The 51071-nt window shown below is 40.2% G+C and overlaps 1 protein-coding gene across 1 annotated transcript; it reads left to right on the plus strand.

The window, feature by feature from the left end:
* Nucleotides 1-1685: 1685 nt before the first annotated feature.
* SMS (spermine synthase) lies at nucleotides 1686-34127 on the plus strand. The gene is made up of 10 exons (XM_010191274.1): nucleotides 1686-1813; nucleotides 12635-12728; nucleotides 13377-13441; nucleotides 15854-16029; nucleotides 17784-17938; nucleotides 18865-18954; nucleotides 20001-20115; nucleotides 20666-20745; nucleotides 30562-30677; nucleotides 33553-34127. Exons 1-10 carry the CDS (start codon nucleotides 1746-1748, stop codon nucleotides 33593-33595), a joined length of 1002 nt encoding a protein of 333 aa, XP_010189576.1. The 5' UTR covers nucleotides 1686-1745; the 3' UTR covers nucleotides 33596-34127.
* The last annotated feature ends 16944 nt before the right edge of the window (nucleotides 34128-51071 follow it).

Below are 51071 nucleotides of genomic sequence, written 5' to 3' on the forward strand. Positions count from 1 at the left end.
AGTTCTATTTAGCTCAAACCAGGACACCAGTGCAAAGCTGCAGAGACTGGAACCAGTTTTAAGAACTGTGGCTCTGATTATGACCCCATTTCTTTTATGCTTTTGATGTCTCAAAAACACATTGGCTTGGTTGTTTGCCCACTTACTACTATCATAACCATGGTTACTGGGCAGATAATTAAGTCTCAGAGTACACAGTTTATTGCCTGTGCCATGGTGGTTACCTGGCTGATGCTGGATAGGAAGTGTAAAAACTTACTGGTACAGATTGTGCAGATTTTGACAGGAGGGTAGGGAAAAAAAGGCCTCATAGTGTTAGTGGACTGTGTGTGGGATGTTTCATCAGTGAGGGTAAAAATCATCAATAATGTTACTGACTGAGAAGAGACAAGCAGGTAAATCATTCACTGTTGCCCAACAAAACTTAGTTTTCATTGGTTCTATTTGGCTATAATTTGCAACATGGGGAGTTGATAAATGAGTTCTAGAAGGTTAAAAGTAAATACTTGTCTCAAAACTTGAGTTGAGGATCTGAAAGTAAGAGTAGTAAAAAGGGTCTTTCCACCTTTACTGAATACACTTGGCAAGACATTGGGGAATTGGTTTGATCTTGATTTTTGTGTTTGAGGAACATGAAGTAGATACTTTATTTCAGCCTGTCTTCTTAAAACATACAGGGATAATTGAATCCAGGCTTTACAGATGGGCAAAAATTTTCAAAAGGTTTCAGGTAATCAAGTTTTCAGCTTAGTCTGCTGTGGAGTTGTGTAAAGATGATAGATGAGTCAAACTTTGATTTATTTGGTATAGATTTTTTTTGCTATTGGGTTGAAGCTTGTACAAATCGGTAACACCCTGAAAAGTATCGCTGGCTGTGTCTGCAGGCTGTACTTCAGGTTTTGGTTTTGGGACATTTGTTAGATTAGATAACTAAAATAGTTGTAATGAAGATTAGTTTAAAAACACCACAGAACCAATGCGTGCAACAAACCTGAGGCTTCCGTAATTAGCACATTCTGACTGACAAAATGCTTTATGGACAAATAATCAGTTTGTTTTTGAAGGTAATTACCAGAGTAACTTCTTTAGTTATTTCAAAGCAAATTTTTGTGCACTCTCCAGAGTGAGAGGTCTCTTTCATAGCATCATGAAGATCTCAGTTGGAGGCCTGCTCTGTCCTGGATGGTAGAAAAAGGGTGTTTCTGTAGGGGAGAGTGGTTAGGATAGTTTGCCCTAATTTTCAGTGCCTTTGAAAAAATGCTGAACTACAAGACAGGGAAAATACTCATTCTTTTCAGTGCTGTGGTTTCTCTCTGGGATTGTTGTTTGTGTGTTTTGGAGCTATTTTAAAAAGTAATTGCATGAGTAAGGACTTGCCTGGACTGTGCTACAGTACATGATCAATAATAACCATAATAAAAGTACTCTTATTATATCCATTATAGATAAACTCCATTGCTCAATGGTAAAGACTTGATTTAAAAGAAAATGGTTTGTTTGTATCTCTGTGCACTGAGAAGTATCTCTGGAGGTGGAGGGGTCAAGATGCATGACAGCTATTGTTGAGATGGAACTCCAAGGAGAAGTGCTTCAAGCTGCTGGCAAAAACTGCAGCCTTTAAAAAAAAGAAAAGGTGAACTGACTTGAGTGGAAAAGCCTTACTGATTTATTTTTTCTCTCTTAATCTCACAGCTGATTGCAATGCCGTTCTTAAAGCTCTACAGCCCATTTTTCAGGAGCAGGGAATGACAGAAACAGTTCATAACTGGGAAGACCATGGTTATTTAGCAACCTACATCAAAAAAAATGGCAGGTGAGTGGATTTTCTTTCTCTTCATATAGATGATGTCCCTTCTGGTCCTCCCTTATAGGTATTTATTTCTCCTTGTATTAGATCTCTTTCTGGTGTGCTGGCAGGGCAAACTATTCTTTAAACAGCCATGTGTATGAAGCAACTAATAAAGCAGAATACATTGATAATCTTGTCTGTGTCATATTGCAGTTTGGCTATCAGAACAGTTGAATTGGTCAATCTGGGCTGTGTTGATGCGGTAACATCATTTGGTGTCTTGATCTCAGGGCCAGTCCTTCCAAGTGCTGGACAGTTTGAGTCAGTTAAATTTTATTTGTAATTCTGACAACTGAATATGTCTAAATATGTTCAAGTCTAACTTTAGCATGTGAATGATGAAAACTTTCTGTCTTCTTCTGTGTGCTTTTAAACACTTTATATGGCTCAAATTCTCAAGCAGCTACTGAAATGACAGCGTGACAAAGGTGGTTGGTGTCATTAGTGACACTCGCATAAGCAGAATCTGCTGGGATAAACTGTAAGCAAAAATACATTCACTTTCTTTCCTGAAGCTGCTTCAGTGTCAGGGTTAGTTAATTACAGTATACATTTATCTGGCTTATTTATTAGTAACTACCATAAGGTTATTACATGTCATTTGTTTCCAGTTACTCAGTTATTTGTTCTTGACATTCTCTGTGGCAGTGGCTGCTTTTTTTCTTCTTGAAATCTCTTACTTTGGTGTTCTTGAGGATTGGAATTAAGCTAATTAAGCTTTAATTTGTTGGCTGTCTTCTACCTAACGGGACATCCAGGAGGAGCTCATTTGGCCACACTCCTAACATATGAGAATTGCCTAAGGATTTTTAAGTTCTCTCTGTAACAAGAGAGCACAAATATCTCTAGAAGGAAAATAGGATCCTAGACTAGCGTGTGTCTGTGTTTACTGTGTGTGAATGCGCTTGTATGCACAGCTATATACATATGACCAGTGACTCTGGTAAATTTGGGACTTAACTTAAAATAACAAATAAGCTGGCATGTGTCTAGTCCTGTGTTTGTATCTTTCCCATTCATGCTCTGTGAAGTTCTTAGCATATTTCAGTTAGCTTTGAAATATGACGCTGGCTTTTTCTGATCAAAGTTATTTGGTTTTTTTTATCTTTGATGTGGCTAGAAAAACCTGTTAGTTGTCTCATTTTTGTGCCATCATTGTGTCTTTAGTTACATGTCCTTTTATATTCTTCCTGAATAATTTGATCAGTATTCTAGTTCTGAATAACCTTTTGTTTCTGAGGTCAGTGAAAAAAATAGCCAAGTTGGTCATTTACTACTCTGGTGCTATGCTTCCTCTGTATTGGGCTAATCTTGTATTTATTTCTCATAAAAAGAGAATATCAAAGATATACAAACGGAACAATTAAAAGGTAAAATATCTAAAAGTAAAAAGGACTTTATAAAGATTTAAGGGTTGGTTTTCTTTGATTAAATGATCTCATTTTGCTCTCCTGTTTCGTTGAGTCTGAAAGTGACATGAGGTGTGAGTTCTCAAACTGACTTTCCTCTCTGCAATCTCATCTGATGCTTCCTCTTAAGAAGACAGTCTCTTCTAAAGGAGCAGTTTCCAGAGTTAAATTACCTGTCTATTGATGCGTTCCAGGAACTTTCTAGAAAATAGTTTTCTCGTGTATGATTTTTTTCCAGGACATACCTGAACTGGTGTTTAGGACCATCTCAGAGGAAGGTCCTTATAAAAGTTTGAAGTATCTAACTGGATTTCTCTTACTATACTGTCAACTGAAAATTCTTGTTGCTGCAAATTCCACTATCTTCCTCAAGTGCTAGAGTTTGAAGGAGTAAAAGAGGATGTGAAAGCTGACATGTCTGTATAGGGGAATAGGGGAAGAATTCATGGGAAAGACAAACCTGTGCACTGAGTGTTCAGTGCACTCATGGTAACACGAAGTAGGACAAATTGCCAGTTTCTATGGTAATACAAAGCCTCTGTGGGGATATCCTTGTTGCTCTGAGTGTAAGCTTGAGAATTCAGTATATTGGAGAACTATAAATAAATAAAGTGTACTTCCAGTGAGGTTTTCCGATGCTTTTCAGAACTGTCATCAGGTAGATAGCACAGTGAGGGGGATGTGGGGTGAGCAGCATGCTGTTCCCTGAATGCCACACGTAATAAACAAGCTTCAGCATTTGCTGAGCATTCATACTGATTTCTAAATGGGTTCTTCCTTGTGTGTTTTGCTGTTGATATGGTGCTTTTCAGCAGCATGGCTCTTGGAATCATCTAAGTTTTCACTATGGTGCTAAATAAAACTTAAGCTTTTGCACCAGATGAATAGTTCAGCGTTGTTACTGCTGTGGGAAGATGAAGAGTGGGAGGTGGGCCTAGTGGCCTGCCTTCAGGGCAGAACGGGAGGGTCTGTTATGCTGGATCTTGGTTGCAGGTAACTCTTAAAATCATAGAATGTATTGGGTTGGAAGGGTCCTTTAAAGATCATCTGGTCCAACCCCCCTGCAGTGAGCAGGGACAATGTTACCAGATCAGGTTGCTCAGAGCCTCATCAAGCCTGACCTTGAATATCTCCAGGGGTGGGGCCTGCACCACCTCTCTGCGCAACCAGTTCCACTGATCATCACCCTTATATTGAAGAACTTTTTCCTAATAGCCAACCTAAATCTACCCTTCTCTAGTTTAAAACCATTAACCCTTGTCCTATCACTGCATGCCCTAGTGAACAGCTTTTCCCCAGATTTCTTATGGGCACCTTTCAGGTATTGGAAGGTCGCCATAAGGTCCCCCTGGAGCCTTCTTGTCTCCAGGCTGAATAACCCCAACTCTTTCAGCCTGTCTTTGCAGGAGAGGTGCTCCAGCCCTTTGATCATCTTTATGGCCCTCCTCTGTATGTGCTCCAGCACTTCAATGTCCTTTTTGTGTTGGGGACTCCAAAGCTGGATGCAGTACTCCAAGTGAGGTCTCACCAGGGCACAATCACCTCCCTGGATCTGCTGGCCACACTTCTATTGATGCAGCCCAGGATGCAGTTGGCCTTCTGGGCTGCACATGCACATTGGTGGCTCATGTCCAGCTTTTGCCACTGTTTACTGTGCTGAGTAAAAGAGCTGGAGAGCAAGGACAAGCACTCAGACTTCTGCACTGCTGCAGACTGCTGACTTGCTTCATGGATTTCTTCTTCAGGGCTACACCAACAGTTTGTCACCTGGCAGGGTCTTGAGTTGGTTTGTTTCAGAGCCCTCTCCCAAAAGGCAGTGTCAGTGAGGCTGCGCAGTTTGGGCTGCTTCTGCAGTTGTAACACATAGTCAAGTAGCCTTACTTTTCTCACATGTGACCCTCATGCCTTGCTTCAGGGCATGCAGTGCATATGGTCAGGTTGATGATGTAAAATGCTTCCTTGGTGACTGTAGCAGAGCCCTTGTGTCACTCCAGATACTTTGATGTGACAGTTGGTGGGTTGAGGGAGAAACCTCACTGTCCTGGGGCCACAGGGAGAGCTTGGGCGAAGTGGCATAAGCATGGATGTGGCCTGCCTGACCATTTTTTGCCTTTCCTAATTTGCATAGGCTGATTGACTTGCTCTATTACTATCCATTTGATGATCTCCCCTTCTCCCTGTAAATATGCAGGAGCTGTAACCTTGCCTTTTTTATTTGTTTTCCCTGTGTGTACCAGGCTTTACTGTCTGCATCACTTATTCAACTTTGAATGGACTCCCCAGCAGAAATGTGGTTAACTGTCAAAGTTTTCAGTTGAGCTTGTTTTAATATCAAATTACTGTATTCAGCTTAATGTTAAATTGTGTGCAAGTGTTCACACTTCAAAATTACATTTGCTAATGAAGACTGTTAACCCTTATGGAGTGAGTTCTCAAAGTTCTGCTATAATATAGGTCTGGAAATAGTTGAGCTTCTAAGAGGGGCTATCCAAGTGAGCAACTTAAACATAATAAGGAATTGAAGTTTGTGATACAGCCTCAAAAGTGAAGAATGAAGAACAAGAATGCACAGAAGTGCTGAATATTGAGGAGATTGTTCACTTTGCTAGTGGCTGTTTTTTCTGGTGCGCTGTTAAATATAAACTAATAAAGAATGGTTATTGCTTTTTCTTGGTATATTCATTGCTGTCTGAACTCCAGTGCATACTAGATTTATCTTCCCTGAAATTACTCACTTGAGCTGTAGTGGTGTCAAAGTACTATATTTTGTGCTTTACCAGCCCCATTGGAAAAACCACCAAAACAACAAACCAAGACCAACAAACAAAAAACCCAAACATAAACCACCAGAAAAATCCCCCACTGCATTGGAGAACACTGGCACGTGCAGGAGAACTTCCTATGACTTTTGGGACCTCAGCAGTTTTGTTTTCTTGAGTTTTCAGATAACTTAAACAAACTGCATATACTTTTTATTTTAAGGCAGCCTTAAACAGTGTACTTCTGTTAATGCCAGTTGATATAGTTTCAGTGAACCGAAATGCTTTTAAAAACAATAGACTAGACAATTAAAAACCTGCAAAACCAACATCTTGTGAGTGGTATGGATGAACTGGTGAACATGCAGAGGATTTGATATTAAGTAGGCTTTATTTTATTACCAGCAATTTTATGTCTGCATCTTGAGTAATAAAATGTTTATGCTAATTGAAACAAAGTGTCTGACACGGCTAGGAAGAAATGAGCCTTCTTCCTTCCCTGCAAAACAGTATACTTCTGGAGATGAAGTAGCTTGTAAAAAGCAAAAAAAAACCAAAACTGTGGTGGAAGATAGGTACATGACAAGCAGTTTCCTATAAGGTTGGCTGTATTACTGACAGAAAAGTTCCCCAGGATGAAAGATGCTGAGTGTGAGTAGGGGTTTTGTGAGTATGTGCATACAAACACATTTTTAAGCAGCCAGGGGTGACTGAGCCATTGCAAGTCAAAGCTCCGCAGCTGCTGTAACGCGCTGGGTGCTAATCCCAGGAAAAAATGTTTGAGATGAGATAGCGATATGTTGCTAAACAGTGTCCAGGCTCCAAAGTCTGCAGCGATAACCCCTCCAGCCTGCGGGGTGCCTCATGCTACCCAGCTTGTTGAATTGTGGGCGCTGCCTTTGACAGTACTGTCTGTGACAAAGGTACCGTGTGAGCAGCCCCGCGGTGGGATGCAGTTGTTAAACGAATCGGAGCTGATTTGGGGTTTAAGTCGGGCTTTCCTGTTGTCATTACCAAAGCAACAGATCTCCATCCTCCTTTGTCCGAAGTTAAGCAAGCAAAAGTCACGTGTGGCAGCTCTACCTGGTCCATTTGCTGTGCGATTGATTCTGACAAAGGGCCTAATTGAGGGAAGTTCAGCTGAAAACATTTATTAATGGGGTTGTCAACACATGGCTGCAGGAAATGGCTCACTTGAGCCACCCAAGTTCCTATCTGTCCTGGTGGGGATGGAGATGCTTCTCCCTGCTTTGCCAGCCCCCTTGCCCAAACGCTCAGTGGGGGAGCAGTGGCACATGCAGGAGAGGAGCTCTGCTGAGTTTTGGGGGCTCAGCAGTCTTGTTTTCCTGAGCTGTGTTTTTTTCAGGTCATGCCCAGAATGTTTTCCGAGTCACCTTAAGCAGCATCGTTTTACTGAAGTGTCGCTCAGTAGCTTATACTGGGCAGTTTTTAAAAAAAGAAAGGTTAGGAACATGAAGTCTTTATCTCATTTAATCTACAGAATTGTAGAGCCCAGCATATTTTAACAAATTAAGAAAGCTGTTAAATCTAGCATAAGGAGAAAAATCATTAAAGGTAATATATAGAAATGGAGTGTCTTCTGAACTATTTCTGTATTTTGATAGCATTGCTGCGTGCGAGCAAGTAGTGTTCTCTTATGTACTGTGTACAGCTACCAGGAGTTTTCCTGACCCTTGTGCATCCATGTTCCCCCTTTTGTCATGTTACACCTTAAAGTTCTTTTAAAACATACAAAACCTGAAACTTAGAGTCACAGTTTCTGTGGTAGAAGACTGTTTTCGAGAAGGGCTTTGACCTCCTGTATACACACATCCATTTTTAGCTTTTGGTCTGTGTCTGAATTATCATTTTAAAAAATGTAATCCTACTGTCATTTGACTTCGCTGTTCACAGGAGTGCTAGATTTGTGTGGTTCCTAAATTCCTTAAGGTCCCTCAAGTAGTTTGTAATTAAGATTAGGAGCACTTAAAAAAAAATCCTTTATTAAAACAAAATCCTGACGATTTTTTTATTTTATTTCGGGGTTTCCTATTTTAAGCAGGTTTTCATTTCCTCCATTATTTTGAGTAAATTGATAGATGATGCTTTAATTGGCAAGCTATTTTTCAAATACTTGAGCTATTCTGCTTTTTGTAGTGCCTCAAAGTTAGTTTGTCAGCAGATAAAAGCTTCGATGTGTAAAGAGGGGTTTGACCTGTCTGTCTACCCAGTTTATTTTGTGGCAGGGGCACAGTCCTTTCTTAAATACATAGGATCACAATGTTTCTTACGCCTCAGTACAAGTAACTGAGGGTAGGATAAACATTTTGGCTTAGAACGTTTGGATCTCCCTACTTCTTGCTCTTTTTAAGTAAAGAGAAAATCCAAAACCATTCTTGGTTTCAAACAGTTACTTTTTGGTTTGTGCAATTGGGATTGATTTCTTAACATCTGAAGTTCCCCGTTGTTGAGGTGGCACGAGACAGCACTCAAGACAAGATGCTGCACTCAATAGAATTGTTTCTGTGGTTGAGACACAAAAACATTTGCACAAAAAGCTTGAGTACTGCCCTAGATAATATGGCAGGTATGCTGGTGCAGCAACAAGTGGAGGCTTGTTGATGTGGGAGCTGCTTATCTCATGCGGATTTTGTTGCCTCATGGAAAGGAGAGGATCCCTCCTTACCGAGTTTTTCTTCTCATAAGTGTGAGCACACACTGAAGTTGTGGCAGGTGTTTTATTTTGAAAACAAACAAAATTTTTCAGTAAGACAAGATGCAGGAGGTGGAGACTTTTGAAGAAAACTATTTTTCACAGGTTTTTTTCCGTTATTTAAATTGTAAAGTAATCTTTGCTGTATTTTCATATGTAGAAAACAGGAACTGTATTATCAGGGTTCTTAAAAACTTTCCTCCAAATACTAAATGAGCTGCTGCTGCTGAAAACCTGCATTTGTGTGCATTCTGCCAAGGAGACAAGTGAAAAGTAACAAAAGCCAGCATAGCCTTTGCTCTGTGCTGATCGAAGCTAGTAAGTCTTTTGTTAGTTCAGCCTTGGCCTGCTGCTATTGCCTTAACGCTGCTAGACTGATCACTTTTTAAAATGTACACTTCTTGCTGTGCATTTAAATCTTTACAGGCATTTTAGCTTATTTTTGGGGTATTCATTTCCAACCAGGTGACTTTTAACCAAGATATAACCAACCTGGATCTGCATTGGTTTCTTTGAGAATTTTAAATTCTATTCAAGGTTGTTTACCATAAATTAACTTGCTGAGACTATCAGCCAGACACTCAGAACTTCAATTTTCATCTCGCTACACTGCTTCAGCCTGGTGCCTGCCTTTCATCTCTCTCCTCCATCTCGCTCCAGCTGTCAGGACCCTGCTATTCTGATAGAGGTAACAATTTGACAAAAAGTATTAATCTCTGCAGTATTAATCTCTGTATTCTAATGCTAACCTATCATGATAACTTTGAAGTTGTGTGGTTGGAGTGAGCAACCCTCCTCTACCTCTCCTTGCCTCTCACCCAAAAAAGTCCCCAAAGCAAAGGCAATGACATCCCCTACTGGGGGAGTATTTCATGCAGTTGTAGGGGAAGTGAAGACAATGTCAGCTGTTAAATCTTGTGACAGCTGCGTCATTCTTGAAGGAAAGGAATTTTAAAAGGAAACTCAAATCATGGTACAATCAGTCTGTTGCTTATTTGTGTCAATAGCAACCCTTGGACTACAGGAATAAACTGATGAAAAGTTTTTATAACAGTGCAGATATTTCTGGTGCTGTGCCAGATCTTAGAGCATGTAATATGAGTGCTGTTTGGTGAACTACAGATACTTATTTCTATCTGTAATGCTACAGCTCTGCAGGCCTGGAGCAGGTCTGTGGACTTCACCAGAAATGTCCCTTTTCACTGTGAATCATAGAATCACAGAATGGTTTGGGAAGGGACCTTAAAGCTCATCCAGTCCAACCCCCTGCCATGGGCAGAGACACCTCCCACCAGCCCAGGCTGCCCAAAGCCCTGTCCAACCTGGCCTTGAACACCTCCAGGGAGGGGGCATCCACAGCTTCCCTGGGCAACCTGTGCCAGTGTCTCACCACTCTGACAGTAAAGATTTCTTCCTAATATCTAGTCTAAATCTACCCTCTTCCAGTTTAAAGCCATCACCCCTCATTGTATCACTACCTGCCCTTGTAAAAAGTCCCTCCCCAGATTTCCTGTAGGCCCCCTTCAGGTACTGGAAGGCTGCAATAAGGTCTCCCCAGAACCTTCTCTTCTCCAGGCATGGTTGCATCTAAAACCTGCTGGAGTGACCAGTGCTTCTGTCTGGCAAGCTCTGCTCTTGTATCTTTCTCTCCTTTAAAAAAAATAAAAACAATTATCTTCTGGAGTCTTGCAATAAAGCTGTTTGTTATTTTTTGCCTCTCATGTTCAGCACACTACAAGATAAACCTCTCCTGACATGAAAATCATATAAACAGGATTCTGGGAGGGTTTTCTCCAGAGCAGTCTTTTGCAGTAGCTCGCTCTTCTATGCGGAGTACCAAGAGACTCTAGGAGAGTGGTTGCACCTTATTTGAGCCCCTTTGGTCCAAGGGATTGCAAGATCACTGAGAGAAATGTTTTAAAAATCTGAAGCCCCATAGAGACTTGGGGGGTGGGGAGGAGAACTGTGTGTGTCCAGCCCTCTTTTTTATTTATTTATTTTTTTAAATTGTTCAATGGCCCTACTTGTGTCTTAGTGATACTGATGTGATACTTAGTGATACATCAGCTTCAGCTTTAAGATGTAGTGGTCTCTATGCAAAGTTTGAAGTGGCCCACGTATCAAAAGTACTGAACTGTGTCAGTCATTGGTGAGTGCATGCAGCATCTTAAAATGTGCAGGTACAACGTTTACCTGCTGAAGTTCAGAGTATCTTCCTCTGCTTTGCTTGGTTTTGGCAGGGGTACAGTAGAATGAGTTTGCTGGTTCTCCTGAAACACTTTCTTGTGTAGCTTGTATGGGAGAAACAAAAAGCTGTCTCAGAAATGTCGTGAATACTGAAAACACTCTTGTTCTTCTAATTTGCTCATGAGCATGGTCTCTTTAAGTGGTAGCTTTCTATCAGGGAGTTAAAAAGGGGAAAAAAAAAAGATAAAAAAGTATCTTTGTTTACTCCTTGACTATTTTCCGTTCATCCTTTAATCAGGGTAAAATAGTGTGGTTTATTTTATGCAGGAGTCATTTCCTCGTGCGGAGGGAAATGCATTTTTCACGGCTATTCTGTGGTTTCTCTTCATGCCCATTGGCAGTACGGCAGTTTGCTGCTCCCTGATCAAAAACTCCTGTCGGGAGGACACCTAGTGGGTAACCGCTGAAGTGCAGGGAGGGTCTCAAAGACTGACGGTCTGCAGGTACTTGGGAGGGAGGAAAACTATGAATGTATTCGTTTTGTATAGAAACGCCGTTCCTTCTGAAGGGAAGACCAAGACTTCCCATGCTCATGTTTTGAAGAGCAGTGGCTGACACTGGTGACTGCAGCTAAGGGTGTTTGCTGCCTGAAGTTCCAGCACCGCAGGAGAGGTGGTGTTCATATTGGGGCTGACAGTTTAGGAAAGGAGCTCTGGAAAGGATGAAAAAAGGTGGGAGTGGTGGGGAAATGAGAGGCCACCTTAACTTTTTGTCTCAGTGAGTTGGTTCGTGCTTTGCCTTTGAGGCTGAGTGAGGTGGTAAGAGTAGACAAGCAGAGAAAGGGGCATTCAGAGAACTGTATACAGCTGTACCTGTAGTGTCTCTGTGTTGTTCCAATGAACTTCCATCCCTGAATAACCTTCTTTCTTTGCTCAGCTGTTTCTGTTCCCATCCCCTCCTCTGCCCTCTTCTTTTGGTGTACGCTTTTCCTCCCTTCCTTTATGTACTCCCCTTGTAGTCTGTTTCTTTTTGTCTTCTCCCCTCCCCAGTATGGAAAGTAGCCTCTGCTACTGTTTTTATTTTCTTGTGTCCTTCCTCATAGTCCTTATCTTGTTTTGTTTGTTGCAAGTTCTTGAAGGTCCTCTATTTGTCCACCCAATACCTAGCACAGTCTTTAAATACTCCTGTAATAAAACCAATATACAATAGGAATTTTGTTTATTTTGCATCTGTTTTGATTGATGAGAGTTTGCTGCTGTAATTTCTTTGCCAGTCAAAGCTGTAGTTTGTTTCAGGACACTTACTGTTTCTTGCTTACAGATTTTTATTCAGTGAGAAGGAAGATATAGGGGAAGAAAAGCGTCCAGTTGGTTTCTTGAGGCTTGATTTCAACTAAGAAACAAAATCAACACAACACACATGTTGAAGCAGGCCTTATGTAAAGAGCTGAGACTAGTAGGCATAGTTGTTCTGGTTTAAATACCGTGTTTCACTGCCTTGGTGCCTGCTGATTTTGTTAGCTATGTAGTGACTGGCGTGCTCTTGCGATTTTGCTGCTTAGTGACTTGCAGAGGAGCTGCCACTGCCACCAGTTACAGAAGGCTGGAAAAAGAAACCTGTGTTCTGAACTTAATATAACTCATTTCAGACTTTTTTTTCCTCACTCACACTGATTTTTTATTTAAAAAATTGTCAATACTGTCTCTTTATTTTGTAGTTTTGCCAATTTGAGGATTCACCCTCATGGATTAGTGTTGGTGGATCTGCAGAGCTACAACGACCACACGAAAGGAAGAGAGGAAGTTGATCAGGTATAAGTGATGCTTAACGAACTGCAATGGAAGCATATATAAACACATAAAAACATTTGTGTAACACACACACTCTCTTTTTTGCATGTCCTGGGCCCTCATGTTCTTTGCTCTAGAAGTTGTAAAGACATAGGAGCCTTGGTTAGGGCTCTGGTATCTTCAGATACCCTGAGTCATGCTCAGCCCACAAGCTGATGTATTAGTGTATGACTTTTTTTTTGTTCTCTAATTTGAGAGATGGGGAACCTCTATACTCAAACTTCTTCCTCAGTGAGAAAAAAAATATCATCTTCCCCAATATAGAGGGTCCAGAAACTGGATATTGCAGGGTAATAGGCCACTGCATTGGTGGGAATGAAACCTTACAAGGTTCTCATCTTCCCTCTTTGGCTGTGCCTGAAAGGTTTGGCTGTGTTATCCTGGAGGACAGCTAAGCATAGTGATGACAGCTGCTACAATATGCACATTCTTGCTAGTAATGAGGCTAAGACAACCAGCTAGTTAGTCATAGGCTTCTAATGTTACATTTCAAAGCCTTTCAGTGCAGGTGCTACTTTTTATTGCCTTCCAAGTAGTGTAATTTAACAGATACTTTACATTAAATGATGAGCTATAAATTCTACCTCTCTTGTTTGCTGTTTTTTTCAGCTTCTAAACAAGGTAGAAGAAAGAATGAGAGAGTTGTTTCATGGTAGTATAAAAAGGGTGAAACGGTAAGTTTGTACATCTACTTCACTATATACCTTGTCTGTGCAGTTGTGAAAAATAATAAGCAAATTATGCTTTGCTGTACTGTGATGAATTGCATGGAGTATGAATTTATGCATGTGGTTTTTTCCATAGTATTGTAAATTTTTTTTTTGCAGAGTTGAAGATACTTTGAGGTTTGCCATTTTGTTAAGCCTCATCTTCAGTGTTGTTACTTTAGGCAAGGATTACTTCTTTAATTTGCTGTAATAATTGCATGAAACAGTGGCAGAATGAGGAAGGAAGAGCAGCAGCCCTCCTCTGGAAGGGCTGGGGAGCCAAGGATGGCAGGGGGATAGGCCAGGGCATGAACTGTACCCTCTGGGCCACATGCCACAGGTCAAGGTGAGCAAGGCTGGTTATGGTGACTGGGATCAGCCCCAGCTCCCTGATTTTCAGGCTGGGTTGTAGTACTGAGGCAGCTCCAAGACCAAGCTGGGTGTCAAGGATCGTCAAAAGACTTGGTCAGACATGGGCAGAGCTGCAGCATGGCTTGGGTAGGGACCAGGGGTGAGGACTAGAGCTGAAGTGAAGCTCAAGCCCATGGAGAAGGCCCTGTCCTGACTAGGTTTCCTGCAGCTCTTTGTCTCACAGCTCTAACCCTGCTGTGCCTCATGGCACTGGCCTTGGGCACGGGTGGCAAAATCCCCCAGGGGACCTGTGTGCTTAGGGCACTGCGAAGAAGATAGAAGGAGGAGGAAAGCTTTACAGGCATTATGTCATTTTTGTTTACTTAAATACAAGATTAGGTATTAAACTGTAGGGATGCTAATTGTGGTTCGTTGCCTGCTGGCATGCTCGAGTTCCTCAGGGCTCTGGAAGGACACAGCACGTGTTGGTGTCTTTCTGGTGGCTATCTGGCAGTGCTGGCACCTTGAAGCTAGGGAGCACTTACTGCAGGCATGCTCTTGCTTGGAGGTGCAGCAGGTGCTTTAAAGAACATAGTCAGAAGTGGAGATGGTTTAAGAAAAGTAAAGAGCAGTGTAAAATAAGATACAGTAAAGCCAAGGAGCAAGCTACAAAATGGGAAAACAGCTAAGCAGTTCTATAGGAGAAAGTAATCTGAAGGCCATACAAGACCACAAGTAAAGCAGTAATGATTTGAAAAGTGATGTTATACCTTGAATATTATTTTTTGTGTTTAACAGTTGTATGTAAAACACAGAAAGGTAGTTATCTTGATTTACTTTATCCCGGTAAGGCCTCACCTGGCGCACAGTGTGCAAATGCAGGTAATCTTGTGTACCTGTATACGGGGGAGAAGCTCTCTCTTTGAGGGTATTTTAATACTGAAATATGAAATACTAAATACTGAAATACTTATCACGGACTCTTCAACTTTTTTTTTTTTGGTAATAAAACTTGCTTTGTATGCTTGTGGTGTTAGCTGGAAAAGTTGTTCCTGCCGTTTTGTTGTCCTGAGGCAGTATATAGATGCTCTTGCTCTCATCGTCTGCTGCCATCTTGCGGCTCACTGAGGGTAGAAAGTATTTCTGAAATTAATCTGCTTCATGACCTTCCACAGCACCGAGGTCAGACTGACAGGCCTGTAGTTCCCCTCCGTCCCTTCTTGTAAATGATGCCGCATTTGCCAACCTGCAGTCAAGTGGAACGTCTCCAGGAACTGTGTGCCTGGACATTTTGCTTAAAATTGAATGCTATCGTTTTGATCATTCGCTGCTATTTCAAATATAGTTTGATTTTACAGGTGAAATACCAAGTTGAACCATGATACTTCTATATGAAATTTAAAGAAACCCAACCAACCGACAAAACCAAAGCCTCTCTGCAGATGCTTGAACCACTTTTAAAAAGTAATGCAAACTGTCAGCTGATATCACGGATTGTACTTATATGCTGCAGGGTGACCTGACTCAATTTGAAACTATAATAGTTCACTTTTTGAGTATATATATTTAAAATGGTTCTTAGTACAACTTTCGAAAGGTGGGATCCACTGATCTCAAAGAAATGGCATTTTCAGCTGAGCTGAAGGTTGGGAGAAGTTTTGTCGTGGTTTTTTTGTCTGCATTCTGCTTTTGTATTGTATCCATTTCTAGTCATGAGCTGACTTTCCTGCAGGGGCTCATATGTTAAGTAAATCCCCTCTCAGGTCAGAGATAGATTCTCACATACATTGTTGAATTTGTACATAATGAAGAACCATTTCTATTTCATCCACGCCTTAGCAAGTTATGTATATTTAACATATGGCTTATAAGTTTCGTAAATCTGTTGAGGGCTAAATCTTGCAAGTTTTCTGAGATCCCTATTGTAAATAGTGTTTATTTACTATGGAGAATCCACAGAGTGTTTAAACAGATTTAAAAAAAATCTCAAATGTTTGTAATTATTTTTTTCTTATTATTTCTTTCTAGATTGCCAGCAATTTTGAGAGGAGGTGTCATTGATAGATACTGGCCCACAGCTGATGGGCGCCTGGTGGAGTACGACATAGATGAAGTTGTTTATGATGAAGATTCACCTTTTCAGAATATTAAAATTCTGCATTCAAAACAGTTTGGGAATATTCTTATCCTCAGTGGGGATGTTAGTAAGTATCATCTCATTTGAGGATCTTTTTGATGAAATTGTAGGAAGGGTTGTTTTCTATTTTCCTATGACATAGTTTTAATAGATTACTAAGGGTCACAGTTCTGATGCTGGAAGCTACATATATGCATGTACACATATATCTATCCCTGTATGTAAAGTACTTTAATCAAAAAGGCTGAACATCGTAAATCTAGAGTACGAAAAAAGATTTCTTCTTTTTCCAAAGTTGTGGAATGTGACACAGGAGAATAGAAGTCAGTGTTACCTGGCAGAGCTTATTCCACTCCTGTCTTTCACATGAGCTTTTACGTTTTGTTGCAAGCCCAACCTCTTGAGGGCTTCTTTTTGACAGTAAAACAAGCTGCTTTGTCAGTCTTCAAAATGTAGTGGAATTCTGAAGAAAGATGAAGTAGGAGCTGCGGGGCGTGTGTGGGGTGATTATCCTGCTGCTCGTTTCTACCTGCTTGTTGAGATAGATGACAGCTGTATCTTAAACCATTTAGCTGCTTTGTTGGTGAACGTCTTTTGACTCTGTCATCTTCAAAATGCTCACTTGAACTCTTTAAGTTAATCAGAAGAGTGACCCAACCTTTATGGGAGGGTCCTTATATGTGGTACTCTGTGCCTGCTGATCTTTGAATTTTTGAAAGTGAACCTGGGAGAAGATGGGCTGCTGTTCTTTTAAGATGGATAAAACTCCTGTTTGCTAGAAAATCCAGACATCAAGGAGTATGCTTTGTAAAATCTCTCAGTACTTATATTGAAAAGCATTGACTGAGGTAGATGAGGGATGTTGCTGTCTAGGGATAGAATACCTAATTTCAGTCTAATGGCAGAGTAATTAAGAAATTTTTGCTATAGCTTTTTGAAATCACCAGAAATACCTCTAACCATTCAGTTAGCTTTCTGCGACTGTCAGGACTTACCGTCAGCTGGCAGCTGAAAAGTGTTGTATTGAATTCATTAGCAAGGTGTTTTCTAATTCAGTTAGAATTGTATTTGAAATCAGCACATTAGGTATTCCATGCTCCTAGCCGGAAATTTTCAGCAGAGGTTTTGTTTGAACGTTGTCACAATGTGCCTCATAGAAAGGGAAGCGTGTCATTACTTATTTACCTTCAATGGGAATTTAAAATACTGCTTTGTGTCATTTGGTTATTGTGCACTTTCAAAGAAAGTGCTGCTTGCCAGACAGAATGATAGGATATGGCATGATGTGCTGCTGCACAAAGCTTTGACCTTGTAGCTCAGATCCGTTATTACATCTTAGTAGTGTTATTGCCTGCTTTGAAGCTAATGGTGAACAAGACAGCAGAAGGCACGCTTCAGGACCCTTCCACAGTTGGATGTTGACAGTCATACTGTTCCTTCTGTACGGGGATCTACTGGGGTGCAACTAGGTTGCTCTTTTTAGTTGGGGTCCACAGTATGCTTTCAAAAGTCTCCTGATTTGTCTGCAACTTTGCTCTCTGGCATGCAGTATTTCCTCATGCTGAGGTAGCTGTTGATGAGTTTGCATTGAGAACTGGAGAGATCCTGTGTGAGATTCTGAGGAGAATCTCATTAGCTTTGGTAAATCACCAGCCTCCTGTTACCTGGGCTGTCTCTGAGAACTAGGTTGTTTCTGTAGACGCTCTAGCTTTGCTCTGTGTTGTATCACCTGTGGATTAATACCAAATTAATACCAGTTAATAAGGATAATTGAAGATGTAATGTTTCTGTCCAGCTCTTTTTTTTCTTTCTTCCATTCAGATCTGGCAGAGAGTGACCTGGCATACACTCAAGCCATAATGGGCAGTGGAAAGGAAGACTACACTGGGAAAGAAGTGCTAATCCTAGGAGGTGGTGATGGAGGTATACTATATGAGATAGTCAAAATGAAGCCAAAGATGGTTACTATGGTAGAGATATCCTTTGACAAATGACTGATCATTCATTTCAACATTTTTCAGCCTGTGATTTCTACCATCAGGTTCTGTTCCGTGTGAGGAGATAGGGTCTAAAATGACATTTCCTTTTTTCAGCTTAGAGAGACCCAGTGACTGCATATTTGTGCATCATTATGGAGCACATGCTTTCAAGTTTCCAGTCCATGCCATAACTCTTGCGTAGCAATTTACAGAACAGGAAAAAAACACTCCTGTCATCAGGCTGGTATCTTTGCTGATCCCAGAAGACAAGTCTGTCAAGTCGGTGGTTTGAGCTGAGTTTTGCCTTCTCGGGTTCTTCTGTTTTTCTAAGGAAATCTATAAAAAATAATCCCTAGAAGCAAAAAAGTTTAATCAAGTGGAATGTCAGGACTTGGTAAATTGCGTTGGTGGCAGAATGACCAACTCTTTCCTTGTCTTAAAAATACTAATACAAATCAAGCTTTCAACATTCAGTAGTTCAACTGGTTGGTAATGTAAACCACTGTTAGCCATGTGAAATACTGGTCATCCTAGGTTTTGGGATCTCCTTGCTAGGAACTAAAAATAATTATTTTTAATATGTTAAATGTTAATGTTAAATGTTAAAAATGTTAAAGTCTTAGCCTAGTTTAGCTTCCTGAGGTTTTTAAATGCACCATCCTTTGTTCACATTTCAGGCTTTCATAGTAATGGTAACCTAAGGTACCGGAAACACCGTTTTAAAAAAAAAAGAATGAACTTCCTAGACCTCTAACTGAATCTGGAGGTTAATGTGTAAGGTTGGCTATTGCAATGTATATACTAAGATACACATCTCACTATTCCTTTGCAAATGTCACCTTTTTGAGAATTTCTTTCTGAAGAAACAGAAACTGTTGGCTGTATTATTTCTGGAATGTAGAATGCCTTAACCAGCTCCAAACATTGACCAAATGGTGATCGACGGGTGTAAAAAATACATGCGTAAAACATGCGGAGATGTCTTAGACAATCTGAAAGGAGAGTGCTATCAGGTAATTTTTTGTTTTTCTTTCAGTAGAAGTAATATTTCAGAAAAGAATTAAGTCTGCAAGACTGCTGTGTCAAAGTTTTGGGGGAAAATCTTCTGATTTTTCTTAATTTTGGGAAGGATTTTTCCTTTTTTATGACACTTTTAAATTTTAATAGCTGGCAGTGGGATTTGTGTTGGAAGTATACATTAGTGTCAAAGTATTTTAACTCTCCATCTTCAAACTCTTTAAAAAATAACTACATATAGCTTTTAAGTAATGTGAAATAGGAGAATATTTATTGCCATAGCTTAAAAATGAAGAGGAAATAGCAGTAAGGATGCAGTGTTAAACATAATTATTTAAATTGATGAAAAGATAGAAGAAAGGTGTGTTGAAGTTAGTTGTCTTGTACTGTTGAGAATACTTGATTTTGTAATGCACATTTTAAAGTAACTTTTAATTTGCAGCCAAAATCTCACCATTACACTGCTAGTATATTATTTTAAAAAAACAAAACCCAAAACATAAAAATTTCATGCATCTCTGCAGTTAAGGGCTTTGTGCTGTACCTGACAGAGCTTATAAACTAGTCCAGGTATAATCTGACATCTTCGCTGGAAATCTTTTCTTTCTGTGTTCATTACTCCTCCTTAAGGCTCTCACAGGTACTAGTTTACATGTGTGAGATAAAAAAGATGTAAAAAATTAGCAGAGAAATCACATGCTACTTTGTATGAGTTGGTGGCCTTTCACAGAAGTACCTTATTTTGCTTGTATGTTCAGGGGGAACCGCTAAGGGTTGACATCATTTGGTAGGTAGAACAGTGGTTACCCAGCAATCAGAGACAGAGCTAGGAAATTCAGTCTTGTAGTGCCTACATTATCATCATCATAATTCCTACAGCTGTTCTTCCTCTTTATATGATGTAACAAGTTGAAAATGCAGCCTAAAATGAAACACATATTAAATTTTGTACTTTTCTGCTCCTCTGAATTTCTGTGAATCTGCATTTCTTCCTCTTACCTGGTCAGTTTTGAGGACTAGCTACAGTATTTCATTCTTACAGGTGCTAATTGAAGACTGTATTCCCGTGCTGAAGAGGTATGCCAAAGAAGGAAGGATGTTTGATTATGTAATTAATGATCTGACGGCTGTTCCGATCTCCACATCTCCAGAAGAAGGTTAATCTTCTAATTTATTTTCCTAAACTTCTGGGGATTTTCCACGTTTCTGCCCTTTTGCTGCATAGTAGCTGGCAGTTTGCAACAGAAATACTTTGATTCTTGCCTTCTTAAAAGCATCTCTGAGAGGCAAAAAATGATAGTAACATACCTGTTCTTTTTGAATTTTTCTTGAATGTTAAAAAAATTGGCAAGTGCCCAGGACTTTTTAAAACTGTGCTCTTACTCCAGAATAATATGAACTCGTGTAATTCTTGAGAAAGTATTTAGAGAGTTCACACTCCAGTAAAGTTTTCCCCACTCTATAATTACTTGGAAACATCTGGAAAATTACTGTGAAGAAAAACAGAGATACTTCCACTGTCATTGCCATCGTGTATTGATCGTGTGGGGGTTTTTTCCTTTTTTTTTCCCTCATTTGTTTTTTGTTGGGTTTTAAAGGTATAGGATAGCTACTTTTTAAGCAGTAAATACGTGCAAGTCTTGAATATGTAATAGGGAGCAAGCTGGTAATGTGCTGTTCTGTTTTTAAATCGTTCTCTATATGCAGATTCCACATGGGAATTTCTGCGGTTGATTCTTGACCTCTCAATGAAAGTCCTGAAGCAAGATGGAAAATACTTCACGCAAGTATGATATCTGGATGTAAAAAAAGTATTGCTGTATATGTATTGCAATCTGTGTTTTTCAGTTAAAAAAAGAGGAAGGGGACAAAACCAGACTAACTAAAACTCTTCTTGCAAGCTGTTTTTCTCCTTTTATTGACTCCTTAGGGATTTTTGCATGAAATTTGGGCTTTGCTAACTGACTTGTCTTTGTCATTAATTCAGCTGAATTTGTAGTGCTTGTGTCTTTGAATTTAAAAGCATAATTTCAAGAATCAGTTAGGCATACTACAGAATATTTTAGCTGTAAGCAATTCTTGGAAAAGCAGAACAGATGTACTTTATAAACAGATACATGGTTTTTAAGCTAATGTCTCCATTTCTAGAGTGTAAGACATGAAAATTTGTCATCCATAAATGCGTAAGAATTTGACATGGGTGCAGTGGGATGAGAAATTTGGATATTTGGGAGTAAATACTCTCCTTTGCTTGCTGTCCACTCCTAATGTAAGTCACTAGTTTGACTTCTGCAAAGTGGATTTTGAACATTTGAATGTGTTTGTTACAGTGCTTGACATTTTGTCAAGTGTTTTATGTAGTCATAAATAAGATTTTGTCCTTGTAGGTGAAGTTTTTAATGCAAATCTATTTAAAAAGAAATAATTTCAGACTTGTATACTTGCTATAGTATGGCCACCTCATGATGGTATACCTTTCATCTGAAGATACTTTCTGTATGTAATCCTGAATTCGGAATGCCACAAAGCTGCGTGCAATCATACAAAAATGTGACAAGACCCAGCGGGTGGCTGAATAAAGTATAAGTCTCTGAAGTTCTATTTCTTTTGTCATGCCCTTACCTTAACTAGTCTCTGATGTGTGGAGCATCTAAGTACAGCAGTTTGAAATAATCTAGTTAGGCTCTAAAATAACCTAGCTAAAATTATGCGTTTGATCTCTCTTCCTATTAGCATGGAGTTTCTGAGGTTTGTAAAGGAACTGGGTTACTGTGAAGTTGGACAGGCATAAAGAAATGCAAAAACTCAAAATGAAGTTTTTGGCAACTTAAATGTGCTGCTTTATTTTAAAATGCAGTGGTTGTGTGGGTAAGATAAATTATCTTGTGGCTGAAATGTAAGATATGACCAATATGGTTGTATCACACTGTGAATCTTAATGGCTTTTCTATTCTATTAATAGTGGAAATATTTATGACAGACTTTGATACTGAAAGAACAAAACATCTTTTGGACAGAGCAAGCATTTGTGTTGCATTTGTCATACTTGTAACATGCACAGTGACACTAGCTGACTTGATCAGAGTGTATATAGCTGACTTTATTAGAATGTATGTCTGTGGACAGGTATCTGTCAGACTTTGCAGAAGGACTCTGGGAAGAAGCTTGTGCTGAAAGCTGGAGTGATGGCTGTGCTGCAGTCAGGGTACAGGAAGGTTGTTTTGTGGCACGTGAAACCAGTAGAGGTTGAGACTGATGCAGCCCTGCTGCCTGTCCTGGCCTGATAGGAGGAGTGAACTCATCTCTCCAGCATTTCTGCTTGCACAGGAAGGAAGGACAGCAGTGTTGAACCAGCCCTGGCAGGTTTAAGCCGTTGTGAAACTGCAGTATCAGTTTCACAGTCCCAAAACAGCAACGGCAGGATGGGAAAGCAACAATATTAAAATGGAATTTGGACTTCTGGCTAACTGGTAGCCAGTGAAAGAGCTGGAGTATAAAAGCAGCGTACTCTGGCAACTTAGTCTTACTGAGGATACTGAAAAAAAGGAAAATTAATACTGGGGCAGAAAACTATCAGAGTTTTTGGTACATCTGCTGATATGCTACCCAGCCCATTTGATGGTCCTCTTAGCTTCTTCCCAGTTGGCCCTGATTGAAAAACAAAACCAGAAAAAACGTCAGAGAACTCAATATTCTGATCATAGGAAGAACAGACTTATAGGGGTGCTTTAACTAATAATAGCTGTCTATAACTGTCTTTAAATTAGGTTTTGAATTAAACTAATTGAAGGTGGATATCCAAAGGATTGGGTTACACTATGGAGAGAAGTTCACACATAACCACTACCAACTTAGGTAGCTGAGCTTAGTCACTGGGAACTCGGAAATGGTTGTGAATGCTCTCGTATGTTGGCTGTTAAATGCCAAGGGGTTTTAGCTCTGTGTATTAACATTGGTAATTTAAGTTACTTTTGTTCTAGCTGTCTGCTTTCAGGATGCTTATCTTAGGTAGCAGGCTGTACTTTACTTGCTGAAGGAATCACATGCCTTTTAATGCAGTTGTGATATTAAAATCCAGGACTTTGTGTGCTCCCCCTGCCCCCGGCTTTCTCGAAGTGCATTCTGGTTCTCTAAAACATAAAATATGTTAAATATGAAGAAAAGCAACTGAGGGAATGGCCACTTACTTGTTAGAGCCTGACCTTTGCTATGATGAGGAAATGTCTTATAGGAAAGGTGCTGCAAAAGGGTCACTGTCCTGCTGGCTACTGGCCAGCAGCTGCAGTAGCTGCTACTGCTTTGGCGTTATGTTGTATTAACATTCAAAACTTCTGTCCTCTGTAGTTTGTAGCTTGTCCTCTGATAGTTCTGCTTGCAGGAGTTGCCTTGTGCGTCTTGTTGGAATGTCATTTATTTCAGTGCTCCAGAAATGCTTTATCCAAAAGTGGAATTCTGTTCACAGAATGCCAGCCTTTCACATATTGTATTGCTGCCTGCCTTTAAGTGCCACTGCTGGGAAAAATTAATGGAAATGCTCATCACTTCTTCATTGAGCTCTGCACAAGTTTTGGAAAATGTTCTCTTCAGCACATGAATTGTCAGCAGGCAGGGTCTAGAGCTGTCTAACTCTAGATAGATATAACTTATCTGAGATTATAAAAAGAATTATTTTTTTGGCATGCTACTCCAACACGTGTGGTTGTTACTTCTGCATGCTTGATCCTCAAGCAGTCTGGAAATGCTAATGCAGAGTATTCTTTCACCACTAGATGGAGACTGATAACTAATATTGCCTGGCAGTTCATAAACATTTATAGAGACATTCTGCTTGTGAAAGGTTTTTCAGGCTATTTATTTGTATTCCTAGGGGATGCAAGAACATACGTGGCACATTTTAGGATGGAGGAGGGACTTTTTGCTTGTTTCAGCTCTGGAAAGATAGAAAGGGCAGTTTATGGTTCTTATACTCTGTTGTAAGCCTGTGCTTATCAGGGGGCAGGGTAGGGGGAATGCCTTCATAGTTGCTCTGTGCCTCCACAGATAGTAAGTGCAACAAGAACAAAAACTTACTTGTACAAGCAGCAGCCTTGCTTTTCATGTCCTTGCATTTTTATCTGCATCATCAGTACTGAGAGTCTTGCAGCTCTCATAAGACCTGGACAGAGAGAAGTGAGCTTTAGGGCCCTTAGACTGCAGAACTTGCAGCTGTGTCTGTTCAGCCCTTAAGTCTGTTTAAGACGTGAGGCTTGTTTACAAAAAAATATTGAACATAATCTCACTACTCTGATACTTAAAAGTAATTTGGCTTGCTATATTTCTGTTTTTCCTACTCCTTCTGAAGCTGGTGCTTTGAAGTGTTTAGAGATGCAGTATGTGTCTGGGTCTGTGCTTGGTGTTGCCTTCTCCAAGGGGAGCCAGTTACAGGTGCAGGTTCCTGACCACCACAGGGGAAAGAAGTGAGAGTCAGTAAGGATGTGAGAGCTTGGCGTATCTTGAGGTCCGGTTCCATATCTAATGGACTTTCCCAATGACTTGTTTCTGAACACATTCTGTTTTTATGCTATTGGACCTTCTAAATACCAGTATGATTTTTAGATTGTCCAAGTGATTTTTTTCAACTTCAGTGGAGCATGTGTACTCCTAGATACTAGTGTGATATGTTTGTGGGTCTTCTTCTGAACCATCACCATCCTGTGCCTTCCAAGTAGCACATGAGGAGTGTCCCAGCAGCTGTGAAACTGCTCTGTAAGATGCAGAGACTACAAGGCTGTCTCTGTGTGTCAGTGTAATATGTGTAGCTAGGAAAATGCATTTTTCTGTGCTAAGGTTTTTGAACAGGCTATCATTTTCAGTCTGTTTATGAAGTGAAACCTTTAAAAATACCTCTGAACAGGAATTTGTTCCTTCCTAGTCTGGGTCATCCAACCCAGGCAGGATAGAAACAGTCTCGGACCACTCACAGGTTTGGGTTCCAGTAAACAGCGCTAACCACTGGTGCAAGGGATCAGATGTCTCCCACACACACATGCGGCCCTTCACCAAGCTGTCACTTCCTGGCCACTCTCTAATACAGCGTGGCCCTGCCCTCTAAATGTCCAGACCGCTGTGATTTTGCTCCGTAGTTACACTCCTTTTTTTGGCTGCTGTGTGGGTTTTCTAATTAGCACTTCTAAAGAAAGAGCAGGCTGCTCCTTGACTGCAACGTGAAAGGAGGCTAGAAGAACAGATTCATGTCCCTGTGTGAGCCTGTGTGATTTCTTGGCAGTTTGGGAGTCTTTAAGGGACAGACATTTCATTTCCTTTTATTACTGAGAGTTCAATTTTTAAATTAATTGATTATTTGGCCAGTGGAAATAACCTTCAGTCATGTTTGCCTCCATTAACTCCTTAAAAGTCATTCCCGTCACCCAAAACTCAAACCTAGCTTTGATGCTAGGTGTTTCGTGCTCCTCATTGCTTCTTAGTCACTGTGAAGCAAGGAAGGAAAAACTTAACCTTGGCCGTGTTCAACTCCAGCACTTGTCATTCCAAAACAAAAATAGAAAACCATTAAAATTAAAAATTAAACTTCTTCAGTATACTGTCACAGACAAGGTTGTCCAATAGCAATGACATGTAGGGTAAGACATATAAGAATTATATATAAGAAATGGGCAAGTATGGAAAGGGGCCCTTCCCTCTTCTTTCAAGTCACTAGTTTACTTTCTAAGGTTGGAGGAAGTTTAGTGGCCTAAATTCAGCCTGTAACCAGTTGATGGACACATCCCCTTGATATATAGTTGGGTGAAGTTAACTGGAACTTATAGGGTTAATTTAAACAAATTCTTTTTTTTACTACTTACTTTAAGGAATTTTTTTACTGTCTGCCCAGAACTGTATTTCTTATTTAAATTTGTTGTGCCTTGTGAAAACCTTGAAAACTAAACCTATGACACTGCAGAATATGTGGCTTATGAAAGCCCAGAAGAATTGGTGTTGGGAGAAAGGCATGAGCTGTTGAAGCGTGTGCAATCACTGAGCAGACTCCAAATGCAGAGTCTGTGAAACAGTTCAGGAAGTGTCAGTCTTAAATGAGAACTTACAAATGGTTAATCCCAAAGTTTAAAACTACCTCAAATACTTTTGTGTCAGAGAGATGTGGAGAAGTTAAGGAGAAAAAAAATAATTCAGCTTTCCCCTATTTCTTATCTGTCAATTTGTTGACATAGAACAAAGATTAAGGTGGAGGCAGAGGAGTTTCTGGGGTTTTAGTGTATATTGAAAACTGACTGAACAGTGTGGGTGGAAAAAGAAAGTCTGATTTTGTTTATTTCCCTTTGAAAAAGTATAATTGGCGAGTCATCAGCTTTAATATTAGTTATTGTTCAGTATTAGCTATTTAGTATGTGGTAGCTGTTCAGAATAAAAAATGTATTGCTCTACCACACAAGTATTTTCATTAGATGTGGGGAGTTAAAATGAACACAGTTTATTAGACTGATCTGTATTGCATTTTGGACTTGGTTCCCTGTGTCATATTTTATCAGTACAAGAACATCTAAATGTGATTGACATCTTTATCAACACTGTACTCTTAGTTGATAAAGCTGGTCACTTCTTACAGAAAGATGTTAATAATAGTCATTTTTCAATAACATTTTATTGAAATAAGTTCTAAGTTTTATAGACTTGATTTTTGAAGTACTTAGCTTTTTGTCGAGTAAACCCAAATAATTTTTAAAAAATTGTAACTGTGCAGACTATAAAATCCTGTGGCGTGTGTCCAGAAGGAGAGGTTAATACAGCAGCCAGGTAAGGATGTGTGAACCCTTAGATAAGATCTTGATTTGGAAACTGGGGAGTTGTGGGTTTGAAAAATAAAAATTGCTTATTGGCATGTTTCATTGTTGCTGTAATTTGTTTTCCACACTGTCTTCAGTGATTTGTCTGTTGCTGGAGAAGGGAGAAGGGATGAAACACTGAAGCAACAGGCTGGGAAACAGTGGATACTTTTATCTCATTGTGTATCCTATTAAACTTCGTCAGTAATAGTGGTGTGCTCCATAAATTACCTAGCAGTATTTTCTATTTATGACTAATTACACACACAGGTTGTTTTTTAGTTTTCTTTTGCATTCAGTCTGGTGTTGAAACAAAATTATATGTTTGGTAAAGGGCGGATAAACCAAATAACTGCTACAGTCCCCTGGATAATAACAGGTTACTAAACAAGTACTACCGTAGTCTGTTCATTGTGGTGCTTTGTGCAGTTGTGCTCAGTGTTCATCTCTTACCTTGTTACAAACCTCAGCTGTTTTCTGATACCCAAAACCAAATATGATATATTCAGTATAAAGTATACCTACTACACCTAAAGTAGGGAGGGGGCATCCACAACTTCCCTGGGCAACCTGTGCCAGCGCCCCACCACACTCATAGTGAGGAATTTCCTCCTTATATCTAATCTCAAACTACTCTATGTTCATGGCATATGATCAAAATTATAATAAAACACATGTTTTACGCAAGTTCTTTTGAAAGAGAGCTTTCAAGAATAATAGTTTTTTAAAAGTTGCTGTGTGTAGGATCTTTTAAGTTGAAGTTTTGTTTTCCACTTGTGAAAACTTGAGCACAATGCAAAAAATTTATTGAGCATGATGCAAAAAGTTCAGAGGAAGAACAATAGGATGAAGTCTCTTTTCACTTCCCCTGGAAATAGAAGTTTTAAAAACATTGTGAAAAAACTCCAACAATAAAAAGTAGTAGAAAAAGTTCAAATCCCAGAGTCAGAATATGCAGTTTACACTTTGTTTCTAGTTATCATCTAGTGTTGTTACATGGAAAAAGCAATGTAGATGGAGCCGTTTAGACGTACTGATTTCAAATAAGATCTCTGCCTGTTTTAGCCTCTGCCCATTGTACACTTTTTGTAAGAGCACAGGTAGAATTTGTTGGTCAAACTCATCTTAGTTCTTCGCTTTGTAAAAATTAACTTTCATTTGTGTCTGTGTGCACTTAATTATTTAAAGGCCATTTTAAAAATTCGAGAGCACTGAGTAGTGTAAACTTTCTTAAAGTGGCATTCTTAAAGACTGTTCTTTTGGAGTTAAAAGCTTCACAATGTGTTAGCAGAGCAGTGGCACACATGTGAAGCATAGGTAGTGCTGACATTTTGGACATGTTGAATAAGTCCTTTGTTCCTGAGGTCCTGTAGAACTTGACCTTCAAGTTAGAGGTCTTAAAATATTGAATAAGCTGTGACTGTAAAAGAGTTATAGTTTTTAATTAGATCTGGCTCTTTTTTCTTATTTGAACCATCTGTATTCTTTCACCGTCAGATGTGAGTTATACACATTATCTAAGGATAGGGACAAGATATCTCATTCAGTAATTGAAGAAAACGCACCCAAAACAACAACTAAAAAACCCACAAAACACCAACCAGAATTTGGGGGGGGGGGGGTGCGCGTGTGTGTGTGCGCGTGCGCGCAAACATTTCCAGAAGTCATTCAGAGCAGAGGGAAGGCGCTGCCCTTCCACAGGTGGAGTCTGTTGCTTTGGGCTTTCTTGCTCTTGTCTCTCTTGCAAAGTTCAGGGCTTTTAAAGATGAAAAGCAGTCTCTCTGCTTGGAAGTGCTTATGCTGGGAGGCTTTCGGCCTAGCCAGTCATGAACAGAAAGAGTCATTTAGAAACCAAGAAGCTGGTTGTATTAGTGAATGAATGTTCCTGTTTTGTTTTTTTTTTTAATTTAACTAGACCTTTTTTTTTCCTAATGCATATCCTTGTATCATCGAGACTAATGTTCTTGTGATCTGAGATAAATAGCAAACTCTTGTGCCTTGGGGCTCTTGCAATCATTTTGTGGGACTTTGGCTCATATGCTAGGTTACTAGGAACTGTGTGCTCATTAATGTGAAAGTTCCCTTTTTTGTTGTCCTTTTTGTCTTCTGTAGTAAACTTTGTTCGTTATTCCTCCACTAGAAGTGGTAAAATGTGTGGGAAGGCTGAGGATTTTTGTGTTGAAAGTAACTGGAGAAATGCTAGTTAATGCTTGTTTTTCTTCTTATTAGAAATTGGAAAAAGAGTGTAGGCTTTGTGCTAGGTCAAGGGAAAAGCATTTATACTGTGAGCTAGTTAACCCAACCATTAGGGAAGGGTGGGGTCACACAGTCTCAGAAGATGTCTCATCCTGTCCCACATATGACCAGTTGTGCTCATGCTGTGTGGTCAGGGTAGATTCATAGTCATTGTATAACTTGCTGTTCGTGTGTAGTGTGCAGTGTGGTTGGGTGTCACATTTAGGACCACTAAATGTATGTTCATGTTTTGTGGATCTTTATTCAGCATCTTGTACCTGGAAAACAAAAGCTGAGTAATCTGTAGAGCACACAGTGGTGACTGTATTCAACTTCACTCCATTTTAAGTGAGTGTCCAAATGACTTGCATGTGCCACACTCTTCTTAAGGTCATTGTATTTAAGGTTGTAAAGTATCAGCTAGTCTAGTTGGTTATGTAGGCAAGAAAGGCAATAAACTTGACAAGAAGGTTTTTTTTAATTAAACTTACACAGCTGACTTCTATTGCTTTGGGTAGTCTGTGTTCAGTCTGGTGTTGGGTGGGCTCACTGTTACTGCTAAATCTTCAAACCCATTGTGGATATGGATAATCACTTTTCTGATTAGAGCTTTCTCTATATGGGCATCCCAGGTGTATGCTGCAGTAATTTCGGCTTGTTAATACCTAGCTTTGGACAAGGTTGTGCTTGTAATTAGGAGGTGGTAGGGGTTTTTGGATTTGTTTTTTGTTTTATTTATTTATTTATTACTTACCATTTGTAGTCCTCGAAATCTGTTTGTATTCCAAGAAAATTTGTTTGTCTGGGAAGAAATGCTTTGAATTCACTGTGTCTGCTATTTCATAGTTGCACTGTTAGAGAAAAACCATCTAAGCACTGATTTTTATTTTGTTCAGAAAAGGTTATTACTAATATTCTTAGATAATGCACGCTTCCAAAACAAAAGTATCATAGGAATAATTTTCTTTACAGAAGCATAATGCACAGAAACTCAAGACAGCGTAACCTGTAGCCACAGAACTTCTGTAAAATCTGATTCATTTTGTCATACTGCTCTGTGGAAGAATCTGTTCAAAATCAGTATGTTATGGGATTTTTTTATAGTGCATTTTAACATAGTAAGATGTAGGCAATTTTAAATAACTGAGAAAATCTGGATGTTGTAATACAGTTTACTGATATATTTAAGCAATCATAAAGAAAATGGTCATTGAGTAGATGTTATAGGTAAACAACACATGGTGGTCTGTTTTAACTTGAAGCCCTAATGTAATGGTTGCTTTTGCTAATGCAGAGATAGATAATCCCTCTGTACTTACCCTTTCTTGAAAAGATGCAAATTGGTGTTTGCTGTAGGCAGAATGAAGACAAGCTGTTCAGTATTTGCCTTGCAAATATTAAATATTAAGAACAACGTGTATCTGGTTGTGAAGTATGTGGGATAATTTTATGTTACTGCATTAATGTAAAAATGTATATATCTGTCTGCAATTTCGCTTATTTGTTTGATTGTAACTGGGACTTTTGTTTTTGTCTGTCTTTCTTCAGGGAAACTGTATCAATCTGACGGATGCCTTGACTCTGTATGAAGAACAGCTTAGCAGGCTTTACTGTCCTGTGGAGTTTTCAAAAGAAACTGTGTGTGTTCCCTCCTACATGGAATTGTATCCTTACAGACTGGAAAAGAGTGGAGGGTGTATGTTAATAAATCAAGCAAGTCTAGATTGCTTGGACGTAATGAACTCGAGTGCAGGAAGGCAGTTCTAATTTAAGCGCTATTCATGTTTTTTTCATAGTAAATGAACTACTGCAGTTTTATTTTGAGAATAATTGCAGGAATTATTTCTTAAAGGTGCCATAAATTCACAGCTGGTGAAACGATCAGCACCTTTCAAGATCAGGCTATGTTTTTATTAATGTTTTTGAGTGTTTCCAAGTCTATTGTTTATGTGATGTAGGATAAACTGTATGATGAGGGTAATGCTGCCTGGGAGTTCTGGCAAGGCTGTATCTATCTCTTTTTTTCTTTCCCCCAAAAAACCGCAAACTAACTTCATACAGATTAGCATGATCCAGATCTTTAGATATTCTCCGATAGATCTATTCTTGAACATACAGCCCAAACTGGATTTTTAATGGGAAAAAAGAGTGGTTCCTAACCATCATCACTAATAAGCGTTACTGAAAAAAAATATTCCAAGTGCAGGGGTGTACACATTTTTTGGCAACATCCCATTCCTTAAAATAATCCTTCAGAATTTTAAAATGTTGTGAGTGGCAGGAAAGTTACACAAGGAGCTGGACGTTTCGGCTTCAAGTCGTTAGCTCTAGAGGGGCTTTTTGCTCTGCTGCAGGGTAGTTCCGCTGACTTCATTCGCCTTGGGTGTTTACCACTTTTGTGTGATCACCCCGGAAATGTTTCTGCAGGGTAATGCCTGCTGTGGCTGTCCCTCTCTCGACAGGAGAGATCTTTCCAGGATCTGCTTATTCATAATATGTTAAATATGTGAAATTCTGCCACAGCCTTTCTTCTGTTCTATGTGTTTATTTTACCTCCTTTCTCTGTCTCTAATCTCGATACTGTTTAATGCTGGAGCCTGCTCTTCTGGACTCCGTACTGGCTGTAACAGGCTCCTCCTGTTTCTCATTTCTGTCAGCTCTCTGGTGGAACTCAAATTTGATCTTAATGTTTTCAAGACAAAAAAAGAAAGGGTGAAAGAGGATATGAAGATACTTGCCCTTGTAACTTAAAATTTTAGAGAAACTGGTGAAGTTATTTTTGCCTCTACATCTGTCAGGCCTTAGTACAACATGTCTGTGATTTGAAGTATGCATCTTCAGAAAGTCTTCTACTTATTGCATTGTTTATTTGAAAGTATGCAAAATCTTCTAAATGAATTGAGTAGGAAATGCCACTTCATTCTTTTGAAAAATACCTTTAAATGTTTCTAGTAAGCTAACATATATGAATTATTTTTAGCAATAAATTTATTAAAACTAGCCATTAAATAGGTATAACGGAGATTAAAAGTGAAGAGTTCTTAGAGAAAAAGGGCAAGCAAAGATTTCCAAGTAGGACTATGTATCTGAATGAAAGGTTATACCTAAATGCTTTTTCATAGATGACTGAGAGATGTGATAGTTTACAGTAGAACTGTGACAGGAAATCAAAAATGAGAGTTTTATTCCTTTCTGAAGAATGTGACACGCTTACGACATTCACCCAAATGCCTGAAATCTCTTGAGGCATTGGACAAATCTTTCACTTATGCAAATGTTCATAATCTGACAAAAAGTTGCCAGTGTGAGTACCTGAATGCAGCCAAAGTGTGTAACTGTTGCTTGAAATTCTGATGTTTATCACTGTTGGTGTGGTGGTCATCTGAAATTCAAGTAGCTTTTGACATAAAAGCCAACTCTCTATTTTAAGGGAAGCATATTTGTCTCTCAGATCTCCACCAGGACCTCATGGTGAACATGGAGGCTCCCATCTGGAGAATGTGTGACCTCACTGTTTCAAGAGAAGAGCATGTATGTTTATGTGGTTTTAAGTTCCAAGTTATTTAAGTTATAAATCCCAGAGTTTTGTGTCTTACTCTGCAGCTGCTGTTGTAGTTCTAAAAAAGGTGATGTTCGTGTCTCATCCCCTCCTCTCTCCTTCTCCGTAAGCAGGTAAAATGGTGTTGGTCTGACCTCTCTCATGAGCCCAGCATGGCAAGAGGATCAGTTTTCTGTCCTGCTAGGAGTACCTCAGAGAACTGTGCTTTGAGTGTAGCTTCTGTATGGACCTGGGTCCATCTACCCCCAGCGGAACAGCAAGAAGAGCACTGGTACAGCTGCCAGTCGCTCTGCATTTGCTTCTTGTCAGGGTGACGTAAAGGTCTGCTTTCTTTAAAGTTTTAGGTACCTAAGGCAAACACCACAGAAGCTTTTAGAGAAAAGTCTAGGTAAAATTTAGATGCATCTGTTAAGTGAGCATTCAACAGGACCCCTGTTGAGGCAGTTGAGAGGCAGTAGACATTTAAATCTTTCCCCAGTAAGATACCTGAACACCTAGTGTTCAGCTGCTGAACATCTCAGTATTAATTTTGTGTCTGGCTGTGTCCATAGTAGGAAATCACAAATTAGGTAGCTTTTTCCTATTCAAGCTTTGCTACTTTACACTTGAGAAGATCAGCAAGAGGGATCCCAACTTGGTGAACTACTGATCGTAGCTTTGATTACTCTTCCCTAAGTACTTCTGTACTTTGTTCAGTGGCTGCAATGTGAAAAAAGGCACCATCTGAAAGTCTGCAACAGAAATTAGAAAACGTGGCTTTGCAAAGGGTTTCAGTTTCGGTAGAAATTGGATGCTCTTTTGAGCTGCTGAGCCAGAAAGGGGATCCAAGGAGATCTCACTTTCTACCTACCGCATCTTGATGAGCTACCATAATTTTTCAGAACTGAAATATAAGTGAAAAGAACTGCTTCCATTTTAACTATGTACTACAAACCTTGTTTGTTTTTTTTTCTTTTTCCTTAACTGCTTATTTTCTCCAGATGGGTATTCTACACTATTTGGAAGAAGCAAACCAACATCTGAACATCAAGATTATTTGAGATTATCCTAAGCGTACATGCTGCATGGAGCATATAGGCCTGCCACGTGCTGCATATTGGCATCTTGAACCTTTAAATTATATGCTGTAGATGATCCTGAAACTTAGTCATGCTATTGATTGTGAATTCTTTAAATGTTTTTTTATTATTATTTTAATTTAAAAACAAATGGAAAATGTATATTTTGATGAGCTAGGGTGTTATTTTTGAAAGTCAACTTAAGATGAATAAGCAGCATAACTATATAGCTGCTGAATGCACTGAACCTTTAAAATGTGATCCTTTTTATTTTTTGTAGATCTTCACAAACTGATTGATTAAAAAAGACATCTTTAGCATTTCATCCCTGAAGGGTGGTCCATTGAGTTTGTTTTGGTTTTGGGTTGAGTTTTTTCCACCAGATTTTTTTATCTATGATGCTTTTTAAGGATGGATGGCTTTTTGTTTTTTTTTTTTTTAAATCAAATGAACACCACAGTGCTTCCGTATAGAGAAGGGCATAACTAAAAGAAAAAAAGGAAAAAATCTTCTAAAATGTTACACCAAGTCTTTCATTACAAAGGGAAGAAAGCTAGTCTTAAATTTTGTTTATTTACTGTAGTTTCATTAATCATAGCTGTAATCTCTTCTGCAGGAGACTCTTTTGAACTTTCACCTCATGGAATTTTTTAGCTGCTGCCGTATTGGTTATTTGGATTTTGATGTGGATTTACCAGTAGATTATAGAGGCACTTTGAACTCTCTCAGCATGAAAATTAAAGCAGGTTTTCCCTCCCACCGCAGTGCAAGAAATTGAGTGTAATCAGGTTCTTGTGGGCATATGCTCCTCAGCCTTATGGGAAGCACTAGGTTTTTGAAAAAGGAAAGGTCCCTTTAGAGGGCAGAGAAACGTGGGTGTGATCTAGGTTTTTGTGCACCAGTATTGAATGTTTTGAGGCAAGTATGTATACTTCAGTAGGGTAAGTCCTGGTCATGTTGCCACTGATTGACCTTCTTGTGTGGGGCTTTTGCTGAATTAGATTCACTTGCAGTGTAAAAATCAGTGGAAGTTAGGTTGCGTTGTAGTTTGCTCTGAAAGATAAAGCATTTCTGTTAACTGTTTCTCATGTTATCTGAAAAGTTCTATTTTTGTAAGAATGTGCTATGTACTGACTAAAACTTTGCTTTCAGTGTTTAAAAGATCCCACTTGAAAGGAGGTAGGAAGGATATAACCATTCTGTACATTTCCAAGATAGAATAAAAAGTGCACTATTTCCCTAAACACTCTGATCCTGAACTATAATGATGTTTTTTTTCCTTCAACACCTAACATATACATTTTCTTAGTTTTATTGGAAGGAGTCGATTCCTTCCCCCCAAGATACTGTTAATGAAGACAAAACAAACAAACAAAAGCACTCCTAAGATCTGTATTCTTAAATCATACAGAAAAAAGAATTTTACTGCATCCCACATACATAAACTGTTCCTGAAATCTGAGTAGCCTATGTAGTTTTCCAGAGTGATACTGAAGAACTTGCAAAACTTGGCTCTTCACTTGGCGTATTATTATTTTTGTACTGTACAAAGTACAAATGCTGTTAAATGCTGTTAATGCTGTTAAAAGGCTTTCAGTATGGAAAGCCAATAGAAGTATTCTTCAGTCTTACTGTATTAAATTATTGCAGTTAATGTTAATTCTTTCATATATATGGAGCACAGTTCTTCCATGGCCTACAGCTTGTGCATCCCCTAAATACTCCCAAAGAGCTGAGCCTCCCTCTAAACAGGAGGAGAGAAAAGTGTCTTGCATTTCCATGAGTGTTTTGGCACAAGTGTATACATCCCAGAAAATACCTTGATATGGTTGCATATGACCTAGTAGTGACACTTTATGATACAGGGCTGTAATCAGTATTTTGTATAGCTGCAAATGAATGCAGATGGACCTATAAACAGTTACGTGTATCCTTGATTTTGCAAGCATGAATATTCCCATTGATTCTTAGCGTTATTACTCATGTAGGTGAAACTAAGCACACAGGCATTCACTGGGACGGGGCTTACAGTGTATATGTTGGTGAGTGAGCTCGATAGATGTAGAAATCAGTCACAACAATTGGGGGTGGTTGTTTTTTAGCGCAGAAACTTGTGAACTGGAAGATGACTTAATATGCTCACTGGCTGGCTGTACCAAGGCTAGCATTTTTCTTTAGCATCGCTGCACAAGGCTGCGTGAACACAGCGATCCTGGGTGTGCAGGGATGCTCTGTCATCGGTTCCTGGAATGACCAGGGGACCTGAGTTACGTATTGATAGGTGAGAGGCAACAGTGCTTGCAAGTCTTTAGTTTTCAACTGATACAGTATAAAGAGAGTTGGAGGGATTATTGTTTTTCTTTAAACTTTTTTTAACATAGGCTTTTTAAAGTGTTAGATGCAGTATAAAGCAATTCAGCAAACACTGAACATTATATTTTTTTAAGTTGCTGAATTGATTCTGAGTAGATATATACACACTGTCAGTCTTTATTTATTTGTTGGTGTAGTGTAGATTTTTTAAAAAGGAAAACGAGTCTCTTTGTGTTAGAATTTTCCAATGCAAACTGCTATAGCTGATCAGTTTTCATAATGTTTATGGCCAGTTGGGAAATAGCTGTGATTGCTGCAGTATGTATGCAAACAGTTCCCAAGAGTTGGTTAACATTAGGGTTTTCTTAATTATTCTTTGCACTGAATGCTGCTTCCACCTAGAAATGTGATTTAAGTATTTCAAAACTTGTTTGATGGTAGTTTGTGCAAAGAGAAGACTGCTGGCATTGTATCTATTGCATCAGTGCAGTGCACGTATTGAAATAAAGATACCCTATTATTACTTGTGTGTTTGAATTGTTAAATGCTTTGTGGATTCAGTGTTAAAATCACACAATTGGTGGGTATGATGCTTACCATTGTACCTCTTCTTTTTTTTCCTTATCACCTAACAAACATAAAGGTACATAATGGTCCTTTTATTGAGTATTTTTTCTTAGATTAATAAATTTGCTTATTTTCCATACAATACATGCTCGGATAAGATACTCGGTAGTGCAGAACAGCACACTGATGTTTCTGATGGGGGAGGATCACTTGAGGCTTCAGTGATCTTTGCCTAGAAAGAGGTATTTTTCTGTAGAGTACTGTAGATGTGAATTCTTTGGAGGTCTCTAACTGTAAGTTTTAGTGGTTTTTTTCTGCTCAAGTGGCAAGTTGGCTTTGAGTGGCAGTATGACTCATTGCATGGCACTGAGAAAAGATAGGCTTAGGAGAAATAATTGAGACATTAAGAATGATGCAAGCTTTGGCACAGAAGTTTAAGGAAGAGAGAGAGAAGGGCATGAGCAGGACGGGCACATTGAAGAACTTACTCTAGGGTGTGATTCAGAAAGATCAATAATGTCAGACAGTGGAAGAAGAATGTGACTTCTAAAAGAGATTTCAGAGAGGTTTACATAAATTCCAGCTAGCTGTAAAGGAGAAGTGTTTGTATCTGTCCTAAGTACAGTGATAGCAAAGGGCTTGGTCATTGAGAAAAAGAAGGGGGGGAAGGCTTAAGTTTTTGAGGAGAAAAGAGAAAATCACTCAGACTTTGAGGGTAGGATAAAGAGTAATTTTAGAGTGCCTACATGCACGACAGGGAAGAGGTATCTCTTTTTTATTTTCACTATTTAGAGTTTGAGGTGTTGACAGCTTACTGGCGAGGGGACAAGTGAGGAGGAGACTATTCAATTTCTTACTTTAATTTAGGAATAGGAGACTGCAGATGATGTTGCCTGAGGGCAATAGGAGGAAGCTGACAAACCCTGCCCACAGAGAAAAAGGGAGTAGTTGGAATCATTAAAGGAGATGGTGAAGGAGCAGGGGAGAGAACTAGTGAAGAAAGTAAGGGCAGGAGTGATTGACAATAGCTTTGAGCAACATAAAAGTGCCTTATCAAAATGTGGAATGCTTTAGGATGCAAGGAGTTAGAAATGTGGAATGGGAATGGTGGAAGGATGTGAAGAAGTTCACAGGGTGGTCATACATTTTAGTGAACTTGAGCTTCAGAGGTGGAAATGGAGAAAGTTGGAAGGGAGGAAAGAAGAAGGTGAAATGCACTGCATAGTTGGAAGCATGATGACGTACTCCGGTGTCAACGGAAGAAAGGATGCAGGAGCAAGAGCAGTTATGATAGGAAGGAACTGGGGGAGTGAGCCAAGAGGAAGAACCAGAAACAGGACAGCAGAACAGATACGGTGGAGATTTGCGGAGCACATCTGCACATACAAAATGTGCTGTTTGCACTGCTTAGCTTGTACTCTGTAGGTGTCAGATAAAGAAGGAAGAAAGACTGGAAATGTTTCTGGGTTGGTTTGGTTTGGTTTTTTACTGAGTAATGATTGCAAGATGACTCTTAAGTATTCTAGGAGGAAAAGAACTGCTGGAAATGAAATTATGAAAAGGAAATTATTCAGATAAAGGGGTGTTTAGGGTAGGCAGACTACCCCAGCGAATAGATGCAAACTTCATGAAACAAAGGAAAGGGAACTGTGGGATTTATCTGTCACGGGTAGTTGTGAGCATGGAAGGCAGAAGCATACCAGTGGCATCTCTGCTATCTTCAGCTTGTGGAATTGAGAAAACTGATCAGAACTGGGTATGTATGAAAACAAACAAACAAAAGGAAGCATTGCTACAGCTGTTTTAGGGTTTTTCATCTGACTTCAAAGTGCCATGACAACCTCGTTGTATGTTACTTGAGAGGATAATAAGTTTTATGACCTCCATGAGTAATGCACAACACATTGTGTGCCATATTGCCTGTGCAGCACTGTTAGTATGATTTATTTGAAAGACCCAAAGATGAAAGTATCTTACTGATGTATAATGGAAACATCTTAGTGTGAGTAGTCTTTACATATACGAAGATAAACCAAAATGGAATTTTTAAAACAATAGTAGTAGTAGATAAGAGTAGCAAAGGTAAGTATATACAGCTATGTGAGGCTGGTTTTTGTTCTGGTAGCTGCTGATGTTATGTAACGCTTCCCTAATTAACTTTCCTTTAGTTAATTATCAAAAGTGATGGCTTTGCTTTGCAAAAATTATTTTATTTTCTGCTTTGTCCATGTTCTGCTCATAAGCTTTTCACTGGGACATCCTGGGAAATTGCTTCCTAATGACTGGCATCTCTTGTAACATTGGGTGTTTTTGATGATGTTTTGTAACTGTTGGTGAGTTATTTGGGGTGGAAGGACAACTGAGGGTTTTTACAGACAAGTTTTTGACGGTTCGTTGTTTAAAACCTCAGTGAAGACTGACAGAATTAAAGGAACATGCATTAACTTCTGTTTTTAAAAAGGATCACACCCTTTTGGAAATTTTTACCTGTGTTGTGGAGTAAAAAATTTCTACTACCTTTATAAAATTGTTACCATATATGTAACAGTCAAATATTAGGGAAAGACTCACAATTTCTGTAGTTGGTTTTGAGATGGCCATGTCCCTTAAGAAGCTGTAGTTGAGATGTGCTTCAGGTCTACTACTTTGGGATCTTGAGCTTGTGTTTCATGAAGCCCTGTGTGCCTTTACCTCTGCGGTGGCTGGGATCAGATGTCATACCTCAGGCTGTATGAAGTGAAGAAGTGGTTGAGTGTGCCTGAGACTGCAGCAGGTAGTAGGCAGCGCTAAGGAAAGCAAAGACAATTGCTTTGGCCTCTACATCCTGACACATGAACAGAGTAAGTTACACCAAAAACATGGAGTATAGGTAGCTTGTAGTCACGTAGCTAACGTGCATGTGCTCTGCTGTACAGGAACTACATCCAGCAGATCCTGTTGCCTCCAGCAACAGCAGTGGCTGTTGACTTGCTCGCCTTGAGCTTTGTCATACTTAGTCTGTTTCATGTTGATAGTTTATCTTTGCAGGTACTAAATGAGCTCAGGGAAGACAGCTGCATCCCCTGGAGACCTGATGGTCTATAGGCGACATGTAAGTTTTCACTGTGGACTTTTTTTTGTTGTCCCAGACACTGTTTGGGCTATGAGCTAGGAGCTGCTGAAGGTACCTCAAATGCAGAATGCTGACCCAAGCTTGCCCAAAACCTTGCAGTGCATGAGGTGGGCCTAGCAGGCAGTGGACTTCAGTACACCTACAGATCCCAAACCACTTCCTCATCCTATCATGTACATTGGCTTTTGCATCAAAACTGTCCAGGCTGTCAACTTGCATCTCTAATAGAACAAAACATCAGATGGTACTGTCACATTCTGGCACCCCTCTTGATAAGCTATACTAGTTCTGACAAAATTAGTTTGTCTTAATGTAGAGGTGCCGTACAGCCTGTGTAGAGCCCAGATGGTATGTGAGACATGGAAAGCGGCCCACCTTCTGGGAGTGCCAGGTGAATTGCACAGGCACAGGAGACAGAAGACAGAGCTGCAGGACAAGGAAAGGGACAAAAAGGAGACTGGTGGCTGTGGGTGGACTGATGTTGTCACCACAGAGGAAGTCTGCAGCCCGCAGTCTGTGTATGGGTTCCCTGCTACTAGGGGGTGGGTGAGACAGTGGACACTGGGCACCTGGATTGTACCGGAGGACCACGTGCAAGCTGCACAACGGCCTTCCCGGAACACCTTCAACCTTAAAAGAAAGTGGTACTTTAAATGTGAGTGACTGGGAAGACAAACAAAGCAAGAGAGGAATTTAGTGCTCTTCAAGGTAAGCAAAGCAAGAGACAGCCTCATGAAAACTGAAGCTGCTTAGCCTGGACGCATGAAAATATTGGCAACTTTTGGAAGTTTTGTCCATAATAATGAAATAAAAATTAGCTCAAGAGAACAACCAGACTTGAACTGCTGTCAAAGCCTTTCTTAGTGTGTATCTTCAGTCTATGGGTCATGCTAGAATTATTGTAAGAGCTTGCTCACAAGATGGCCCTAACTACTAGGTTTGCTGAGACTGGAAGGTATAGTACCCCTTGTCCCCTCTCTCTCTCTGAACTTCTATTTCTAGATGTGCTGCAAGTGCATATGAATATGCAGAGATACATGAAAATGTAATTAGCTATAACTTCTCAAAGATCAAAAATATTTCAGACTGAGTGGAGTGTTTTCTTAGATCTACTCAACCTAGTTTCCTCGACACTACAGCTTGCATGAAGGGGTTGCTGTGAAGGCATTTCTTCTGGTAGTGGTGTATGTGGTGTAAATGGTCCCAGCTATCTTCTCTGCACTCCCACCTCTTCATTCTCACCCTGCACTAGCTCCTCTGCTGGGAGAGCTGCAGCTCTCCTGTGGCCATGTAGCAAAACCCTAAGTTAAAAACAAGTCAGCGAAGACGTTAAAGGGAGATGGGGAACTGGTCTTGCCTCAGCTGCGCTGCTGAAATGAATTGGATGTGTTTAAAGTGGACCTGTCTGGTTCCTCTGTTGGCAGACAAGCAGTTGTGCTGACAGACCCGGGTGGTGTGCAAGGCTCGGGAACTGGCGATGCGGGGAGTGGGTCAGGGGAAGGTGTGGGATAAGGGAAAAAGTCTCAAAGTAAAGGCTATAGCATCATAGTTTGTCCCTGCTTTAAAATACGGGGGGGGGGGGGGGGAAGGGTGTGTGGAATTAATGGAGTTACCCCTTTTTTCTCTGTTATTGTTTTTGTCTAATCACATCTCCTGAAGCATTTAGGGGTCCCTTCTAACTCAAGATACTCTATGATTTCAGTCAGCGAGAAGTTTCAAATAGTCTTAATTTTGGGAGCAGCTAAAAGGTGATCCAGCAGAAACCACATTGCTGCTTTGGTCTGATGGGAATTAAGAGCTTTATCTGTGTCAACAGTCTGCATGTAGCTTTTGTCCATGGTGTTTTTCAATTACTTGTTACTACTCATACCTTCAAGACTCTTTAAATAAAATTTTGTTTGTGTTAGTAATTTAACTCTCCCAGTTCATTTCAGGTAAATAGACTGATTTTGTTCCATTTTCTGAGGTTAGGTTAAAAATTATGATAACACCACTCAAGTTTTAAATGTTCTTTCTCATGCAGGGTTTGTTTTAAAGAACACATGGGTAGCACCCATTTCATGCAATGTGAGCTTCCTGGCTGTTGATCTCCTTTGCTAGGTACTTTAAAAAGAAAGAAATGCAAGACCTATTACTTCATTTTAGTTTCGTTACAAGCAAAAATCAGCAACGTTGTTTTAGATCCACGTGCAGAAGGAGTACTGTTGTATGTTATTACAAGGGTAAGCACCTGCTCAGTGAGCTACAGCTGGAACGAGGCTGTGTGAGCCACAGTGAAGCACTCCCAAGGGGATTTCCTTCATCTAGCAGAAGTGCTCCTCCATACTGAGTGTGTGGGTTTTGGGAGAACGGAAGAGTCAGAGAATCACAGAATGGTTTGGGTTGGAAGGAACCTTGCAGATCATCTGGTCATGGGCAGGGACACCTCCCACTAGACCAGGTTGCTCAAAGCCCTGTCCAACCTGGCCTCGAACACTTCCAGGGAGGGGTCATCCACAACTTCCCTGGGGAACATGGGCTGGGTCTGGATCGTGTTTGTGAACCGGCTTGGCTGCCTGGTGGAAGCAGGTGCATCATTTTTTTGGTGAGTGGCAGAAACTTGGCTGTTCTCGAGCCTTCAGTTGTGAATGAATGATACTCAAATACATCTGAACTTCAAATGCACTAAAATATGTTTTACGTCATGCCGATCAAAATACATTTTAATAGCTTTAAGTATTTTATAGTGCTTCCAGATCATGCAGCGGTGGATGCTTTTCATTCAGTATTTTATGTAACTTAAAATAGTGCTTTTATCCCCAGATATAACTAAGAAAAATAGACAGTTAAAATAAGAAAAGCAAGCCACAAATGGTTATATGAAATGAAGCTGAAAACAGGTGATTCCTCTTAAGAGTATGTTTTCTGAAGGCAAAGGCTGCAATGCCCAAAGAATGCAGACATGATATTGCAGTATGAAAGCTTGGACAGGACTGCAAGTTTATCTGATTGACTCAGAATGAAATTAGCTGTGTTTGCATCGTTCCTGATAACCTCTTCTAGTGTTCTGCAAGGCATGAGCAGTGACTGCAAAGGGAATGAATTGACTCTGGGAAAGCTGGCATGTGGCATCGTGTTTTCTAACTGCTTTTCTAGGGTAAGGTTTGGTACCAGATAAAGTCAGCACATGCCTGTGTAAGAGGAGCAGGTCTTAGGAAAGGTGCATGGAAGAACTGTGAGGAAATAGGGATTAAAACTGTTGATATCCTGGGCTATGTGACCACGTTCACGCACATTGGCTACAGCATGGTCTGGAATCCTGATTTCTCTATTGCCTTGAACACTGCAGTTCACAGAGTCACAGAATGTTAGGAGCTGGAAGGGACCTCTGGAGATCATCCAGTCCAACCCCCCTGCCAGAGCAGGATCACCTAGACCAGGTCACACAGGAACGTGTCCAGGTGAATGTCTCCAGAGAAGGAGACTCCACAACCTCTCTGGGCAGCCTGGTCCAGTGCTCTGTCACCTTCACAGTAAAAAAGTTTTCCTTATGTTCACATGGAACCTCCTATGCTCCACCTTGCTCCCCATTGTTCCTTGTCCTATCATTTGACATCAGAGAGAAGAGCCTGGCGCCTTCCTCCTGGCACTCACACTTTACAAATTTATAAATATTAATGAGGTCACCCCTCAGTCTCCTCTTCTCCAAGCTAAAGAGACCCATCAAGGTCTTGCATCTGTGGTCATCTTCTGGCCCTGCCCACCCTGAAGGAGGGCACAGGTTGCACCTGGATGTGGAGCCGAGTCACACCTGGAAGCCAGTAGGAAGCTCTCTCATGTGTCTTAGTGGAGATGTAGTCTAAATGCGAGTGCTTTCTCTCTGGATTAGGGAGATGGATAGGCCTGTACAGGCTCTTATTTTCTCTCATTAATTGTTGCTTCAAAGGCCATGGTACTCCTAGTTCATTTTTATAAACTTATTGCCTGGCTGTGGGGTTTTGCCTAGGTAAAGCAGATGCTATGAGTACTTTCTGTCCAATCTTATTTCTGCTCATAGTCCAAATTGCAGGATACTTATAATGGCTATTACTTCTTATTAAAAGCATTATCTTCATGAAAATTTGACTCGAGCATTGTAAAATTGGGTAATCAATCTCCCATTTCAGTCAACCAGTTCAACCAAGGAAGAGGCTGATCATGCTTGCAGTAATTTTAAAGAACTGTGAGCAGAAATAGCATAAAACTGTTAAAGAGCTGTGAATTCATCAGCATCTTTTAGTGAACTAAGATTCTGTAATTTGCTTGAGAAGTGCATATTGAAGAAGCTAAGGAAACTTCTTCTGAAGAGTGTGATACTTCTGCAAGCTCTAGAAAGGGATTTAGTTTTGATCAACGTGGTTTTCTTTCTCTGTAAGCATGTTTGATTATTACTGTTTTTGTCATTGTGATTAGCTTTGCTAACAGTATTGCTTATTTCATTACAGTGATGTAAATATTTAAGAATAGCCAGTTAGAGCCATGCCGAGGCACTTTCATCAGAGGGTTCCTAGTCCAGCTACTTGTTTTAGCAAAAGTATATCAGGAGTGATACCACAGCTCTTGAAATCTAACAAGTAGTTTGGGTGCATTTGTCACAAAGCTGAGTACAGAGATCCTATTCTGAGGACTGTTTTGCCTTTCATTTTTTCCTAAGGGGTTGATACAAACAGTGACACTGTTATTGCCACTGCCTTTTTTACTCTGAAGCCTCTTAGCAGCTGCAGACTCGCACCTTTTTTTTTGTCAGAGCTTCCCTTCAAATTTTTGTTGTTCCGTTTATACTTATTTTGGCCTGTGATGACTAAGGTGGTGAAGTCTGAGTGCCTTCAGCACTGTACCACCCCTGAGTCTTTGGATCCCCTCACAAGCTTCAACCACCTTTTCTAATGCTAGGGGTTTTTTTTAACTTTATTGCTAAGTTGCTATTTTGTTTTTACCTTTTACAAACAGAGGTATGAGTGGTTTTCTTACGTTATTCTGCTGAGAGTAGAAGCAATGTTAGACATTTTTGCTACAGTCCTTTTCAGATTTGTGCTCCTCTCATGCAAATTCTTTGTGATACTAGAAATTGAAAGCAAGTAATCCAGAACATTTGCTTTCCTGCCTCAGTGTATGCAGATCAGTCACTAAAGAAAATCACTGTGTTTTTCTTTGGTCCTAGATAAATCCTCTACCCAAGCATTGCAATAAGCTTGAAGCTAGTACACTCATCTCAAATTTAGTGAGAATCTGAGGCATGAGTTCAGCAAATTGTCTATGTGTGTGTGTCTTCAAGTTTTACTCAAAGTTTTAGTTTGTTTTTAATCAGGTTTGCATATAAATCCATAAAAATGTAAGGCAGTGACAAATCTGGATGTGGCTTATAGCCTTGTGTCAATATGAAAAAAATAGAATGCACAAAGCTTTATTTTAGAGATACTGGAAACTTCAGGGAAGGGCTGTCAGAAACATAGCAGTTTGGTTTGTAAAGATAATTATATTTAGTACCTAACTCTTTGATTCATGAGGTTTCTGTGGCTTCAGGAGAGCAAATATTTGGTCTTGCTGATTCTGTCCCATGGAGCCTTATGTTGTGGTTTCAACCTGCAGTGCTTCTGGCCTTCCCTTTCCTGAGAACTTGATGACTAAAGGGATTTAACCCCTCCTGAGGGTGTGCTGTATGTCATTATTAGGGCATAATCATGGTAGCACCAAGACTGGGACAAGAACAGAAAATACCTAGAAATACCACTGCAGAACGAGAGATGCAAAGTCTCATGTTGTCATGGGGCATTGCGGTTAGGACATCTTACCTAATGTGAGATTTTTCTAGCTTTCAACTGTATGCAAAGTTAACTGTAATCTCATTTTGCGATAAAGGAGAAGAAAAAGAATCCACTTAATTAAAATGCCTTTAAATAAAGGTAACCTCAGGAAGATCCTGAGCTGGCTGTGGCAATACCCTGGAAGAACAGGGATTTTTTTAAGTCTGCCAGTTCTCCTCTGAAAACAGAGGTTATACAGTTGTGTTTACCTGAGGTCCATTCCCATGCTTTCCCACCTGGCCTTGCTTAGGAACCCTGGACCTTGTCAGCCAACTTCAACCAAATTTGACAGAGGGGATTTGGGCTCAAAGATATTGAGTTCTGACAACCTTTTGCCTGGGTGGAAAGCTCTCATGTTTCTGCTACAAAGGCTTCAGTGTGGGTGTAGCCCTTGGTAGGTGCAGCAGAATCGGTTGTGGAGCGGGATGTGACTGATTTGCCCTTGTGTGAGAAGAGTTTTCACCAGAGCTAGTACCTTGTGGGACTGCTGAGCTCTGCTGTCCTGTGGGGGTGGTTTTGGTCTCACAGTGACAGGGTGCCCCGGTTACCTGTTCAGTGGCACTTTTGTGGAGCAATTGCTCTGCTCCTGGCTTCAACTGTCTCTGAGCTCTGTCCTGCATGGGTTTAAGGGTGGTAGACTAGACTGTATGTACAAACAAAGCACAATTTCATTATAGATTATAATAATGTGATTGGGCTAAAGGATATAAATTGGAATATCTACTACACAACGTAAGTGCTATTGCAACTACTGATTACTTGCCATTTACTAAATATAGAACAATAAGCAAAGCAATCTTTTAAAGCTAGCTTCATTATTGAATAGGGATTGATGTTACTTACTCTACCTGAGGACTGTGGGTAGCTCCCTTCCACTCAGCCTCTGAGGAGCAACCATTTGAGGGGTGTCCCAGCTCGAGGGAGGAATAATGAAACACATTTCATGGAGGGAGAGCATAAGAATCTCTCCCGATCAAGAATGGGACTGGGCTTTTATAGAATGAAGTGATTGACTGTCATTTGTTGCTAAGCCAAACCTCCGTGCTCAGTGATCCTTCTAGCATAGCAAAATGTTCTTATCTCGTAAGAACACTGTCACCTTTTTTAGCAGTCTCTTATTTTTCTCTCTGTCTGGATCTGGCTGGTCCAGGGTGTTTTCCAGCACCGAGGCACAGCATGACGTTCCAGCATACCTGGCAGTTTTCTTTCACTAGAGAGCACATAGAGTGGAACAAGTGTTGAGGCTTTTTCCCCCCACTGAGGCAGAGCATCCTGCTACAAGATCTACTGCTTCTGAAGATTTGTGCTGCTGTTTTTATACCATTGGAAATCCAAGTGCGAGGGTAGACAGAAGCCATTGCTTTTGCAGAGGCAGTTGTGCTTCACAGCTGGGAGGGCGCAGAGGGGGCAGCTCCTTGGTAGAAACTGAAAGCAGCCACTTCTGCGTCTGATGGCTCCCCTCTTTTGATTTCAAATGTTGGTGAATATATGTCTCATTACACATCTGAAAATTCATCTGCGAGACACAAATTCATTGGAAACCAAGCTTGCTTGCTTTCTTCCACTGTTCATATAAATAGTCTGACAGCTGTGAGCTAACAACTTGGCAGAGCAAAATAAGTGATTAAAGCTCTGATGGCCCTGATGGAATATTTAAAAGAAACAACAGTTTTGTCCTGTCTGTACCCCTGCATCTACTGCTATGGCCATTGGAAAAGTCACATTTCCCAGTTATGTCTTTCTCAGTGCCTTTTCAGCGTATGTTCACACTTAGATCATATGAAAAAAGCTAAAATTCTGCTCTGAGTTAGTTCAGAGGATTTTATATATTAAACCCCAAATAACATGCCTTTCTACAGTCCTTGTCGGCATGTTCACTGGACACAGACCCCAGGTTTAATTTATACAATGAGATGACAGATGAGGAGTATGCACATGTGATGGCTATATGTAAACACACTCTTGTAGTGTGAATGTGGCCTTTAGGAGGAGGAGTATTTTGTTTAGCTATAATTTAATCTGCTTCTTGAAGAAAAATTGCTGGAAGACCTAAAGCAGTTCTTTCTGCTTGAGAACATATGCATTGTTTCATTGAAGTGCTTTTTCAAAAGCAGCTCCAAAAACCTTGCAAAATTGAGTCTTTAATCATCCCAGATGTTGGCCTTTATAGTGAGCTGCTGTTTGGGTTAGATATAAGCACCTTTTGATCCGAGAAAGCCACATTTCCTATAGCAGGGACAAGTTTTTCTTGGAGTAAAGAGAATAGCTTAGCCTAGAATTTAGAAATAAAAGATTATTTGAGGAATTAAGTGTTGGAGGACAAAGTTTTCTGCTTTGCAGGGTGTTCTCTCCACAGTTGTACTTACTTAGTGGAAGAGCTTGCCACCAGCAACGTTCAGAGCCCTTCAAGGCCTACTGGCTCTGTAGCGGCTCTTCATTAATGACCCACATTCTCAGAGCTGCTCTGAGGCCTTCTGTGATGTGGCTGTACCAGTGGAAAACAACGAAGTTATTAATTTCCAGCTGTATCTGTCACACGAAGAAAGGACCAATTTGTGCCAGAGTGTGGTTGCTGTTGGCTGCAGCACAGAAATTTAGGGGGTTTTGTAGCCAAGAGAGGATCATCTACAAGATTCAGAGGTCTGAGGACTAACAGTCAAGCTGTCTTCAGATGCAACGTGTTGGGTTTTTCTCAGGCACAGCATGTGTACGTAAGGCCTCGTTGGCCAGTTCTGGCTACAACAGCTGCAGAGTTTGAAAAAAACAATTCAAGGCACCATAGTGGAACATTTGAAATGAAATATGGCCTTTACTCTGACCCACACTAATCAGTCTCTTTCAACAAGGCCAGCATATGCCTCCAAATACACCCTCAACTTCACAGGCTGTATTTCCATGCTGAAGGCACTCAAGCTGTACCAGGTGGCTCTGCCTCCAGCAGTGTGAGAGTGGCTATGTCCTTTCTTTAACCATGAGCTGAAAATGCTCAATAGGGCATCATCAAAGCTGCGATGCTTTGACTGTGAACTGCTTCTGTCAAGCTTAGCTAATTCCTCTGAAGTAACCTGCCAGTCACCTCCCAGATAGGGTGAGTCTTTTAAGGCGCACTATGAGGAACCATCTTCTGAGGAAACGCCTTCTGTAACTAATGTATTAGTGTAACTTAATATGTTTTACATATATTATTTTGTTTTTTACATGTAAAACTGAACTGCTTTTTATATCTCATTAAAGGTATAATTAATTGTTTCAATACATTTTGAATTTATCTACATGCAAGATAGACAAAATGTTTTACAGTGCTCAGACTCATTGCAAGCAGGTCTCCCAGCAAGCTTGGGTTGAATGTGTGCTGACCTCAGGCTGTTTTGTTGTTCCAGATGCTCAGCAACACCTATGTAACTCTGATTTTGATTACTGCCAGTGAAAGCTAGGCAAAACAGGGGGTTTTGTGTGTTTATTGAATAATCAAACCTCAAAAAATGGGAGCTTCCTTGTGGCAAGCTATGTGGGGAGAAGTTGACATAGTACTGTTCATGTGAGCTCTGATCAAGCACTCTTGCCTGGTTCTGGTATAATTGGTGCAAGTGAGAATTGTGTCTGCTTGTGCAAGAGCAAGGTAATACGTGCTCATATTTGCCAGCACACATTCACGTGCGTGCATGCACGCTTACATTTGTAGGCAGACCCTTTCTAAAAGCTGGGACACTCTTGCTGAGATTCAGCCTGGAGCATGTTCCAGAGGCTTTGCCAGCTCTTGCATATGGATTCGGGTGGAAAAGTTTGTGCGTTGTCCTGACATTGTTGTAAGTGCCAGAGTGATCCCATTGTTTGTGTGGGATCTTGGTCAGAGGCAATTCTGAGTGAAGGAAGAGTGATTTAGAGGATATTGCTTTTAATTATTACTTCCCCTCCCAATGTCTATTCAATGTTTTATGGATGTTTGACAGAGTCTTTGCACAGGCTCGTTAAGTGCCTTATTGGGCTCTAGCAGCCAAGTGTGCTATTGGCAGTTCCAGCAGTGAGTGTGGCCACGTATCGCGTACCTGCCAAAGAGCTGCTGGAGTTATGAGGAGCAAAGCAACCAAATCCTCGCACGCTCATCAGAAACACGCATCTAATTCCTCAGGCTTCGGTTGCTGATCAACAGTATCAGAAGCTGATTCACATGTGCTCCATGCACCTTTTCAAATACTGCCAGAAATGGACCTCTGCAACTGTTGCCTGCAGTGGTTTGTGTTTTAGCCCAAATTTCATAGTTCTGTGCATGCTGGAGAAACCAAGATGAATTATGGACTACAATCAGGCTCTACAGCTGAAGGGAAGGACGCTTATACTATGCTACAGTGTAAATAAGCCAAACTTAGAGAAGTCATTCTGTTGGTGGCAGTTGATTTGTGATATGCGTGCCAGAAGGTACATGTGCTGCTTGGGGCTGACTCTCCAGAGAAGTCCTGTAGATAGAGCTTGCAGGTTCTTGTTCAGATGTCTCTGTTTTACCATAGCCCTGACCTTCTCTTTGAAGAATGTAACAGACTTGTGCTAGGGCTTGTTTATAACTAGGGATCTGCCTTCACCCATGGAGTCATTCATGCATGAATGGGAACTTTTGTACTGGGAGGTACCTGATCCTCCTGGTTGCATGGCATCATTTCCCTCTTCTTCCTCAGCTGATGGATGTCAAAAATTGTGGGTTAAATGTGGGGCAAGTAGGCAGGTGAAAAGAAACAAATACAGAAATGGGAATGCCCTCCTGGAGTTTTCTGGCAAAGAGGGACAGAAACAAGAAATGAGGGCTGGTTTGTTTTTTGCAGGACTCCAGCCCAGTTGTAGAGGGGATTGAGGAGTGGGGTGTTTCAGGGCCTTCAAACTCCAACTCTTGTGGATGGAGTGGGTTTTCCTTTTATGCCTATCTGGGATCCAGGACAACTTCTGTACAAGTGGTCACAAGGAAAACCATTTGGTATCCAAACCGATAACTTTGCTGTCACATACACCTCATGACTTGTGCCTTCCCTCTAATGCAGTTTTTTATCAGGATTGGTGGGGGCTGAGATGAGAACTCCTAAACCCACATAGAAGTAACTCAGACACATAAACTGTTGTTGGGAGTGCGAGCATGGCGCTGCCTCTCCCTGCATCCTCCTATTTTGCATGGGGGTCCTTGAAATTATTCATTTTGTTACTTGGTGAATGGAGAAGCCTTGCTGCCTGGGAAGAGGTTCATCAAGTCTAAGCCAGAAACTGAGAAATCCATATAAATACAGCTTGCTTTCTTTTTAATTCCCCACCAACTTGAAGTGTCAAATAGATACTTGCCACTAAGCTCATAGTAGTATTTTACTTGGAAGCATAGAATTGTCTCCTAAGATTCATTGCATATTGGCAAGCACTGAAATATCTTGCTTGGAAAAAAGAATTAAAAATCTAGCTTTCAAAGCAGCACTATTCTGTAGGTTGTGCTGATTATTGCTTTGTGCTTTGTGATTTTTGGCATGCAGTGTCACATACCAAATTCCCAAAATAAAATGCTACATGATATTCTAAGAGCTCTTAGGAAGCTTTATAAAGGGATTTGTCTGCTGAGTGGGCATCTCTTCTGGTGAAGCCAAATGAGGCAGCAGGAA

The sequence above is a fragment of the Mesitornis unicolor genome, unplaced genomic scaffold (genome assembly GCF_000695765.1).
Source record: "Mesitornis unicolor isolate BGI_N332 unplaced genomic scaffold, ASM69576v1 scaffold6249, whole genome shotgun sequence".
Classification (NCBI taxonomy): Eukaryota; Metazoa; Chordata; class Aves; order Mesitornithiformes; family Mesitornithidae; genus Mesitornis; species Mesitornis unicolor.

Excerpts from the sequence above, each read along its gene's own strand:
- SMS (XM_010191274.1), top strand. The coding sequence starts at position 1,746 with ATGACAGAAACAGTTCATAACTGGGAAGACCATGGTTATTTAGCAACC. Across the intron at positions 17,939-18,864 it reads AGATGGTTACTATGGTAGAG|ATTGACCAAATGGTGATCGA; the intron begins ATATCCTTTGAC and ends CCAGCTCCAAAC. Across the intron at positions 30,678-33,552 it reads GTTCCCTCCTACATGGAATT|ATGGGTATTCTACACTATTT; the intron begins GTATCCTTACAG and ends TATTTTCTCCAG.